The sequence below is a fragment of the Felis catus genome, chromosome B3 (genome assembly GCF_018350175.1).
Source record: "Felis catus isolate Fca126 chromosome B3, F.catus_Fca126_mat1.0, whole genome shotgun sequence".
NCBI classification, from domain to species: Eukaryota; Metazoa; Chordata; class Mammalia; order Carnivora; family Felidae; genus Felis; species Felis catus.
In genome coordinates, this window is record NC_058373.1 from 128370447 (window position 1) to 128431394 (window position 60948).

At 38.5% G+C, this 60948-nt stretch overlaps 1 long non-coding RNA gene across 1 annotated transcript; it reads right to left on the reverse strand.

Moving 5' to 3' along the window:
• Positions 1-37828: 37828 nt before the first annotated feature.
• Positions 37829-48036, reverse strand: LOC123386352. The gene is made up of 3 exons (XR_006600139.1): positions 47941-48036; positions 40768-40888; positions 37829-38176 (listed from the first exon to the last, which is right to left on the reverse strand). It is a non-coding gene; the product is annotated as an uncharacterized LOC123386352 (long non-coding RNA).
• Between the last annotated feature and the right edge of the window lie 12912 nt (positions 48037-60948).

Below are 60948 nucleotides of genomic sequence, written 5' to 3' on the forward strand. Positions count from 1 at the left end.
GTGTGTGTGTGTGTGTGTCTGCGTGTACCCATTCGTGTACTCTCACTGTCCTGACTAGAAATATGGTGCTTAATCTTCCAATTCTGAGTACTCTGCAAGCACATGGCTGCAGTCCTATATTGAATGAAGGGCAAATAAGGAAGTACGTAGAACTACCATGTCTCGTAATGATCCACACAGTTCCTGGTTTCTTTCTCCTGGTGTCTTACCACCATCCTTCCCTAGCTTCAATGTAGCAGAGGCTGCATTATCGAAACAAGTCCTGTTTTCCCTTTGATTCTTTGCTTCACTGCCAATACCACCAGTATACTATTGATGCCATGATACCTGTCGCAGACAGGAGAGATATATGCACAGAGATGCACGGTAGCAGATGTGTCTCATGAGATCCTAGAAATGATAGTACTCGGAGAGAGAAACATAATGTTCCAGTGTATCGAAATTTTATAGACAAGGCCACAGGACTATCCCTAACTTGTCTGATATCCATGCTGTCTTGGAATTGATTTTCTTTAGGTATGGACCCTGAGTAAAAGGATTGGTTATATCTAATCTTATCTGGAAGGTGAAATTAATGTGAATTTTAAAAAGCCCACCCCAGTTCTTTGGTGGCTTTACTATAGTTGCTGTTCTTAGTGACAATGAAATATTCTATGGAAAAAATCCTGGCATGCATGTAACTTGCCAATCCCTCATTGACTTATGGCCATGCTTAATCTCTATAATAGTCATTGAATTTATTTGGTGATTTTAGGATGAATGATCATATTGGCCATATTAATTTTAGTTGATATAGAGAGTGTTCATTTTTCTACTTATCTGACCTTGTAAAAATTATTACTTAGGATTGATCTCCATTAAAAAGTGGAGCAAAAGAAATGTACTTGAAAGCTCTTGGGGTCAAAACAAGAAGAAAAGATTTGATTCATATCATCTCTACTTATTTCCATCAAAATTAGTGTCCCTTGACCTTTGGTTTTAGGCCTCTGCATATTAGTCTCTCATGGGATAAACTTTTTTTTTCCCCTTCTAAGTCTGTGTAATTAAAGAGAGATCAAAGTGATAAACTTTTTCAAGTGAATATTAGATTCCCCTTCTACCTGAACAATCAGGTTAAAAAGTTTAAACCTCCAAGGAATATGAGTTGAGATACTTCAACAGATTTGAAGAGTCAAAAATGGTAAATTTACAACAGAAGCTGGACTCATCTTAGTTCTCAAGCCCTGAATTAATCTTACAAGTTATATAAAATTCTATGCAATTGCCTAATTCCATGTAGAGAGCAAGGACATTCTTCAAGATTGAGTCACCTGCTTTTTTATGTTTAAAAAGAAGGAAATCAATGCTTGGTACTAAGCTGGTTAATATGTATAGTGGATTTTTTTAATGAGTACTTAAAAGGAATAATAATAATTAGAATAATAATACTAAGCTTTTAGAAAATGCTTTTTATCTTCAAAGCATTTCACAAAAGTGTATGGAGTTAATCTCTGCACCCTAAAAGCAACTTGCCAAAATATTTTGTTTTATGACAGATGCCTTTCAGAAGGGTTTCACTCATCTTTACATTTCCATATGTAAAAAAAGGGGGGGTTGCTGAAAATAAAATCTATCAAAGCCTTTCTTTTCAATGCAAATTATTAGCTTCTTTTTATTCTTTCTAGAGGGAAGAAATGTTCAGATGAAACTTACTATAAGCCCAATTCAGTTGCATTTGTGTTATAAAGGTCATTTTACGTAGGACTGTGAGGTTCAGCTGTTCTCTGTCTCCACTCAGGTCCAAACAAATGGAAATAGGCTTAATGTCAAAGGGCTAAGTAAATATCTTTTCAGATACTTACTGCTGTACAAGAATTAAATTCACTCAAAAATCCTTACTAAAAGTAGTAATTTAGTGGAGACTGAGCTAGCTGGGCCTTATTATTTTGATGGAGTTAAAGCCTTCTTTCTGTTTCTGGACGAGCATTTGCAGATATATCCAGACCTGACCGTACAGAACACACAAGTATTAAATGGAAGGATCAGAGTGAGGGCAGGCTGCAGCAAACTCTGGGGACATGGCGGGGGTCCCCAGCACCTTTGTTCTCTGTCTCATTTCCCTGGATTTAATTAGACTCCAGTTAATGACTTCCAAGCTATACAGTGATAAAAGATGCCTGCCTAGCACTCCATTTTTTTTTGTTTCTTTCCTCATTTTTATTTAAACAAATATGTTAGCAATCATATTAATTGTTCAAAAAATAAAGTTAGAAAGGTGAATAGGAAGGAAACAAAAGTAAAATTTCCCTCATCCCTATTAGAGATAATATTACTAAATTCTTCTGGACCTTTCCAATTGATATCTTTTTTAACAAAAACAGGTTCTCACTATACTTGTATAATTAAAAAAAATTTTAAACCTTGTATATATCTTTATAACTCTTCATGACAATATGAATATATACACCATTGTTCTAATTGTTATATGTCATTCTATTTCTTTTAAATTTTATTTATTTACTTTGAGAAAGAGAGAGAACACACTCGAATGGGGGAGGGGCAGAGAGAGAGAGAGAGAGAGAGAGAGAGAGAGAGAGAGAGAGAGAGAGAGTCCTGAGCAGGCCCCACACTGCCAGCACAGATCCCCATGTGGAGCTCGAACTCACCAACCGTGAGACTATTATTACCTGAGTGGACACCATAGGTGGGACCCTTAACCAAGCCACCCAGGCACCCCTGTCATTTTATTTCTTAATGTTATTTACTAAATATACTGATCCTCAAATATACCATATGATAAAAATAAGGATTGCTTAAGAATACACTGTCACATTAGAATGTGACATTAGAATCTCCAGGAAAGTGTCTTAAGAATATTTTTGGCAAGCTCTCCTGGTTATTTGGGAAACACTGATTTAAGCCATATTTTGTATACTTCATTTAATTCTCATTAAAAAATAACTCTCCAGTATTATATCCATTCATCGTGTTCTAGCTTGATTGTTTTCTGAGTTTAATTCGAAGAGGTAGAATAACTTACTCACATGATATGCACATTTGAAATCTTTTAGCATACATTGCCAAAGTATTCTGAGTCAAGCTATAAGCTCTATTAATTTATATTTTTACAATACCGGTTGTCAGGAGCAAAGGTGTTGTGCAAAATGTTTGTATATGCTCCCCTTTGGTGGCATTGTGCTTCCGGAGCAGATGATGAGCAATTCATGTTCAAATCAGTTAAATTTTTAACCTTTGTAACTAATTAACTAACTAACGAACTAACTAAAAACAACAGCAACAACAAAAGATACATAGATAGATAAATAGATACATAAATGAATTCTAAAGCAAGTTCAACTCATTTTGTAGAAAGCATCAAATATGTAACTTAGAAAAGAATTTCTTGTTCACTCCCTCCCTTTTCCAAATATTAATTATCTAGATATCAACTATGGAATTTTGAAAGTAGCATTTTGACAGCTCTTCTAAATCAAATATTCTTTAAGTTTGGTTATTCATTAAACCATATGGGGTAATTATTAAAAAAAAAAAAACAGATTTCCAAGACCACTTGAATCAGTGAAAAATGTTTCTGGAAATCTGCATTTTTCTAAACCTTGTTAGATATATCTCATGCAAGAGTCAGGCTGGACAACTTCTGTTCTGGCCCACATTCCCAATTTTGTAGAGAAGAAAAGGAGCCCGGGATGATTCATTGTTTCGCCCATAGTAGATGTAAGTAGATGACAAAACTAATTAGAAGCCAGATCCCTGGGATGCCTGGGTGGCTCAGTCAGTTGAGCATCTGACTTCAGCTCAGGTCATGATCTCTGGGTTCTTGGGTTCAGACCCCGCTCAGTGGGCTCAGTGCTGACGGCTAAGAGCCTGGAGCCTGCTTCTGATTCTGTGTCTCCCTCTGTTTCTGTCACTCTCCCCCTCACACTCCGTCTCTTTCTCTGAAAAATAAAATAAAAACGTTAAAAAAAAAAAAGAAAGAAAGAAAAGAAAAGAAGCCAGAACCCTGTGTTTAGATACAGTGTACTTTCTGGTATTTCACTGTTTTCTGATGGGGTCTATGCATTTATCAAAAAAAAAGGGGGGGAGGCATTTTTATTAAAATAAAAGCTAAAAATAAAAGCTATTCTAATTCAATTATACTCAGACATATAAAACCTGATAAAGTAGATAATGTTGCTTTAATAATCAATAAAATAGCACTTAATGCTTTTAGTTTTAGAATAAGTATGGCTTTCCTATCAATAGAAAATAAAGAGAAATATTTCAGAACTTTACCCAAATAAAATGTGTTTCACATAACTGCCCACTTGTCTTTCCAAAGAGCCCCTATTTAAAATCTGTGCTTTCAATTCTTCAACATGTATCAGGAAGGAAGCCTCATTTCTGTACTAATGGTCTTTAAGAAAGCTTTTCTTTTGTAGTTATTCAACTTCCTTTTACCCTGAGCACATGCCTGGAGGAAGCCATGAAGATATAGGAAGGAGGAATAGGACGGGCTTTTCAAGAGCATTGGACACATGAAACATCCATCGCTAAGCCTAAAATCCTTAAAGCTTTCTCTATTTTTATTACCAAGTAAGTTTATTCCAAATCCATGGTCACTATGTTTTTCTTATTCTTCCTTATCTTCTTCATACGTTAAAAAGTATGTGATTCTAGACTGAGTTACGTTATTGGGTTAGATTGCTTCCTAAACAAATATGTATAATTTTTGCTCCAAGAAAAGATCTACAGTCACATGTAATATGTATAAGCAATTTGACCTGCTCACTTGGAATTACTCAGGTGAAACCCTCTTTCCTATGATATATATATATATATATATATATATAATATCATATCTAATATATATATATTAGATAACACTAATGATGTTATATATAACATATATATATGTCATTAGTGTTGCAGAATTTAGAGGCATTTCAATTCTGTGCCAATATTTCCATTACTTTTATCTTTTTCAAAAGTTTACCACCCTGAATAGGAATTTCTCATGGTTGGCATCACCTAACTATTGTGCTCCTTCTAAGTGATATAAATGAGGAGGCAGAGTATTTTTTTTAAATTTTTTCCACTGTAAAATACTTCCTTGATGGTTCATTTTGGAAAAACAAGTTTTTTACATAAATTTGCCAACAACAGAGTTGTTGAAGATATGAAGTGTTTTAATGTATTCAAGGTTAAAATTTTAAAAGCATCATTTCATTGGATTGCATGTGCTTGTGTGTGTGTGTGTGTGCATGTGTGTGCATACAGAAAGTGTCATGAGAAGAAATAATTTACTGAAGGAACTGGCCTTTATATACATTCTTATATGTAGAGTGTACCTCTGACAAATAGATATGTGCATATGTGCCCATAATAATTGTTGCAGGTGTATGTTGCATCCAGTTAGATGTTGCTCAAGCTTCTTAAGTTTAATACATTAAGTATGGAGTCTTCCCTTTGCCCCATCACATTCAAATTTACTTCTTGCATTCTAAGTTTCTATAACCAGCATCAATATTGTTCACCATCCTCTCCCCAATACATGGAGGGTCATCAAGTCCTGAGGATTTTAATTCCTATGGCTAGATTTTCACCTAATTGTATTCCACGGAATGTAAGTTTTGTGGGATGTTAATAAGTGTTACTTAAAAAGGTGGGGGAAGGGGCACCTAGGTGGCTCAGTCCGTTAAGCGTCCAGCTTCAGCTCAGGTCATGATCCTGTGGTCCGTGGATTCGAGCCCTGCGTCGGCTCTGTGCTGACAGCTCAAGAGCCTAGAGCCTATTTCGGATTCTGTGTCTCCCTCTCTCTCTGCCCCTCCCTGACTCATGGTCTGTCTCTGTCTCTCTCAAAGATAAATAAACATTAAAAAATTTAAAAAAAATAATAAATAAAAATAAATTAATTAATTAAAAGGTGGGGGGAAAAAGGGGAGGAGGTGGAGAAAGCAAAAAGAAAGTATTCTTGGGTAATTGCATTTGGAGACCATCACATTAAGCAAATCAAATATACTTCTTAATTCAGGTTTTGATGGAAACTTGACAGAATTAAAATGCAGTATAGTCACCATTTTTAAACTAGATTCATCAGCAGTGCCTGGGTGGCTCATTTGGTTAAGCGTCTGACTCTGGATTTCAGCTTAGGTCATGATATCAGGGGCATGGGATCAGGCCCCATGTCAGGTTCTGTACTGAGTAAGGGGCCTGCTTAAGATTTTCTCTCTCCTTCTCCCTCTGCCCCTCCCCAGCTTTCAGACATGCTCTCTTTCTCAAAACAAACAAACAAACAAACAAACAAACAAAAACACACACAAAAAACTAGCTTCATCAAAGAACTGTTTCACTGAACATTTTGGGAAACCTGTTGAGTCCATTCCCATTTAACTGTCTCTCCACCATTCCTGGAGTCTTGACCACCCTTTACTTGGTTTCTGCTGAGAGCGCTCAACTCTCATCCTTAGCCTTATGCACATAGTGCTCCAAGCCTATACCTCCCAGGCCTCACTCTCATTCCAAACTTCCAACTGCTGTCACAGTGAACTTTCTACACTGAATCTGCACCTCAAATCTCTCCAAGGCAAAGTCCGGATGCCTTAACGTAAAAGCAAAGTCCTTCATGGCGTCACATCGTTGCCTCTGTTCTGGGTACAGAAATGCCCTGTGCTTTTTCCTTCTCCCACATAACTGCACACATTACCCTCTCATTTCTCGATCCTATGCCTGGCTAGCTGATGCTCTCCTTTATAAACTGCCATGGGAGTCCTTTCACAGAGCCATCCCCTTCGAATTGCTCCCTGACCTCCCAAGTCTGTTGTGGGCATGCTTTCTCCACCTCACCATCATACCACACCCTGACTCACCCAGACCTCTGGGCACCTGAGTGAATTTTAATTGCTGACTTACTCGTTTTTTCCCCCGCCCAGGAGCTTGACATTCACCTTTATGTCTGCAAAGTGGCTCACATTAATGTTCAAAAATGATTAGTTGGTGAATTAATTTTCATACCATCTAACAATATCAATCTTAGCATCAGGATGGACCCATCAGGATTCTAGTGTCGACGAACACCGTGGGAGCAGGTGATATGGTCAAGTGACGTAAAACTCAGGAGCCAAACAGTTGTCACAGCTCTGTCACTTACTAAGTGTGTGGCTTTGGGCACATGACGTGATTTCTTTTTACTTCATTTTCACTTATTTTATTTTTTGAATATTTTTAGATATTTTATTGTTTATTTTTGAGAGAGAGGGAGAGCAAGCCCAAGCTTATTTAAGTTTTTAGTGGAAAAAAAAATAAAACAAAACCTGCTGCATACCCTTTGTTTCTGATTCCTGATCCCATCATACTTCCCACTGTCTTGAAATCAGATGAAAAGGTTGGAGTTCTGACAACCTTCTTGGACTATGGAGTAAACATGGAATGCAAGCCACACATGACAAAGCAACAAGAAAGAAGCCCGGGTCTCTGATTTCACTGACACAGCGACAGTGCTGTATTTTATCAACAGAAAGAAAAGCCTATTTTGTTTAGGCACGGGTCTTTGAAGATGTTTTTATAATTTGCATTTGGACGTAATTCTACATAATACAAACAACAATTTAGGTAAATATATATATGATGACACAGATGAACAGAGAAGATAGAGGCTTGAAAGAAAGAAAAAGACTGCCATTCCTTATGCTTAGTTATCACCCTGCATATTTGATATGATCATTAATTTTTAAGGTTCTATAATAGGGGAAGTAAAGAATATAAATATTTTTCCATCACCCACTAGGTGTTATACCTGTAGAATATGCTTTATAGTCTTTCATTTTGAGTAGCAAATGCAGCTTCCCTTCCCCAAATGCTCAACAAATTTTAATACTAAAGTCAAACTGCCTTTTTATGGTAATGTAGCAAGTGTAACCGATCTCCATTATTGTGTGTCATAGAGTTTTTCTCCAGAATTTGTCTTATATTCTAGAATCATAAAATTTTTGAGGTGACAAAGACATATCTTTCATTGTCTGTAGAATGAAAAAAATTGGTTTACATGATCTAAAAATGGTTAAGTAATAAACACTGGAAAAAATTCAGATCACTTGACTCCAAGTTATTTTTACATTTTGTCTCATTGTTGTAGAGAATATTAGAGTCTGACGAGGATGTAGAAGTGACTACACAACTTGAAAATAATGTTTGTTATATTTATGCAGCTTTAGTGATCTCTAGTTGACTTATGTAGACTGACTTGTTTTCCTGGTTTACCCTCTTAAGAGGATTCAGTTTCTCCATATCCATTACAACATCCATCATCGGTTTGATGTTAATAACAAACTGCAATGTACTTGAAAAGTCCAAATTGCTAAGATTTCTGAATCCCAGGCATGTGATGTCTAAGACAATGATGCCCTTAGTTATGGTTCTCCTTAATTTATCTGCTTATTTCCATTCTTGCCCCTGTAGTCTATACTCAACAGAGTAGCCATAGGAATGCTATTCAAACTGGATTGCATCCAGTTATTTCTCTTCTAAAAATTCCCAGTGGACTCCCAATTTCAAAGTTAAACCTAAAGTCTCCCCTAGGCTTTTAAGATCCTACATCATCAGTCCCCCCTCCATCACCGACCGGCCAGCCTTTGTCTCCTACTGTCTTCCCTCAGTCATACAGCTCCAGGCTTATTGGCCTTCTCTCCCTTCTCTGTACCCAGAGGGTATGACCCCCAAGGACTCTTCCATCAGCCTGGACAGCTCTCCCTCAGTCATCCAGGTGAATCACCCCTTTACTTCCTTTTTTTTTTTTTTTTGCTGTAATGCCAACTTCTCAATTAAACAACCACTCTGTTTAAAAAAAAGAAATTAACATTTACTTACTGTTGAGAGACCAAGACAGAGCAAGAGTAGGGGAGGGACAGAGAGAGGGAGACACAGAATCTGAAACAGGCTCCAGGCTCTGAGCTGTCAGCACAGAGCCCGACGTGGGGCTCGAAACCATGAACGTTGAGATCATGACTTTAGCCGAAGTCGGATGCTTAACCGACTGAGCCACCCAGGTGCCCCCAGCCACTCTGCTTAAAATGTAATCCCCAGTGTCTGTAATTTTTCATTATTCACCTCTGTTTCCTCCATAATATTTTTAGCCATAAAAATGTACAATTAATTCTTAGTGTTATGGTGTATCGCTGCCTACTAGAAAGTAATGTCTATGAGAACACAGATGTGAATCTGTTTATTTCCCAGTGTGCCCATAGTTAGAATAGGAAGTGCTCAAAGTAAACTTTTTTGCTTACATAAATTCATCCCAAGTCTTAGACTCCTGGGCAGAACCTGGTCTTTGTAAGGAAAGTATTGGAAAGAAGTCTGAACGCATTTTGTATTGAAATTCTTGGAACAGAGCTTTCTAATTTCAGCAATTATCTCTTTGTGCTTTCAAGTAAATTAAAAGAAACATGAAATTGGGAGCATCCTGCAATGAAATGAAGGGAGATGCGACAGCATTGGTTGACTTATTTCCATCATTTCTCTCTCTTCTCTAGAGTGTGTTTCGTCTACATTCTAAACTTCTCTTGAAACCATGTGCTCTCTATTATTTCCTCTCAATCCCCAGGTCAATGCTCTCGGACAAGCTGTTCTTAGCTCTGCTGTGTTGTGTCACTGTGTCACCTCACAGCACCTTTCTCCTCATGGAGCCATGACTACCCTTTCTTATTAGGACCACTGGCAGTTTCATCAAGCCAGTTAGGGGCCCACATGGGGTCCGTTTTGCTCACCATGGAAATCCTCTTGACAGGCACATTTCTTCACCCAGAATCAATGACAGATAAATACCAATTAAATACACAAAACTTTTACCTAAACCTTTTCTGTAGTTTCCCATCTGCTCCCTTGACTTAAATTTCTCCCCTGTTTCTTCCACCCAACATTCTGCAGAAGCAGTATTTTTTATAAAAAATAAAATGTGTTCAATTCTCTTTCTTCCTTACAACCATTTATTACCTACAGGAAGAATCCAAATCCCTTCAATGTCTCCACAATATGACCCCAGACTCCCTTTATTGCTTTCTCTCTAGTGATTCATTCTACATCTCTTACATTTTGGGTATAGACCAAACATTTCTTTAAAAATGTCTACCTCTTCGTAACAAAATGCCATTGTATATACTGCTTCTGCCTGGAAGGTGGTCTATTCATTTCATAACCACCTTGGTTTTGCAAGTCTTTGGAGTTGACTGATATCGTTAGTATAATAAAAAGCCCACCCATTGTCCTTCTACTTGCTCATGACCCCATCCTGTGATATTTATAATATACACTTTATTTTATAAGCTTCACTGTTTATAGGTTATATAAGCTTCACTGGTTATATTTTATAACCTTCACTTTCACTAGTGGGTTGAACAGGACTTGACCAGGAAGAAGAAGTTGCCGAATGGTGCCCCGCCCTACCCTCCAGGTTCCAGTTCTGAGTTCCTACAGTGAAGGGAGATCAGGATTAAATTTGGTTGCATTATTCCTGAGAATATTTGTGAGCCACGTGGGATAAGTATGGCCTTGGATCCTCTGTGCCAGAGAGACAGGCAACGGGGGATTAGACCAACATCCTCAGCTGAAAACTAGTCAGAGCTTGTTATAACAGATGTCTCAGCACAGTCCAGCTGTGAGTATTCACCAAATGACCTAACAGATGGAGAGTGGGCAAAGGTGGGAAGGAAGATAAGAACAGGACACACGCTTCACGTTGACCTTGGCTAAGGTAATAGTGCAAAGGTACATGTAAAACATGTCTCTGGGGACCACCCAAAATGACCTTCTTACAAGCTGAAAGAAGTGAATATCCGGTAACTTGGTAAAAATGCAAGATAAAAACATATTTTATCATTATAGGAGAGTGAGGCCAGGGCATTTAGAAAGTAAAGATGTTCAGCTTAAGTGCCATGACTTCGCCAAAGCCTTTACTGAAAACTTTATCTCTGCCATCCTGCCCTTTCGAAAAACTTTTCATATGCCACTAGTTTAATCCTAGACTCTAGACACACTAGCCTCCTAGCTGTTCTCAGATAAGACATCTTTGTACCTCAGGGCCTTTGTACTTGCTGTCCCTTTTGCCTTAAACTTCCTTTCCCTCAAAGGCTATGTCACTAGCTCCCTCATTTCCATTAGGTATTCGCTTAAAAGGACTTACATAAGTCTTTCCCTAGCTACCTAAAATTTCTGTACTCTCAGCATCACATATCTTCTTTCCATGCTTTGTTCTTATCCTCCGAGGCACAATTATATCTATTGTTATTATATATTAATAATTATATTAATTATATTATAATTATATGCATCCATTATATATTATATACACACACGTATATATGTATGTGTGTATATGTATATTTACTTATGTTGATTTCTGTCTGTTTCACCCATTAGAATTTAAGCTCCCTGTATTTGTCCTCACTGCTGCATCCTCATTGGCTAGAAGAGTGTGTGGCCCCTAAAAAAATACTCAACAAGTGTTCATACAATGAAGGGATGATCTGGCTATATGTCTGTTTCCTCCACTGAGCAATGAGCTCCGTTCAGCTGGAAGTGACGAGATGATGGCTTACTTACTTTTCCACCCCTCCACCAAGCACAATCATTACGTGCCACACATGATGACTCATGTTTGCTACTTCTTTCCTTATGTCAATAAAATCTATGTGTGGGACCCCTCCACTTCATTCACCTTGCAGACTTTTTCTGTCATGACATCCTGTACAATTGTAAGCGTCTTTTTGCGATGCTTCATTGAATTCTCAAAGCCGTAGGTGTGAGGGAGAGATTGTTGTTCTCATTTCACAGCCAGGGAGATTAAGACACATGAGAAATAAGACCCATATTTAAGTCAGTGACATGGTCAGGATTAGAATCCAAAATGTACTTGAGGTAGGATCCCCTGAGTCATACTCGTTCCAATGAATTACCCTCGGATAAGTATTTTGGAGGAGAAATAAATCCTTTTGTTTTCATCAGGGAATCTATTTGTTGACATCTGTCTTTTTCAAAGACAGAAGGGGTGTGTGGATATTTCTTTTTCCTCTTGAAGCAGAAGAGAAAAAATTCACATAGCTAAAAATCTTTAAAAATTAAGTACATTTAAGGGGGCAGTCAGCACCTGGAGGTCATTTTCTTCATTCAAATCACCGTAAGTTACATAAAAAAAAAGCAAACATTATAGATATACTCAATTCAAGAACTTTGGGATACATTTCAATAATTTCATAACAAGGAAACATGTGGAAATAAGAAATGTAAGTCTATGAAAAGGACCTAAAAATTTAGCACCCATTTAAGGACATCTTGTTATGTGGGAGTCTGCTTAGAAGTACCTTTTAAGTAAATGTTTATGAATAAACATTCAAATTCCTGTATGAAAGTAGTTTAGCTACAAGGCAAAAATATTTCTTCTAAGCACTTCTATTGCAGACTGGTAAGTGGAAGAAACAGGGGAAATTGAAGGCAGGGGAACAGTTAGGAGAACACTGCAATGGTTTGGGTAAATCTTTACTTCATTCAATCAATATGTATTCATCATCCACCTTGCCAACAGGGATGTCCTGGTAAGCGAGCAAGGCAGACCCAGGCTGGGCCATTAGAGGGCTTGGTGAAACTGACCAGTGATCTAAGATACGATGGATAACTATGGCTCCGGAAAGACATAGGTGCTACGACTTTATAAAGTGGCATGACCTAACGTCCTGTAAATGCTTCAACCAAAAGCAATGGTCTGAGGATTTAGAGGAAAAATGTGGGGAATAAGCTTAGAAATTCCCTAGGCTTGCACCGATGAGTTAACAAGGCATAAAGAATTACAAAGCCATGGGATGCTCACACTCAAGTTTGGGTAAATAAGATTAGGTGAATACAGATAGAGAAGAGGGCTAAGGCCCCCAGAATAAAGTAGGGGGGGCAAAGGCCCCCATTAAAAAGGTATATGAGGTAAGCAAGATTAGGTATTCAAGGTGAAAACACCCCCAATTTAGTACTATAGCAGAAAGCTGTTTTCACAGGAAAGAAGGACCAAATTAGGTAAACAGGTAAATAGGGCTATAGACCCCTGAACTGCAGGTGAAGCTGCCCAGAGCAGATCTGATTAACAAAAGAAAGGTGCCTTGTTAACCCTGAGGTTACTTGCTCTGTCTTATCCCCTAGGATGGCTAAGATAAATAGAGGTGGTGCCTCCCTCCCATCTCTCCGCTGTAAACAACTTTCCACCCTGGCCGCCAGTGCCAGGATTTTGTTTTACATTAACCCAAACCCCTAACCCTGAATATCTTTGAGACCCCCTTTCCCTCACCCCCATGACTTAATGTTCACAGTTGCATTGTCTCTTTGTGCACGTCCATCATCATGTTTGTAAACCTTCTGATCCTAATAAAAACTGGACAAGGACCCTTATTTGGGGCTCTTGTCTTTTCCTGAGCATTAGCCATCTTTTGCATTTAATCCTGCATCCCACTTTCTGGCTAGACAAGAAAGAACTTTAGACCCAGAGTCTACGACAGAAAAATAAATCCAACAAATATTTAGAATGTAAAATCAACATAACTTCTAGAGAGAGGAGAGGAGGTCAGGGTTTGTAGGAGTGTGAGAGAGAAATGTAGAAAGAAGACTATGACTCTTTAACATTATGAAGAAGATTCTAGAAAACCTTGCCCCTACTGCCTTCCATTATTCTTCTCTCTCACTTATTCTTCAACATTACATTCCTAGCTTTCATGGAACTTCACATGTACATGGTTTTGCTCATGTACTTCCTGGAACTGCACCCCTCTTTCTGCAAGTGTCTACATCTTATCAATACTCAAAGGTTCATATGTGTTATGACCCCCTTCAGGAAACTTCTGTGGCTCAGTATTCAGGTTCATCCTATTCCCTGATGCTCCCACAGCACTTTGTTTACACCTAGATGAAAATCCTTAAATTATAATTTTGACAGCTTCCTATGGACCAGGGTAGGTGCAATTTGTTTGAACTCTACTTTGCATTTTAATACAAATACTTTGTATTTTTATATTATTAAAGGCTGTTTGGTTTTGCTTTCTTTTTTCATCCTTTCTGGTGATTAGAGAAAATATATTTCTATAACAGTTTTCTCTTCTTCTCTTTTTTTTTAAGTTTTATTTATTTATTTTGAGAGAGAAAGGACGAGCAGGGGAGGGGCAGAGAGAGGGACAGAAAGAGAATCCCAAGCAGGTCTGCATGTCAGTGCTGAATTCGAATACCTATTTGAATACCTAATCTTGCTTACCTGATGTGGTCTCAGTCTCACAAACCATGAACTCATGACCTGAGCCAAAATCAAGAGTTGGACACTTAGCCAACTGAGCCACCCAGGCGCCCCAACACTGCTTTCTCTCCTTTGTAGTTTGTTGGTGTTTGGTTGTTTTGCTTTGGTTCTTTTGTTTTGTGTTGCCCCCCTTCTCTTTCCTCTGAGAAGCTTTTTAAGAACTTATTGAGCAGTCTCTGCTCGTTGAGACCAGTGATAAATAGTTGTGATAAATACTTTGGGAGTGTGTCCTGTTAATGACTTATCTCGAGACCTAGGTCACAAACTTTCACAATTGAGACATCATGTATTTTCCTTTCTCTCTGGTAGGCAATCTAGCTGGATAGGGCTAGAGATAGAGATGTTGGAGTTGAAATGCGGTATTTTGTACTCTCACTTCCTTTCCCTGTGCTTTCACAACCTTTCATGGACTCTTCCTACTCTACTGAATCTGTCTCCTTTGTGAAAATGAATATGAGGAGATACTTCATGGCAAATCCATTCACATGCTCCTACAGTTTCTACTGTACTAGAATCCTTAAACTCTGCATTGGGGTGGTCACAAGGATGGTTAGGACTTGATCCCTGACGTCAAGTAGGAGTAAATGACACAAAGTTGGCACCTTTTAAATGTTTATTCAGGGGGCGCCTGGGTGGCGCAGTCGGTTAAGCGTCCGACTTCAACCAGGTCACGATCTCGCGGTCCGTGAGTTCGAGCCCCGCGTCAGGCTCTGGGCGGATGGCTCGGAGCCTGGAGCCTGTTTCCGATTCTGTGTCTCCCTCTCTCTCTGCCCCTCCCCCGTTCATGCTCTGTCTCTCTCTGTCCCAAAATAAATTAAAACGTTGAAAAAAAAAATTAAAAAAAAAAATAAATGTTTATTCAGTAACTGAACAGCAAGCAATTTTACTTGATCAAAAAAGCTAAGAGTGGAAAGTCTGCAAGTAAAAAGCTAAATAATGTATAATTCATAGTTGAATATGACAATTTATGTGCACATGACTTAAAACCAAGCCATAATGGATTAGTATTTTCTTTTTTTTAATGTTTGTTTGTTTGTTTCTCTGTTTGTTCATTTTTGGAGAGACTGAGAGAGTGGAGGAGGAGGGCAGAGACAGACAGAGGAAAAAAAAGAGAAAATCCCAAGCAGGCTCTGCACTGTCAGCACAGAGCCTGACTCGGGCTTGAACTCATGAACCATGAGATCATGACCTGAGTAAAAATCAAGAGTCGGACGCTTAACCGACTGAGTCACCAAGGTACCCCTGTATTAGTATTTTCCTTTCTAGACATATATTTTCTGACAAATTTTAACTTTCTTTATTGAAATAAAATATTTAGGAGATCTTTCCTATGTGTCATATCTTTATATGAAACACAAACGGACACTTTAAAGCCATAAAACAATAAAATTGACACTCAGACACATACACATATACACAAAGAAAATAAAAATACTTCCAAATTATGCTTTCCCTATTTCTTAATTCTGAGCCTTTGACAATTTATTTAATCTCTATAAACCTTTTCTACATCTATAAAATGGAGATAATTACACAAAGCCTGCTGTAAATGTTAAAAGAGCAGTGTATTTAAAGTATCCAGATGAATTCCTTCATAGGTAGTAGATGATTGCTAAAGAAAAGTACTGTTTCTATTTGTATTAACACTATCATCTTCTAGAAGTAAATATTAAATTGATATCACCTGCAAATTTGTTTTAAATCTTTTCAAAATTAAGTTATTGAATCAATGACCATAGAAGTTTTAAGTTTATTTATTTATTTTGAGAGAAAGAGAGCTGGGGAGGAGGAGAGAGGAGGAGAGAGAGAATCCCAAGCAGGCTCCACACTGTCAGCACAGAGCCCGGTGCGGGGCTTCAACCCACGAACCATGAGATCACGGCCTGAGCTAAAGTCAGACGCTTTACTGACTGAGCCACCCAGGCGCCCCCATTCCTGCTTTTCTTAATCGAAATATACGCTCGACTTGCAGTAGAACTTTTTGCAAATGATATCCATTACTTGTTGAATTTCTGTGAGAGATAGTTGAAAGAATACTTTTGTATCTCATCTGAAGTTAAAGGGGTTGAAGAATAAAGTGATATTTCATAGTGCCAAGCCTGCTGGGAGCACAAGGTATCAGTTGAGTTAAACAAGCAAAATACCACAGTACATTTGAAGAAAGCAAGTATAAGAACACACTGTTCTTTACCCCTTACGTTAAAATGTGGTTGAGTATATGCTGATGCCCTTGGTACAAGTCTCCAATTCTCCTGCGGCCTTATCTGAGATATAGAATATGTTTACTCTTGGGCGCCTGGGTGGCTCAGTTGGTTAAGGATCTGACTCTTGATTTTGGGTCAGGTTAAGATCCATCTCACTGTCCATGAGTTTGAGCCCTGCTTAAGGCTCAGCGCTGATAGCTCAGAGCCTGCTTGGGATGCTCTCTCTCCCTCTTTCTCTGCCCCTCCCCACTCATGTACGTGCTCTCTCTCTCTTTCTCTCTCTATCAAAATAAATAAACTTTAAAAAAAAATATATGGTTACTTTCCTCAGGGCAATGGTAAATAGGGAATTCATTCTAATCCTGCAAAGATTACTCATTACCCAGATAATTACCAATAATACCTAAAGGGCACCTGAGATTTATACATTTTGAAAAGGTTTTACATTTCAAGTTAATTACTTTTTGAATACGGAATACATAGGTAGAGAATAATTGCCATTCACAGATAACATAAAATTAAAAAACAAAAAACAAATATTCTTACCCTGGATTTAGAAAAAGGATAGAAAACCCAACTACACCATACTATACACTAATATACTCTAAATATGCAGAAATGTTGAAAATTAAAGGACAGAAAATGTGTTCACTACCATTTAAATATTAACTAAAAGGAATCCATATAGCCATATCAATATCAGAGCAAGTAGGCTCTAAAAGCAAGGTAATGCTATAGAAAGGCATTTCATACTGATTAAAGGGTCAATCTACCTATCCGAATGCATCTAACAACAAGAGTTTCAAAAAACATAATGTATGAATTGACGGAACTAAAGGAAATCAGCAAGAATAAAGAAGATATGAATAATCTGATTAACATACTTTACCTAAGTCTTTTTTGCTTTATTTTTTTTAAAGTTTCTTTATTTTTGAGAGAGAGAGAGAGAGAGAGAGAGAGAGAGAGAGAGAGAGAGAGAGGGGCAGAGTGCAAACAGTGGAGGGGCAGAGAGAGAAAAAGACACAGGATATGAAGCAGGCTCTGGGCTCTGAGCTGTCAGCACAGAGCCTGATGTGGGGCTTGAACCCACAAACTGTGAGATCATAACCTGAGCTTAAGTCAGACGCTTAACCAACTGAGCCACCGAGGTACTCCAAGACTATTTAGCTTTAAATTGACAGATTACACATTATTTCAAATGTCCCTAAAACTATACTAATATTGACCAAATAATCAGCCATAAGACAAGTCTCAAGAAATTTCAAATAATTAAAAATAATTTAGAATATCTTCTCTGACCACAAAGGAATGAAACTAGAGTTCAATAACACGAGATAAATAGAAATTATCCACGTATTTTGAAATTACACAACATATGTCTACATAATCATTTGAAGAAAAATCAATTAGCAAATATTAAAGTGAATAACTATGAAAATGAAACAAATCAACACTTGTAGTATACAAGTAATCCTGTGATTACCAAGAAATGTGTAACCTTGAAGGCATATTGAAAAAGAAGAAAACATATAAATTCATGATCTAAGGATCCATCTTAAGAAGTGAGAAAGAGCAGGGGCACCTGGGTGGCTCAGTCTGTTGAGCATCCGACTTCAGCTCAGCTCATGATCTCACAGTCTGTGAGTTCGAGCCCCGCATCAGGGTCTGTGCTGACCGCTCAGAGCCTGGAACCTACTTCGGATTCTATGTCTCTCTCTCTCTCTCTCTCTCTCTCTCTCTCTCTGCCCCTCCCCTGCTCATGCTCTGTCTCTCTCTGTCTCAAAAATAAATTTAAAGAAATTAAAAAAAAGAAGTGAGAAAGAGAGCAGCACATTAAACCCAGAGAAAGAAGGCAGATGTATGAATTTCCTAAGGCTGAGTAACAAATTACCACAAATGAGGTGATTTAAAACAACAGAAACTTATTCTCTCACAGTTCAAGAAGCCGGAAGTCCAAAATCAAATATTGGCAGGATTGGTTCCTTCTTGGGGCTCAGAGAGAATTCTGTTTCAAATTCCCTCTCCTAGCTCCCGGTGGTTACAAGCAATCCTTGGTGTTCTTTGCCTTCCAGCTACATAATTCCAATGTCTGCCTCTGTTGTCATGGTTGTCTTCTATGGGGTCTGTCTCTGGGTCTCTTCTCTTCTCATTCGGACACCTGTCATATTGGATTAAGGGCCACCTTACTTTAGTATGACATCATCTTAACTTGTATCTTAACGACATCTGCAAAGACCCTATATCGATTTTTTTTAATGTTTATTTATTTTTGAGAGAGAGGGAAAGAGTGTGAGTAGGGGAGTGGCAGAGAGAGAGGGAAACACAGAGTCTGAAGCAGGCTCCAACTCTGGGCTGTTAGCACAGAGCCCGACGTGGGGCTGTAGCTCCCCAACCATGAGATCATGAGCTAAGCTGAGGTTGGCCACTTAACCGACTGAGCCACCCAGCTATCCCACTCTATATCTAAATAAAGCACATTCACTAGCACCAGGGATTAGGACCTAAACATATCATTAATGGGACACAATGCAACCCAACACACAGGGAACTTTTAAAAAGCAGAACTTCAAAGAATGTAAAAAAAAAAAATGATAGAAAATTATCAAAGTCAAAAGCTGGTTTTTGAAAAGAATAACAAAAGATTAATAGGCTTCTTAGATCTCTAACAAGGCAGATAAGGAAATACACACACACACTCACATATTTTAATTAAAGCTGGAAGCACCTCTCTTTTTTCTTACTAAGTCCTTCCCTTCATTACATATATATATTACATATATATACACATATATATTACATATTATATATATGTGTATTATATATGTGTGTATTATATATATATACATATATATATTATACACACATATATACACACACATATATATAATATAATATAATATATATATTATTATATATATATTATACACACATATATATAAGATATTATATATTATATATATGTGTATTATATATATGTGTGTATATATGTAATATATATATGTATATATATAAAGAACAAAAGTGAAACAACTGTAGGGTAGTTGAAAGAATGCTGGTTAGAAAGCACAAGATAAAGGAGTCAAGTCTCAGAACTATGATTTATAAACTATGTGAACACAGGATAATTTGCAAAATTCTAGACGTCTCTTTTTCCTAATCTATGAAATGTGAGGAGAGCAGCACAATCACCTGCTCATTGTATTGGTTTTAATGGGAAGTATAAATAAAAATATCATATATATGTAAATGGTAGCAAATCAAAGTTTTAACATTATTACAGAATATATACTATGCATTTACCAATTGTCTCCCCTCGATTATTTAGATATTGTATAAGTTAACACGTACTATGATTCTAAAACTTTCTTCCTAAAAACTATTGGTACTTAAATCACTCATTTTTAATCTTGGTCCTAGAATTTGTGTCAAAATTTGTGTCATCATATTTGTATTTTCCTTTTTACCTCTATTTGCCCTTTACCCACCTCAATTTAGTGTGTAAAGCAAGATAACATCAAAATGGCATTTTAATTTAAAAAGTCATTTCATGTGAAACATCCTTAAAGAAAGAGAGGAAAACCAATGTGCCGACACAGGGCTGAGTTCACTGTTGGCATAGTATCTGAATCTGCTTCTCCAAACGACAGTTTTAGTTGCACAAAGTAAATATTTCAAGAACACATTTGGGAAAAGAGGTGTTTTCCGTTGAGATTTAGAAAAATAAACAAAGGCATAATTCTTTACCCTGACTGCCCTGCCGTATATGGTTAAGAAAAGTCTTCAACCGAGAATGTGAAAACATTGTTCCCAAGTGTGGCTGCAAATAAAGTGGCAAGAGAAAGAGGTAGAGAAACCACAGCAGGAAGGGGTTCATATTGCACAAAACAAGTTCTGGTCTCATCCGGTGCCATTGTTTGAGTACTACGTGGCCATTTTCTGGTTCCATTTTCTGGTTCGGCATGAATAGCAGTAAATTATGGGTGACAAGTATGTGGTTGGAGGATTCCTCCTGTGGGCCACTCGCCCTGTCTTCCTCTTCCTGCACAGGCGACACTGTCTTGTGCGGTTTCTTACATAAACCACATGTCCTTTCCCATAGCCCAGTAGAGAACAGGGAGACTCCATCAAAAATCCTGGTGGCCTTTCTACTGCCAGTGATCTGCAGAGGATTCCTCCAAGGCAGGTTAGAGGAGTAAAAAAAGAAACACAGCACCTCAAGCTGGATCATGATATTTATCCAGGGAAAATCTTTGGTATGGTCCCCAAAGGCCATGATAAATAAGATCTCATAGTCCACATAATTACCTTTGCTTGCATAGATACTAATGTTACTACCGACTATCAAACTACCCAGGCTTTTCAGGTATTTATCCAGGGTTACTTACTTATGTCGTCTTTCTTTAGGTTGAATAAAATAATGTTATTTTTTAGTCTCAAATATATTAAATACTAGTTGAATGATATATTTTTACTTATTATAAGATATTGATGAGTTTACATTATATTACCTTATTTTCAATTGTCACAACTCAACCATTGATAAAGCTTACCTAATTTAAAAGATGAAATTTCAGCTTTCATTTTTTCCTAAATTTTTTTTGGATTTTCTTTGTTTTCTAAAGGACATCTCTTCCTTTTGGGCATTTAAGGTTTCCTTATTTGCAGATCATTTATCTTTTTTTTCAATACATCTTACTAGGGTATCTAAATGAAACTGACAAAAAACTGCATGAGTATCGTGTAAATAAATGAACCTTAATATTTTCTACTTTCATTAAGATCCAATCTCATAAAAAGTGAAATTGGAAAATATTTTTTGTCATATAAATATTAAACCTCTGTTTCTCAAACATTTCTGATGCCTACCCTTAATCAAAAGGAAATAAAAATATACATATCCCATGCTCTAAATTCTGCAACAAGGAAAGCATTTATTTCAACTATTAGGCTTTATTGTTAAAGTGTACTCACAAATTTGTAAAAGTTACTTAGCTAAAAGTATACTGGTAAATGTAGACCTTAAAGAAAAAATATTTCATTTTATATCAAGAACTGTATGTGGCTAAAGATAAAATAATTACAAAATAACTACAAAATATATAAAATAACTACAAAAATATCAGAAAATGAATAAAAATAAAGTTCCTTAAAAATGAGCATGCCAGATATTCAATTATTGTAGTAATTGTCCTGTTCAGATTTTCTATTTCTTCTTGATTCAGTTTCAGAAGATTTAATCTGTTTCTTCTAGGTCATTCAATTTGTTGGCCTATTTGTCAGAGTATTCTCTTTGTATTGTTGTGGTTTCAGTTGTTACTTCTCCTTTTTTTTGTTTCTGATTTTATTTATTTGGGTTGACCCTTACAACTGTCAAAATGGCCAAAATCAATAAGACAAGCTATGACAAGGGTTGGTGAAGATGTGGAGATAAAGGAACCCTCATGCACTATTTGTAATAATGTAAATTGGTCCAGCCACTGTGGAAAACAGTATGGAGGTTCTCCAAAAAATTAAAATAGAAATACCATATAATCTAAAAATCCTACCACTGAGTTTTCACCCAAAGACAGTGAAAATGCTCATTTTAATAGATATATGACCCCTATGTGTATTGCAGCATTATTTACAATAGCCAAGATATGGAAGCAACCTAAGTATCCATTGAGAGACAAATGGATAAAGGAAGATGTGAGATTATATATATATATGTATGTATATATATACATATATACATACATATATATATATACACATACATATATATATATATACACATATATGTATATATATATATGTGTGTATACATATATATATACACATATATATGGATATATATATGTGTATATATATGTGTGTGTGTGTGTGTGTATATATATATATATATATATATATATATATATATATATATGTATACTGTCACACAATAATATAAAAGGATAAGATCTTGCCATTTCAGGCAACATGGACGGACCTAGAGGGTATTAGGCTGAGTGAAATAAGCCACACTGAAAAAGACAAATACCATATGATTTCACTCATATGCGAAATCTAAAAAGCAAAACAAATGAATAAAGAAACAAATAGTAGAACCAGACCTATAATTACAGAAAACCGACAGCTACCAAAGGGAAGGGGGCTGGAGGAATGGGCAAAACGGGTGAAGACAGTGGGAGATACAGGCTTCCGGTTAGGGAATAAATAAGCCTCAAAAATAAAAGGCATGACATAGGGAATACAGTCAATGGGATTGTATTAACGTTGTATGGTGACCGAGGATAACTACCCGTGTGGTGAGCATAGCACAACATATAAAGAAGTTGAATCACTATGTTGTGCACTTGAAACTAATGGAACACTGTGTGTCAACTATACTTAAATAAAACAAAGATTTTAATAAAAAGAAAAGAGAAGTCAGAAATGATGGGCCATTATACTCAAAATCAAAGGAACAGGTAACAAATGGAATTCAAAACATACAATGGTATGTTGCTATTATTAAATCCAAATGTGGCTGTAATCTGAATTTTATTGATTTTTTAACTTTTGTTTATATTTAGTTTGTACTTTTGTTTCATAGGTTTGTAAGAACACAAGAAATTTCTGTCTGGTTTTACATTTCTACATAAATCATTTAATAAAACTAAAGAAAGCAAAAACTGCATCTGTAATTTTCCTTTAACCAAATACATACCTTGTGTTTGAAAAACACCTTGCTACAATTTTAACCAACTTGATGAGTCATGAATAAGAGTTATATACTTGTGTCTTCTATTGTTATTAATTTCCCTATATTCTTCACTTTCTTTCTTTCTTTTTTGTTTTTGCTTTAAAACTAAATCATAGCCTGTTGATGCTATATTTGACTCATAAAGGCTTATAGCAGTGATATTTTCACTGTGGATTATACATTAGAAGAGTAGAAAAATGAGCTCTTTTTTTGTTTGTTTGGTTTTTAATGCTTTCTGCCTTGATTTCTACTTTGTATGGAACCATTACTCTCACTGTTCCTTGCAGACTTTGCATGCTTTTGCCTAATATGACCTGTACCATTCGTTTTCTTTTATGACATTTTGTTAGGTGTATTTTATTTTTTTTTTTGTAAGAAGCATACAGTTTATTTTTGGTTTTCAATCCAGAGACTGTATATTATTAGGGGATACCAGACCTTATCCGTTTCTGTCATGAGAGATATGTTTGCCCTTCCCTCCATCACCTTGCTTTATGAATTGTGTCATTTATACCTTTTGCTGTCTTTGTTTCTACAACTGATGTATGTATTATATTCTCTTTGATGCTAAATTCTCAGTTGACTCAGAAAGAATCCAATCCAAATTCAACTTTCTAAATAAGAATAGAAAACTTAAGCCTCCGAAGCAAGTTTCTGACCCTCCTTTTCCCTCCCACCTCTCTGTGTGAATGAACCATTCATCAAACTAAGTTTATTGGTGTGGATTGTGGGGGGATTCCATATATTTCTGAGGCTTTCAGGTGTCTGCGGAATTGTCTTCATTATGTACTGTTGACAGGCTTCTCCCCTGGGCAGACTGGAACAAATGTGGCATGTAACTGAGTCCTACCAGATTAATGGAGGCTACGACTCTACCTGTCCATTTGCTGTCAACTGTCCTTCAAGAGAGCTTCCCAACTTGCTGACACAAGGGCCCCCCCCCACCGCTTGGAAGAAGACGCAACTGATGGGCAAACTGCTCCCCATGCCTTTGGAAAGAGGGTACACGTTGTGTCTTGTTTGCATCAGGAAAGGACTGCTGATAAAGGGAGGCAGCCTCACACACGTCCTTAGTGGAAATGCAGTTCGCTAGCACATTTCCTGTTAGCCTTTAGAATTACAGCACCATAAATTCATCACAACTCCCACACCGTCAATAATATAACAATTCCCACCATGTCATCTATAGGATTTCTGAAAAAAATACCCTTGGAAAAATTACCACATCAAACAAAAACCCATCAGGGAAGAATCTCACAATTCACTGAAAGGGATTTAAGGGAATTAAACTAAGAAATAATGAGAACAAGGATGTCTTACTTACACAAAGCTAATGAGAGGAAAAGAGGAAAACATTACATCGATAAGAATTTACTTAAGATTTTGGGAAACATTCTTATATTTAGAATCGATATGGGTGCTCAAGGGACAGATATGCAAATCATATTGGTGTCAAAAATTAGAATTTATTGATATGTATGGCTAACTCCAGGTGCCTAAATGACATCACCAGGAGTCAGTGTCTTTTCATCTCTAACTTCAAATGTTAACTTAATTTCCAGGTAGTGTCACTACATGCTGATTTTACCAAACTTCAGGCATTCAACCTATCAGCTTCAAGTCCATAGGAAAGAGAGTTTCTATTAACTAACAGACTTAAGAAAAATAAAGGTTAAGTATTGACTTTCGCTGAATTAATCTGGGAGCTCTGTTCTTCCCAAGAGATAGAAGTTTGGGGAGAGAGGAGAACGATATTGGAGAGAATGAACCCCTGTGAGCAATCATTGTACTCTCGATAGAAGAAGACATAAGCAAAAAACCCTTCTTGTCTTTGCTATTAAAACCTGTGCCTCAAGACCTTGTATATTATATTACTAATATTATTTGTCATTGTATTTATATCACCTTATAAAGACTTATCAGGAGCATTTTCAATGTAATCTGTATTTCTATTTTTTATTACTTATCTCAGTATGTAGCCAATTCAAATGTCCAACAACAGTCTTTGTATTTACAATTTTACCACTCTTGTGTTATCATGTGTAGGCTTCACTTAGCAATCTAGAGAAGAGATTCAACATTTCAAAATGGATTTTGGAGATGATACGTTTTCTGAAGTCTGTTATCATTGTGCAAATATTTCTGTTATAGTCCATGGAATGTAAACCAAACTCAGCACAATATTTGTGCAGCAAGTGTATCTTTTTTAAACTATGCTACTTCCCAACTCTGTGGAGGAGGAACCTAAGGGGATGTTTGACTCTTTCACCTTGGCTTACATGATTGGAACAGGGGACTACTAGCTATCAACTCGCCAGTGACCAATCACATTTTCTCTCTAAGACTTGAATAAGACAAAGCACATGGGAAGCTATGGGGGTTAGTTGCCATTAAAGGTCATATAAAAGCAAGGTCCAGTGACAGAACCATAGCAAAGTGAAGTCACATTCACTCCAGAGTTTTTAAAAAACAAAAATTATTACTATGAAATGGAAACCAGTACAGAAAAATAAGAAAAAAGGCTGTTACAAGTCCAGGAGAATTAGACACCATTGTAACTTATTTCTGGATATACTTCAAGTTTGGAAATGTACAGCCTCATTAATTTTTCATGAGATTTTTGTGTTGACTCTTATAGTCCACACAGATACTTGACTACAACAATGGGTCATTCCCCCTCCTCCTCCCCCCGCCCCCCTCCCCCCCACCCCTTACATAGCATAGGCTTTTCCCATTGTTTTCTGGTATCCAAGATCACAGTCAAGGCTATGATCAGTCCAGTCATGTTAGGTAAGTTATTAGAATCTTTATTTACCTGAATTCTCATGCAAAATTTTCTTTGGTCTATTAAATCATATACATTTTCCAAAGTGGGTCATGGCTAAGTTGCTTTTCAGTATGTTAGGCTGCAACGTAGTGCAGTTTTAAAATTTGCTTCTCTGTTATTTCGTTTTTGCAGTTACCTTAGCTACATGCTTGACTATTATCGCTAAGCCATGTGTTCTGATTTCTCTTTCCTGTGCATATATAATTACTAATCTAGAAGTACCTTTCTTTACACCATAGCTATAATTTTAAGGTACTTTTATCTGAATTCTAGGAAATTGTCTCATGATTATACATTGTGATTTTAATTATTATAGTGTCAAATTTGCTCTTTAAAACTGTCAATGCAGTTTTAAATTTTCTTATCATAATATTAACTCCATATAAGAACTAAAATGTATTTTAGAAATAAAATGCTGTGCTCTGGAGAGCAACTTGGATAACGCCGCTATCAGAAAGAGAGAAGAACGTGATGCTTACACCATGCTAATGATGAATGGAATGTGTCCATTGGTACATTAATCAGAGGCATCTATAAATTACCTCAAATGTCTAACATGTTTCTGTTCAGCCTTTATCATACTTTCTAAACACACCATCTATATGTTTGACGCTCCAAACTAAGAAGACCTTAACACACAAGGCAAAGGCAATTTTCGGTTACAATAACTTTACCTAAGAATGTAGCTTGAGTTGTTAATGGTGGTGTTCTCAACACATCACATCATATTCCAGAGTACCATGACTGTATGCAAAATAAGTAATCATATTCATTTACTTTATCCGTGATTCATACATCCATGCAGAAAACTTGCATGTATCAACATGCTGTATATATGATACTTAACTGATTCTAGAGTAAATGGATGTGTAGAAAAAGAAAGAAATGTGAAATAATATAAACCAATAATCGGTCATGACCCTCAGTGAGTTCATAGTTTACTGGCAGAGAATGACAAAACTAGTTATAACACCATCTTTTACATGGTAAATTGGCAGGCAATAGGGCTACAGAGTGAGAAAGATACATTAACAAAGTGACGTTATCTTCTAAGACTGTAAGTGGTTTACCTTGTGGTGCTTCTGCGGTCATGGCTTTCACCATTATTAATCTCTTTAATTATTCAGCGAGTAGTAGATATACTTTAATTATGTGTAAATGCTTGCATCATCTCCAAGGTATGATGAAAGGGAATTTTTGAAATTCTTGACTAGAAAATGTCTAGGGAGTTATGTTACTTCTGGTCTACGGCACAGAAAAGAATCTGGGATATATAAAATCTACACCATTCTATCTAATTCCGAAAGGAGAGATTGCACTCTTGCTGTGAACTGAACATGAGCCAAGCCTCCTCACTGCCAGGCTCACCCTCTGATTTTCCAGCTCTGACAAGGACCGATCAACACCTCCACTTTTCCTTCCTTCTTGGCTAATTTATATCCAAAGAGACACTTGTGCACAAATGAGAGAATAATATAAACTGTGCTTTTCTTAAATTGCTGGTACCTGTTTGAACAACCTTCTCTTTTCATCTCAAGGTAATGCACATGGGTAAGAATTTTATGTGTGTAAACATGTTAAGGAGTGGAAAGAAATAGAAAACCTACAGCAGGAGGCATTCTGCTAGCTCCATTAGAGAACTAAGGACACAAATTCATAAAAGAAAGAGTATCATGTAATAGAAGAACATATACTCTGACGCCTGACATATATATAATGTGTGTATATATAAATATGAATATGAATACAAATATAAATATAAATATACACACATATTTTTATTTGGAAAATTACTATACCTTTTTCCTCTTGTACAGTTAACATTTATGTATGGCATTTGGTGATTTTTAATTATTTTTTGAGGTTTCCTAGGAGAACAATGTATTTTTTTTATTTTTTTAAGTTTATTTATTTATTTTGAGAGAGAGAGAGAAAGCACACAAGCAGGAGAGGAAGAGAGAGTGAAGGAAAGAGATAATCTCAGACAAGCTTGCACTATCAATGCAGAGCCTGACTCAGGGCTCAAACTCAGAAACTGTGAGATCATGACCTGAGACAAAATCAAGAGTCAGATGCTTAGTAATTGAGCCACTCATGTGCCCCAAGAGACCAAGTTTTATTTATTTATTTATGTATTTATGTATTTATGTATTTATGTATTTATGTATTTATGTATTTAATGTTTTTATTTATTTTTGAAGGAGAGAGAAAGATAGACAGAGCATGAGCGGGAGAGGAGCAGAGAGAGAGGGAGACATAGAATTCGAAGCAGGCTCCAGGCTTTAAGCTGTCATCACAGAGCCCGATGCGGGGCTCGAACTCATGAACTGTGAGATCATGACCTGAGCCAAAGTCAGATGCTTGACCGACTGAGCCACCCAGGCACCCCTAGACCAAATATTATTCAAAAGCAAGTGCTATATGTAGAAGTGGATACAATGATACAAATAAATTTAGATTCAAATTCTGACTTCCATTTATAAATTGGATGACCTAAGAGAAACTCAACCAAATGTTTTAAATAAAGATTCTTATAGTTGTCTCACAATAAAAATTATTTGAAATATTTTAAGTATCTAACAATATATCTGGTAGATGAGATAATTAATAATGTTTTTGATCAAACAGAAAAACACACACATACACACACACCAAGTCCAGATTTCCCTTTTTATTCCAAAAGAAGTTCCTTTCCTAATTGACTTTTGATGCTATGAGAATCCACTCATTAAGATAACTACAATCTGATGCTTGCTCTTCTGCTTTGGGGTCTTATTAAAATTCTGATTTCCCAAATAATATACAGGGTATATATTCAAATGATATGGAACCTTTGAGGTAAAGATGATACTTCCAATGCAAACAAGATAATCAGATCCCATCATGGAATCCTTGATTCCTGGCTTAAACCAAAAGGGTGTTTTCTCTCTATTTAAGTGCTGAAGATTTGAAGACACACCCTTATACCAAAGTTAGATGAAGAGGACTGATAGAGGAAAGGACAGGGAAGTAGGGAAGCAAGAAGAGAGGTAGCCAGATGTGGAAATTAAATTTCTCATCAACACAATTGCAAATCTAAAGGTATGATTTCAAAGGGGAGTATCAAAATAAAACTACTAAAGCGGTGCCAGACCAGGGTTTGAATATTCTACAATAAAATTTTGATTAAGTTTATCAAAAAAAAAAAACAATATTGGGTAAGCAATACCTTCCTCAAATCTCTTTTTGTCTCAGCCTTTGTGGCTAAAAAATGTTATACATACAAATATGTACGTATAGGCATATACATATATACACATACACTTCTGCTTTCATATTTTTTTTAAATTTTTAAATGTTTTTATTTATTTTTGAGACAGAGAGAGACAGAGCATGAGCAGGGGAGGGGCAGAGAGAGAGGGAGACACAATCTGAAGCAGGCTCCAGGCTCTGAGCTGTCAGCACAGAGCCCCACCCGGGGCTTGAACTCATGGACTGTGAGATCATGACCTGAGCTGAGGTTGGACGCTTAACTGACTGAGCTACCCAGGCGCCCGTGCTTTAATATTTTTAATGTTTATTCATTTATTTTGAGAGAGAGAAAGTGAGCAGGGGAGGGGCAGAGAGAGAGAGAGAGAGAGAGGGAGAGAAAGAATCTCAAGCAGGCTCCATCAGTGCAGAGCCTGACATGGGGCTCGATCCCACAAACCATGACATCATGCATGACCTGATCTAGAATCAAGAATCGGCCACTTAACCCACTGAGGCACCCAGGCACCCCTCTGCTTTAATATTTTTTAAAGAATTTTTAAATGTTTTTATTTATTTTTTGAGAGTGAGTGAGTGAGAGAGAGAGAGAGAGAAAGAGAGAATGTGTGAGCAGGCGAGGGGCAGAGAAAGAGGGAGACACAGAATCTGAAGCAGGCTCCAGGCTCCCAGTTGCTGGCACAGAGCCCGACGCAGGCCTCGAACTCCTGAACCACAAGATCACGACCTGAGCTGAAGTCAGAAGCTCAAACGGCTGAGCCACCCAGGCGCCCTGCTTTAATATTTGTTAAACAAAGGCTAAAAACTTGAGATTTCTATCATGATAAAATCTCATCATTCCGAAAAGCAGTTTCCATTGCGCTATATAGAAACCCACATGTAAGTCTAGGAGTTAGGATTGATTATACGGCGATTCCCTAAAATCCTGTAATTTCCTCCTGGCCCACCCAAAGGTCGGAGATTATGCTTGTTTTCTTAGAACGTGAGTCTTCCTCAAGAAAGTAAAAATTATGAACAAAGTAAATAGAATCCAGATAAGTAAGAATTCATTAGTACTTTATAATTTTAAGATTACAGTTATTTTGGATTAAAGCAAGGGGAAACATCTACTATGGGACACCAGGGAGCACCGGACACAGAGCACTAAACCAAGGAACGGTATGTGGAGTCAGGTGGAAGATTTTGTCAGCCAGTTGCTACAAACGCACTTTCGGATTCCCAGTGTTTACCAAATGTGCCTCTTCGTTTTTCCACAAACTCATGGTTTTCACACCAGCTGAATACCGTCTCACCTTCTCAACTGATAAACCAACTGATAACCAAAATGAGAACCACAGGTCACGAGGCTGCTTGGAATACACACCAAACACCTGCACAGAAATATGCAAAACTCCAGGCTGACAGAGACTCATAGGCTCATGTCTTTATCAAAGTTGAGTGAAAAAAAATAAACCAAAAAACCCCAAAACCAAAACCAAAACCTGAAAATAAAAAAACAAAAAATAAAAAACAACAGAACCCCACACAATAGTACAGTGGGTGGGAATCCTACTGAAACTCACGGAAGCATGCTTGTCTTCGGAACTTTTAGCTCTATGGTTTCTTTCCTGCACCGCTCTCCTAAAATTCCCTTGATCTTTCTAAACCATTTACAAAATATTCCTTATTTAGATCTTCAGACTTGTCATGTCAGGGATTGTCTTCAGGACACGTGAGTATGAAGAGAAGTGTAGCGTGTGCACGTGCATACGCATGCACGCGTGCATGTGAGTTCAGTAAGGACGGAGAAGGAAAGTCTGGTAAATGAGAAGCCTACTCTATTTACAGTGAAGATGCCTCTATCTTCTGGGTTTAGGTAGGAATATTTTAGCATTCATTTGCTATGTGCGTCTCGCGGTAATAGGTCCTCCAGCATTGACATAAATCATACGGAACAGAACAAATCTACAAGAGATTTCAATACTGAAATGCTGCGATCCAACCTCACAGATACACAGTAAACACTATTTTAAACTATTTGACCTACGAGGAACGTCCAACAGCTAATATACTAGTAGTTTCTGGTAACACATCAAAGGATTAATAAGTGTCTAATATAAGCCAGACCACGGGACTTGGGTAACTGTGCTCGTGGGAAACACACTCCTTGTCGTTGACTGCTCTATCTCGGTCCTACACTATTGTCACTTGTAAATAACATATGCAATATCTAGGCATCAGAAAAGAAATACAGATGAAGTACTTTTAATCTGAGTACCTTTATAAGCCTCTCTCCCTTCCCAGGGTCTGTACTTAGCTGAGGGGAAAGATCAAGATATGTGGTGACTAATTTCCATTGACTGGTAGAATTTGAGAGGTGGTATAGTCAGGGTAGGAACTTTGGTATCAGAGAGAATTCGGGTCGAATTTTTCTCTGCCACTCACCAGTTGTGGGATTTTGCTTAATTTTGCTCGCATGGTTGTTAAGTAGGATTCTGTGAAATAACTTCGTATAGTATTGAAAGGGCGGGCCTACGCCAGCTGACTCCATCTTGTTCTGTGTCCTTCACCTTGACCACACCTCCTCCCCTTGAGTAAACCCTCCCTCACCTGCCTAACAGGACTCGGACCCTTCCCCAGGACCCTTCCCCAGCCAATCGGCTGAGGCCATAGCCATTACCTTACCAACTGCCCCAGGCCCCAATAAAACCTTTGTCCTTTTGAAACTTGCTCTCTTTCCCTGGTATCTCACCGCTGCGTCGGTGCAGGTAGGGGATTGAGCTCGAGCTAGCTCGAATAAAGGCTCTTTGCTTTTGCATCGGACTCGGCTCCCTAGTGGTCTTTGGGGATCACGAATTCTGGGCATAACATTTGGGGCCTCAGCCCGGGATCCCCAAGACCCCGAGGGACCCCCGACCCGGAGAGCCTGACTGGCCATGGTTAGTGTCTGTTTGTTCTGTCTTTTCTGTGTGAGCTCATTTCTGGAATTCTGGTAGTGCCCGATGCGGTCTAAGTGGACGCACTGGAGGACCACGGGCCGGGAGTTTCGGAAGACGTTCCGATTCTCCCTTCTGGAGGGACGTGGAATCCCCTCATCTGTTTCGGAGGGACGTGGAATCCCCTCAAAGGTCTGAGACGAGGCGGGTCGCTCCCGCTGGTCGGCGTGAGGCCGTCGTCTTTGGAGGGACGTGGAATCCCCTCATTGGTTTTGGAGGGATGTGGAATCCCCTCATCACTTTTGGAGGGATGTGGAATCCCCTCAAAAGCTAGCTTTCAGTTTTGCTTCCATGGAGTTGGAAGACTTTTTAGGGGCCCTCTGCTTGTCTGTTTTTGTGTTTCTCTGTTTTGCTCTGTGGACTTACTGGACAGACGTTATGGGACAGACTCAGACTACTCCTCTAAGTATTATGATTGATCACTTTAAGGATGTGAGGGGAAGAGCTAACAACCTCAGTGTGGAAGTCCGAAAGGGTCGGTTGCAGTTTTTTTGTTCTAGCGAGTGGCCAACTTTCAATGTCGGATGACCACCAGAGGGGACCTTCGACCTCCCTACCATCCACTGAGTCAAGAGTATCATCGCTCAGCCTAAGACGGGCCATCTTGATCAGCTCCCTTACATTATCACTTGGCAGGACCTTGTAGAAGACCCACCCTCTTGGCTTAAGCCCTTCCTAGCCTTGCTCCCTCCGGAACCAAAGCCCATTCTTGCTTTGCAGGGGACAAAGAAGAAGAAAAGTCTTATCCAGCCTTCAGCACCCCTCTATCCTGTCCTACAGGGGGGTACTGAAGAAGAAATAATTTTTCCTCCCCCGTATAACCCCTCTAGGATGCCGGAAGAACACCATCCTCCCCCTCCGGGGGAGGCAGATGCTGTTCCGAGAGCGGGAGGCGGAAACGCTCCAGGGGGAAGCCTGCCCTTTACCAGACAAAGGGCTCAGAGGGAGCAATCCGCCTCCGCCGCCGACTCCACTATTCTGCCCCTGGGAGCCACCGGACCCCCAGACGCGGAGGGGAATCAGCCCCATCACTATTGGCCTTTCGTCACTAGTGACCTCTACAATTGGAAAGCTCAGAATCCTAAGTTTTCCGAGAAACCGGCAGGGCTTATTGATTTATTAGACTCTGTTCTTTTTACCCATCAGCCCATGTGGGACGATTGCCAGCAGCTTTTGCAGGTCCTGTTCACGACTGAAGAAAGAGAAAGAATCCTCAATGGGGCCCGAAAACTAGTTCCGGGCGCAGACGGGAATCCCACCACCAACCAGGCTCAGATAGATGCCTCCTTCCCCTTAACTGGGCCCCAGTGGGATTTCAACATGGCAGAAGGTAAGGAGAGCCTCCGGGTCTACCGCCAGACTCTAATGGGGGGTCTCCGAATGGCTGCTAGAAAGCCAACCAATTTGGCCAAGGTAGGAAATGTACAACAGGGAAAAGATGAATCTCCGGCTGCCTTTTTAGAACGGATCATGGAGGCATTCCGTACCTATACCCCCATGGATCCAGAGGCTCCGGAAAGCAAGGCAGCTGTTATCATGGCCTTTGTAAACCAATCGGCCATAGACATTAGGAGAAAATTACAGAAAATAGATAGACTAGGAGAAAAAAGTCTGCAGGACTTACTGGTGGTAGCCGAAAAGGCATATAATAACCGGGAGCCTCCTGAGGACAAGCAGGCTCGCGCCATGGTGGCTGCCAGCAGTAAGCAGACTCGAGACCTGGCCAGAATACTGCTAGCTACCACTGCTGACTTCCCCGAGGAACGAGACCGCCATCTCCGGCAGCTGGCAGACGACGCAAGAAAAGGTAAAAGCACCACCAGGGCGGGGGGAAGCAGAGGCTGCAGAAGGATCAGTGCGCATACTGCAAGGAGATAGGGCATTGGGCCCGAGATTGTCCAAAAAGGGCCGGCGGGAAGGGAAGCAAGACTGATCGAGTAAAAGTCCTAGAGCTAGATGAACTAAGTGATTAGGGGAGTCAGGGTTCGGACCCTCTCCCCGAACCCAGGGTAACTCTTAAAGTGGAGGGGACCCCTATTGACTTCCTTGTCGACACCAGAGCACAACATTCGGTCCTCCGCACCCCACAAGGAAAACTAGCCAACAAGAAGTCCTGGGTACAAGGGGCAATTGGTATGAGCCAGTATTCATGGACTACCCGAAGAACAGTAGATTTGGGAACGGGCCGGGTATCCCACTCCTTTATGGTAATACCAGAATGCCCCTACCCGCTGTTAGGACGGGACTTACTGACCAAGATTGGAGCTCAGATAACTTTCAGACAAGGGGGGCCTCAGGTCACCGATGGCAAGGGCCACCCCATCCAGGTCCTGACCATGAAACTGGAGGATGAATACCTCCTCCACCAGGAGGCGCTCCCGAGAGAGGATAATATAGACAGATGGCTACAAGAATTCCCCTCGGTTTGGGCAGAGACGGGGGGATGGGACTAGCCACTCATAGGACCCCAGTCCTGGTAGAGCTCAAGCCAGGAGAGAGTCCGGTAAGGATCAAACAATACCCCATGTCTCAGGATGCCTGGAAGGGGATCCAGCCACACATCCGGAGACTACGAAGCCTAGGGGTACTAGTTCTTTGCCAGTCTGCCTGAAACACCCCCCTTACTGCCGGTCAAAAAGCCTCACACAAATGACTACCGACCGGTACAAGACCTCCGAGAAGTAAATAAGAGGGTCACGGACATACACCCAACTGTTCCCAACCCATATACTCTCTTGAGCTCCTTGGCGCCCTCCAGGGTCTGGTATACTATACTAGATTTAAAGGACGCCTTCTTCAGTCTGCCGTTGGCACCCCAGAGCCAACCCTTGTTCGCCTTCGAGTGGCATGATCCGGAGGAGGGCTACAGTGGGCAACTCACCTGGACACGGCAACCTCAGGGATTCAAAAATTCACCCACCATCTTCGACGAGGCACTACACAAGGACCTGGTATTTACAGACACCTTCTCTGGCTGGGTGGAGGCATACCCAACCAAGCATGAAACGGCTCAGATGGTGGCCAAGAAGCTACTAGAAGACATCTTACCCAGGTATGGTTTTCCTGCCCTGGTAGGATCAGACAATGGACCAGCTTTTATCTCGCAGGTAACACAGGCAGTAGCCAAGGCGGTGGGGGCAAACTGGAAATTACATTGTGCTTATAGGCCCCAGAGCTCAGGACAGGTAGAAAGAATGAATAGAACCCTAAAAGAGACCCTTACCAAATTAACCATGGAGACTGGAGGGGACTGGGTGACTCTCCTACCGTACGCCCTTTACCGGGTTAGAAACACTCCTTACACTCTGGGTTTTACTCCCTACGAGATCATGTTTGGCAGGCCACCCCCTCTTATTCCCAGCCTTCGAGCTGAACTTATTGCTGAGGTTAAAGATCAAGAACTTTTTCTTTCCTTGAGTGGGCTCCAGATGGCGCACGAGGACATTTGGCCTCGCCTCCGTGCCATCTACGAGGCTGGCCCAATCCCGACACCTCATCAGTACAGGCCGGGAGACTGGGTCTATGTCAAGAGGCACCACCGAGAGACTCTCGAGCCTCGTTGGAAGAGACCCTACATCGTGGTGTTGACAACCCCCACCGCTCTCAAGGTAGATGGCATCGCGACTTGGGTCCATCACACCCACGCTCAGCCAGCGGACCCCTCCTCGATCCGGAAGGACTTCGTCACACGATGGGCCATCAGTCGGGACCAACACAACCCGCTCAAGCTCAAGCTACAGCACATTCGACCTACCTAATATTGGTAACTCTGTTAACTCTGCTTGTCATTGCTCATGCTGCCGGGAGTCCCCACGCCCCCCCAAACATCACCTGGCAGATCATAGACACCAGCTCGGGGACAATACTTAATCAGACGTCCCAGAGCCACCCCAGGGACACTTGGTTCCCAGAACTTTGCGTAAACCTCCAGACTCTGTTCTCCTTGTCACCATAAATGCAGCCGGTCCCATGATTGGGTCTGTAAGCTACATGACAAGGGGGGAATGAAAGGGCGGGCCTACGCCAGCTGACTCCATCTTGTTCTGTGTCCTTCACCTTGACCACACCTCCTCCCCTTGAGTAAACCCTCCCTCACCTGCCTAACAGGACTCGGACCCTTCCCCAGGACCCTTCCCCAGCCAATCGGCTGAGGCCATAGCCATTACCTTACCAACTGCCCCAGGCCCCAATAAAACCTTTGTCCTTTTGAAACTTGCTCTCTTTCCCTGGTATCTCACCGCTGCGTCGGTGCAGGTAGGGGATTGAGCTCGAGCTAGCTCGAATAAAGGCTCTTTGCTTTTGCATCGGACTCGGCTCCCTAGTGGTCTTTGGGGATCATGAATTCTGGGCATAACAGTATTTCTTTACCTGCGTGATCTATGTAGACAGTAGAGAGTAGATAGTAGATCTATGTAGATAGTAGAACAAGGCTGAATGTATTGAACTAAAAAGGTAAAAATCCAACAAACAATCTTCTTTCCTCCACTCCTTTCTTATATTTATAAGGAAGTGCAAATTCTATTGGGCAAATTGAAAAGTTGTGATGTCTAAGTAGGGCAATTGAAACTTTTGATGCAAAAGAGCTGAAAGAAAAAGGAAGTATCAGGATCATTTCCACTCTGCATCTAATCAATGGGTAATTCGCTTTTTTTCATGGAAACACACACACGTACACACAACAAAGAATGATTTCTTTCTAAAGCACATATAAATTTTTTGCAAATTGATGGTCTCTATGGAAGTTTTTACATTTTACAAATGTTCTTCATTTTATTACTGTAGAAACCACAAGAGGAATTCTAAAGAAGGAAGCAAGGATTGGGTAGACACGCAGACACTCTCAGATCTTGCAGTAATATACCAAGTGCTATTTTAATACATCAGAGCTTTAGCCACATGAGAAGATTTCTGAATGCCAAATGGCTAAGTGAAAAAAGGAATAAATATGAGCTAGCAGACTTTTAAGACAATATAGGATAAAATTTCTTACCTTTTTCTGGTAAAGTTTATACATGTATAAGGAGTTTATTATTTTATGAAATTAAATAAAATTAAAAAATTTTTAACGTTTATTAATTTTGAGAGAGGGGGCGCGTGGGGACTCACGTGGGCGAGTTAGTTAAGCGTCTGACTCTTGGTTTTGGCTCAGGTCATGATCTCATGGTTCATGAGTTCGAGCCGCTCTGTGCTGCAAGCACAGAGACCGCTAGGAATTTCTCTTGCTGCCCTCTCTGCCCCTTCCGGGCTTGCTCTCTTTCTCTCTCTCTCTCAAAATAAATGAATAAATAAACATTAAAAAAATTGAGAGAGAGAGCATGAGCAGGAGAGGGGCAGAGAGAAAGGACAAAGGATCTGAAGCAGGCTCCATGCAAACAGCAGAGAGACTGATGTGGGGCTTGAACTCAGGAGCCATGAGATCATGACCTGAGCCAAAGTCTGACACTTGACCAACTGAGTCACCCAGAGGCCCCAAAAGTAAACAAAATTTTTAAAGCTGAAATAAAAACTGCTTTCTTGCACAGGGCTCACCAGTTTTTACTGAAAGATGTATGAAATCATGCTTAGCATCCGGGTTGCTACCTTACATATACTGTCTAGGATAGAATCTTCTCTGCAGAGTATGTAAAAAGAAAAGAGCTTTATAAACAACCTTAAACAGTGGGGTTGTGAGATCGCTTACCCACAGCAGTCTAGTTGAGGATGTTCTGATATTGTAGAAAGTTTGCTCCAAATATCTGTGCTTTAGTTTCATTATGGTGTAATCAAGGCATCATTTGAGCCAGACAGAGATGGACTTGACTTTCAGAGCCTCTGTAAACTGCCCGGTCAAGTCAGGCATCTTCAGAGTGCATAGATTTCTCAAAGTCCAAGGTGGAGGTTGTACAACCCCCTCTGGCAGGTTCTTGTAATCTGTATATATAATATTAAACACATAATTGTGGTAGCATAGCAGTGATTCTATATAACCCATTCATGTTAATATTTGAAGCCTCGCTAAAAAAAAAATAAATAAATAAATAAATAAATAAATAAGTAGGAAAAAAACTATACTCAGTGCATGACTATTTGGAATACTTTGGCCTCATTTCTGGCAAGTATGTACAAGACCATCACCACCCACAAAAACATCTGATGGTCATTCCCATTCTCTTTGGTAAATGATTTTGACCATTGACTGCAGTCTATCTGCTCAAACTTGCAGAAATTGTATTATTTTAAGTTGAAAATATGTTGCATGGTATAATAATTCTTCTGTCCATTGGTGTTTCCCTCAGTACCCATAAGAATTCCAAAAACACAAAAGGCCTTCAAAAAGTATTGTAAAATTCATATGCTCTTATTTTTTTTAATCTTTCTTAATACAGACTCTAAAAGCAAACCGAGTTGGGTTCCGTTCCAAGATCTGACATTAGCTCAGGCAAACTAAACTTCACTAAGATTCTATTGCCTTGTCAGTAAGCCAGTAATAATGTAATGTAACAACCTCATCTCCTAGGACCTGCAAATCAGTAAATTAAAGGATATGAAACATCCCCATAGTATTTGGGAAACAGTAAATCATCAATAAGTACTAACTATTTTTATTGTACCTTTTTAACATGGCATCACCCATCTAATATGTGTTATAGCAAATATCAGATACAGGCCCATATTTGTTTTTCTTGAAATAAAAAATAAAAACAGACGAAAGTAAACATTATCTTTAATATGAAAATTTGAAAGCATACTTCCTAGTATTCCTGTGAAAACTGGTCTGTCTGAGAGTATTTTCAACTATTCAAGGTGTTGGGACAGGTAAGTCTTTTAGCGAACACAAGCCAATACTTCTACAGAAAAATATCAGTATGTCTCTATCCTCTTTACTTAATCATAACAAAAGAACAATGTGGAAATTTCAAATCTGTACATTTAACACCACAATGACACACACCCTGTTAACGTTTCCTCCAAGAAGCAGTGACAACTTCTCAAGGAATTTTTTTAAGGAGTCTAGAAATGGCCTCAGAATCTTTCCAGCACATTCCTGAGAGCCCACACAAAAGACAGAACTTATTTGCTATCAGTGTCTGGCCTTATTTCTCCAACATTCAATCTAGGGCAGGTGATTTTTTCCTGTAATTTAGTTTGCTCAGAATTAAGCAGGAAGGATATTTTAACTCTCAGCTAGAATTTACGCGAGCTTCCTGAAACAAACTAACGTTTGTTAAAATAATTGTAAGTCTTCGATCTGATCTCAAGTTTTCTCTTATCGGCTTTGCTGTATTTTTATTAGCATCAGCAGGCCAGTGTAAAAATGAAAATACCTGTCTCAAGTTTTCGATTTTCAAATGTTTGTTTGCTGCCTTTTTGCATTCTATTCTTTACTCTTAGATGATCAATCACAATGACAAGCAGAGATTTTGTCATCACCCTGGAGTATCTTATGCAATCAATTAAGCAAGAACATGAATAGCTTTGTGTACAACAATATGTGTGTTTTCTCTTTAAAGCCAACGTGAATCATCTGATTGTTCATATAATATGATTGTGTATTTTAAGGAAATAATTCACTTCCTGTTGCTTAAATTTTCCCATCCATTTTGAAAGCTGGTAATAGAAATGATAATGACTAACTTGTTTTTCTTTAAATTGAAGTTAAAATGATGGCACTTGCAATGTGCAACTGGTTTTGAAAAATGAGCAATTTTTGTTAGTTTATTTCTGTACTGATAAAGTAGACACAAAAAACATTTTAGTCCCTCTCCAGCGTTCAGACAGTTGGTCTGATTTTCAAATTTCTGAGGCCCAAGTTAGACCACCACATTTAAATTGGCCATGCTTATGGAAGAGATCTTGTCACTACACCAAGCATGCCCTTTATCTATTTGTTTTTCCTGTGCAAACTGACTTGTAAAGGGATGTTCACAAAGTTGGAACTGCATTGTTAATTTGTACCTTGTCTATAATGTCATTTTTGCTCTCAATTAAATCACCTGGAATTTGAATTTGCTTCCAACTTGTAAAAGATTGCAAAATCCACCCTAATTCTCCAAACAAATATGGTTCTCCCCAAAGCGGTATCATCTTAATGTATATAGTTTAACCCAACTAGTCCTTATATTTAAGACTCTAAAGTATTATGTGTGAAAACCTTCAAATCCAGGCTTCTATAGATTTTTATTTTATCTTGTGTCATATATGTCTATATTCTAAGGCTCTACGCCTTGCCCCTTTCCCCCGCATTTTTATGTAAATACATTGTGAGCCTAATGTGTTTTTAACTATTAAATGCCATGTGCTGGTCTTCTGTGCTATAATAAAGTACATCCGTGCCTTCCGAATTTCTCTGGCAACTATCTCTATGTTCACTGTCCTCCAATCAGCATCTGCAAATGTAACCACTTAAATCTGATCCCACTGTCTGAATCAGTTACTCAGATAAAAGGCAGCCAAGATCTAAGCCCTGCTCCATGTGGGACCCTCTTAAAACCTCCCCCCAGAGTGGACATGGTTTCTCTTACCAGGAGTGTCTGTTTTTTGTTTCTTCCACTCATTCTTTATCTGCTCCCATGTCTCCTCCTGGATTCCTGCAAGCTCTGTCTTAAGCAGGAACCAATTATGCAGAATTTAACCAAAGGCTTTCTGAAATTCAAACAGTCATAACATATGTACTGTCATTCTCAACACTGCTGGTACCACTTCAGATTGGAAAGGATGTTAAATAGGCAGATACGTTTTCTAAAACTAAATTTATCACTTCTATTTTATTCCCTGGTGATTAAAAAAATCACGATTTAGTCAACTTACTTTTTTTTTAAATCTTTAGCTATTAAATGCATAGTTATGCTGCATCATCCTTAAAAAAAATCTGGTTTTCAGCAACTGAATTCAATTGATTAATTTTCTTTGAATTATCTTTAAGCCAGGGACTATTCGATTGTGTCTATCTTCTGTCAAAGTGAAATGGGGATAGCAGTATGCAAGTAAAATACAAAATTTTAAAGCCCTGATACAGGTTTATGTGTTTACAGAAATATACGGGTTTTACACGTGGCTTCCCTTAGAAATAAGCCAGAGAGGTGTGTTAATATGTGTTCCTCCAAGCTGCATTTTATGAGGCTTGTTCTGCTCAAGTACCTTGGCATTCTACTGTTGATGAAAACATGGGTACAGTTTACTTCATTCTTAAATTAGTTAGGAAGCTTTTGTTTGCTATCATGATGGCCTAATTTTCTTAGTTTTGAGTTAGAGCCAGAAGCCTATGTGGCAAATGAGCTTAAGTATTCATTGAGTATTAAGTGTTCCCAAGTTTCCTCTTGACATACACTTTACAAACTTGGTAGACAATGTCCTGTATACTTTTATTCTCACAGAGTCTTTTCAGGCAAGTGTTAATAGTTCTATGTTTTCAGATCAGAAAACTGAAATTTACGAAACTTAGAAATCTACAAAACATTCCATAGCCAAACTATTCAAGCTCACATTCAAACACCAGAATCTGAATCTGAACTATATTCTTAGTGACTGAATAGATGCTGCTCCAGACAAAAACAAATGACCCCAAAACAGAAATCTCATTCATGTACCCCAGATCAAGAACCCCCTTTGCTAAATTAAAGAGAAAGCTGAAGGCAGTGTTGGAGTATTTTCGGGGTTGGCCACCACTTTTTACTGGGGAGGGGAAATACATGGGAAAAGACAGAAACTCTTATCTTAGGATTTATCATTGTTTTTGTCTGCACAAGTTTTTCCTAGGCCAGATTGTAAATATTTTGGGGTTTGTGGAGAATGAGATGGTTTCTATTGCAGTTAACTATGTGATTACACTGTTGTAGGTAAAAGCAGCCGTAGACAAGAGTAAATGAGAGCATGGCCATGACCTGTGGTGGCCCCCATTGCTAACCACTAGGATAGATCACACAACATACTGTATTTTATAGGAACCTGGGTTTTGTAATGAGGATGTAGGAGGAGGCACAGAAGAAAGTCATGAATTTAAGCTCATTCTACTCTGGTACAGTCCCTCAATAATTATTCATTAAAATGCTTTACCAAGAAAAAAAGTTTCTCAAAAGAGCTCTGTTATTATCAGTAGACAACAGGCCATGAAACCTAGCTTTTTACACTGATATTGAAAATGGGCGTCAGTTACTGGCTAATTGAGAGGAAAAGAGGATGGTAAGTTTGCTGAATATACAGCCTCTCATGTACTAAGAGTATAACATTTGGTGTGGGCAGTTGGTAGTGACAAGTTCTGGAAGAAATTAGTCACACAGTTGCAAGGCTCATTATTAGATTTTTGGAAGAAGGCTAACATGAATGTGATGTTCAAGGAAAGGATTCCACATGAAGATGTGAAAAGTTTAGTGGAAATATTAGAAATTAGATTGTAAAATGTTTCAGATCAGGGCTTTAAAATGGCCAAAATACAGCCAGGAAAAAAAAAATGACCTAAGAGCTTGGACATAAAACAGTAAGTTAAGAATAGTAACAATTAACAAAAAGTATCTGAACATCAAAAAGTTGTTATAGAAATAACATACATTTTTAGTAATTCATTTCAAATGAAGCTCTTTAGAAAGAATGCATGCATTTGGTTTTTTCCAGCTCAATATATAGGTCAAGAATGAAGTACTTGAAAGTGAGAGAAGAGGACCCATAGGATTATGTTGCATGAAATTTACACATTAAAAAAAACCCAAAAACCTGTTCATGTGATCAAATCATTACAAAACAGCAGTCTCTTGCTTTATCGCGTCTCTCCATTTCCGTGGTGTCTTTTTCTCTTCACCCAATCAGACCTCCAATGCAACTACGTGTTGGTGAGATGGTTATGAACACCTTTATAAACTTCTCATTAGAGTAAATTAGCCACTGCCAAAATTATGAATATATCCAGGGCAGCTTCTCTATTATATGGAAACATAAAGCAGTAAGGGGACTGTATTTCTGATGCCTGTCTCTTCTGACATTTATATACATAAAATCATTCAGAATTATTATTTTTGGTGGGGGCTTGGATTTATGACAACATACAGATGTTTCCATTTCACCTAGAGAAAAAAAAATCTGCTATATAGTATCGAAGATAGAACTTAATTGAACCCATCAGATGATGATAAAGAAACAATGCTGCACTTCAGATGACTTAACTGCAGCTTTGTCCCTGGCCCTCTAGCCCAGCACCCTGTGGATTTCTTCCATGGCCTTTCCCCTCTTTGAAGTCAGTGGGAGCTCTGAGCTTAGAAAAGTCACCCAGAGTACAGAGGGGCATAAGGACAAGGTTGTTTGACTTTCTGCCCTCACAAGGATCATGGGGTGGAGGAATTAGTAAGCAGAAAGGAAAAAAAAAAATTCTAACCTTGGTCCAAATGCAAAGCAAGCATTTTTCTTTCTCTTTCTTTTTTTGAAGTTCAATATTGTTTCCTTTCCTTATTTTTTTATTTTTTTATTTTGTGTTTTTACCTTTGCCCTTCCTGTTTCCAACAGGGGTTGGAAGTACTTAAAACTCTTCAGAAAGTATGCTCTGTTGATATTTCTAACAGGGACTGGAGCAGAAAGTATGACTTATGAACCTCTGCTGCTTTGATGCACTATCACTAAAGCTGGGAGCCCAAAGGATGAATGTATCAGGCTTGCATTAGCTCTCACGGGACTGCCAAAATCCAGGAGTCCTTGATGGCAATTTCAAAAGATGAATAACCAAGCAGACTCCTCCAGTGTGCATTAGCACTAATAATTAGTAGAGGGCATTTACCAATGCTTTTCTTAAAGGAGAGATATTTAATGTTCTCACTTAATTGTGTATGAGTTTCAAAAGTATCATTTATTAAAACATTTGAATCCTTAAAAAACATATTTTATAAACGCTTACCATAATGGCCCTTCATTACATTTTAATAAGCTGCTAGTATTTATTAAACATATAATTGCCATCTTAGTTAAATGAAAGTTAACGCCAATTACAGACACTTAATTTAATATATTATTACTTTGGCTAGTTAATATCAACCTCTCCCATACTTTCCAATAGATGGATAAAAAATTTAATTACTCTATATTAAAATTTTCTGGGTAGTTTACTTTTGTTGCATTATTGGATTTACTTTCTCTTTTGCTCTTGACTTTCCTGAGCCTACATCATTTCACCTGGTAACTTTTCAATCACATAAGAACACAACATTTTCCTTGGCTCTACAGTCTTGCCTGATGTATTGTGAACTGATAGATGGGTTTTGACAGAGAAAACTGAATTTATTTTAATTCAGTAGATGTTAATTGAACACCAATCACATGTAAGAAACTATGCTAAACATTACTGGGGATAGAGAAAGAGGCCTCAGGGTGACCAAATGTTCTGGTTTGCCCAGAACTGAAGGGCGCCTGGGCAACAGATTTTTAGTGCTTAAACTCAGAAAGTCCTAGGCAAATGAGGATAGGGGTTTTACCCTAACTGATGTCCTGTTCTTGGAAGCTTCCCTCAAGGACACGAGGACAGAAGATAAAGAACATATGGTATCGTATCAACTGTTATAAGGTGTCCTGGCAATATAAATACATACAGATTATTTATGAATAAGTGACCAGAAAAATGCTGCTACAGAAGTTGTGTCAATATTGATAACAATTATCATCATTTTGGCCATATCTTGGTTTAATGCAGAAACCCAGAGAATATACAATAATGATTGTATGCTTATGAGAATTCTGAAATGCTGAATAATTTAAAAAGCTACGCTAGGTTGTCCTTAACTGTATGTTTGTGGTGCTAGAAAATTATAAACTTTGAGATAACTTGAGTTATATCTTCACAGTGTAGCACTTTATGTTGTTCAGAGCATTTCCTTATGCAATCCTGCTGGTCCTGCTGTGCACACTGCATATGAATCAGTTTATCTAACAACAACTCCATAAGGTATTTCCATCTTACAGATAGAAGTACTGAGGCTTTGGAAGGTTATGTAGCTAGTCCAAGGTCAAAAGCATAAATCACAGCCACAATTTGAATATGAGCAGTCTACTTCAAAGCTTAAGTTCTTCACCATAATTATTACTTGTCTGCCTGCAGCAGCTCTTGATTTTGGCATCAGAGCAATTATTAGTCAACTTAAATGGAACCTAATAATCAAAAGGGTTATCTTATAGCTAACACACCAAGCTAGTTCTAAGCTTGAACTAGCTTTCCTAACTTTTAGCCTAACTTTTTCCCATTATTACACCATAGTATCTCTGAAAAAAAAAAATTTACTTTTTCTCAGACCTAGCATAATGTCAGCCCATATAAGAGTATTTCACTTATTCATTCATTCACTAAATTATAGACAAAATGATATCAGGGAAATCAAAGGAATGGTATAAATGATCACGTTCTTGGCATTTATCATCTAGCAAGAAGAAATATCGTTTATTTTGTATTCCTTTATTATGTTTTAAAAGCTATGGTGTTCTTCTATGGATGTAAGCTACATTTGAACAAGGCTAAATAAATAAATACACAAACAAACAAACAAATAAATAAATATTGGTTTATACTCTAGTTGAAGCAAGGGAGCTATCTCTGCAACCCCAGATACCTGCTGTCCCATCCCCCTTTATCTTCCAGGAGAAGAAGTGATCTAGAGTTCTGGTCAGCATGGCTTAGGAACCATTTTTATAAATTCTAGGGCTATGGCATCTGTGGCCACATTTGAGTGAAATAATGATGGTCTCGCAGATATGGTGGGATTTGATTTGGGTCTTAAAACGTAAGTAGCATAGCACCGATTCTACACAAGGAAACCATTTTAATGTGTGGAGACGGCCAGCAAGATAAGTCATTTAACAAAATCAGGGCATCTGCACTGAGAAGTATGACAGAAAAGATGGTGTGAGATTATAAAAGTCTTGAGTGTGTTATCAGGCTTTATAAATAATCTTGTAAGAGAAGACGATAGCTAAAAACAGGTGGATCAAAGGGAAGAAGCTAATTAGTCCTCAAAAAAGGCTTCACACACATGAAAAATCATTCCATAAATAGTTTAAAATATTGGGGAAGTCTATTTAAATAAGTTTGTAAATGAAAAAAAAAACACTAAGTTCTCTTAAAAGGGATTGTCATCATTTGCTATTGTTACTAATAGATATTAAAAAGAAAACAGAACAATCCACCCCCCCCAAGTTTTAGGACATGTAATTTTAATAAATGTAATAATGAATATTTGAATCAAAATATTTGTGAACAGAAAATCATCCCTGAGGACATCAAAACTCACACTGACATTAGATTAAAGACACTCAATGAAAACCAAGGGGAGGCTGTTTTTAATAGGTACCGTGTGCTTTCTCAAGTGTCTTACCCTTCAAGCCACTAGGAACTATGAGAGGATTCGGGGTGAATATTGTTACACGGAAGAAGTTTCACATGGCTTAATGGACCACTTCACACCCTGCATAACAAATGCCATTATCTGTCTTTCATAATTCTCATGCCACCTCTAAAGCCAAAGTGATCAAGATATTTCACGATGTAATTAACAAGTGGATGACGATTCCAGTCTTAATTTCATTTGATTGAAAAGTTATAGTACTCATGATTGAAAGTAAGTATGGGCCGTGTAGTTAATGCTACATTAGCATTCAGTCCCTGTTGAGGCATGGGGTGGCAGTGAGGGACCAGTGTCTGTAGCTTATATTGCAATCATCCATTACTCCTCATGCCTGCCAGGAAAGTAGTTCCATTATATTACGAATGATTGAGTGATCTCCTACCATTTTGCACATGGTTGATAAAGAAGAAATTTTGGGCTAATTTTATTAAATAGCTACGTAACCCACATAGCCTGATAATATAATTTGGCAATCAGATTTGAAAGCCATTTTGTTTCCTAAATAGTTTGGATCCCTCTGGAGGCAAACAAATCCCACACACCTTTCGGCCACTACAGAGGTAAAAGTACTCGTTTGTGAGGACCACATCAAGGCAGTGGTTGGGGGTTTTCTTCAAAATGAAACATTTGCAGCTAGTTGACATTGCAGAAGGTTGGGTTGAGCAAACTGTATCAAGAGGGAAGTGTCTGCTGACAGTTTGACAAAAGTACATGTTGCTTTTACTTTACCAGAGGGGAGGTTAGGTGTTACACCACCACTCCCAATGAGACCTTAGGGTATTGTGTAGCAATCCGTTCACAGCCTTCCCAGTGATGAATGAGGTCTTAGCAGATGCCTTGCAGAGGGGGCTAGAGAAGAATAGATTCCTCACATGTCTGCCCTTTTCCCCTCAGATTGGGCCAGGCAGATGATTCGAGAAAGAATGGCCTGGGCAGTTTAATGAAACCCATCTGCTTTTGCCATTAATAGAAAAGTTCTTCAGGAGCTTTTGTAAAGCAAAGTGATTTAGTTTTTTTAAAAAATCATATATATATATATATATATATATATATATATATATATATATATATCACATATATGTGACACATGCACACACACATAGCAAAATATTTACTTACTTATTCTGGATAAAACTTCCTTTGCCTATATTCCCACATGGATGGGTAGATTGCTGTATCTACATTCAACATGGGTCCCTAACGCAGTTTTGCCATCAATAGATAGTTGTATTGAATGGAGACAGAGCAAACGGAACCAATGTGAATCCAAACCATTCTAACCCGTTAGTGTTGCTAAAATTTTGTAGCAAAAGAATTTATTGAAAATACCTGAATGTACTGACTGCATGAAGTTTCGAAATTAGACCGATTGCTGCCTTTCTTGCTTTTATTGTCTTCAGGACTGGTTCTCACACAGGACCTCACTGAGGCAGCTGAATGCAAAAAAGAAGGGGCAAAATTGTTATTTCAACTTATTCACTTAAAAAGTCATAGATGATGTTTGCAAGAGATTGTATTCCATACACACTAGCTTAGATATTCTTTCATTCCAAATGATACATTAGTGTTTGAATCAGGTTTATATCAAAATTTAGTTAAAATCCCTTCATACGTGTACAGTATTTAGTATACTGCAAACTGTGTGTGTGTGTGTATATATATATATAAATATATATTTATATATATATAAATATATATTTGTATATATATAAATACATACATACATAATACATACATAATACATATATATACAAATATATATTTGTATATATATAAATACATACATACATAATACATACATAAATAAATACATACATAAATATATACAAATATATATATAAATATATACAAATATATAAATATAGTACATAAGTATCTGCTAAAGAAAGAATAAAACAATCAGAGAAATAAATATCAGTGAAATAAAAAAAGCAAAAAGCATTCAATTTGTTGCATATTTTCATAATGAAACTCTAGAGTTTCTGATGTTATGACATTTTTTAAACAGTTAACAACAATGTACTATTGCTGCCAGGTAACTATTATTATTTAGAAATATGATGGACTAATATACTGTAAATGAATTCAAATGTGGGGGACTAGGCTATCATTTTATTATATTTATTTTTATTGAACATATTCTTCATATAATGAAAGTGTTTCATGAGAAATGTGTAGTTCTTTCAATATTAGGGCAAACATTTTTCATATCTTTATAAAGAGTAGCTAGGAGGCTACCCTAGTGGTTAAAGTGGTTATTTAGAAACATTACTTTTTTTAAATTTTTTTTAATGTTCACTTATTTTTGAGAGAGACAGAGAGAGCACAAGCAGAGGAGGGGCAGAGAGAGAGAGGGAGACACAGAATCCGAAGCAGGCTCCAGGCTCTGAGCTGGCAGCACAGAACCCAATGTGGGCTCAAACTTGTGAACCTAGATCATGACTTGAGCCAAAGTTGGACATTTAACCAATTGAGCCACCCAGGCGCCCCTATTTTATTTTTTTAAGTTTATTTATTTGAGAGAAACAGAGAGAGTGCATTGTGTGTGGGGGGCAGGGAGAGAGAGAGGGGGCTGTCATCACAGAGCCCGATGTGGGGCTCCATCCCAGGAACCATGAGATCATGACCTGAGCCTAAATGAAGAGTCAGACAGACATTTAACCGACTGAGCCACCCAGGTGCCCCAAAGGCATTATTTTAAGCTATTAAATGTTATGCTTATCCTTTTTTAGGAAGAAACAACTTGTAACATCAGTTTTAGAACATTAACACACATCTACTTTAATGAACATAATATAACCTGTTTAGAAACATTATTCATTGAGAACTTCCATGCTAAGTCAGGTTGAGTAGGAACAAGCTATAAAAACTTTAGGGACCTTAATGTTTATAACAAACATACTTAAACTTTAGAATGCACAGAATCTCCTGGAGGGCTTTGTAAAACACTGCTGGGCTCCACTCCCAGAGTTTCTGATCTGGGATGGTGTCAATCTCACGCCTCTTTTACAAGCTCCCAGTTCCTGCTGATGCTGCAGATCCAGGGGCTACCCCTGCGAACTACAGGTTTGTACTATCAACTTCACCATTGAATGTAAATCCACCGCCATGAATAAGAGATCAAGTACGTGAAATGATGAGGTAAGTTCGCCACAAAGAAAGAAGAATGTTTTTCCTTCTGTTTGAAGAAATGGCAATTATTTTTGTTTCTCTACCTTCCTTTTGCTTGCCTAGAAAAACCAAACAGGCACCAGAAAATTAGAGAAGGAAACATGAGTAGGCCATTTCTCTTTATTGTAGTAGTTGGACACTGTGGTGGAAGTTTCTAAATCTCACACAGACTTGAGTCACGAGGCACCCTTCTTTTCCTTTTCTGTAACTTACTGAGGTGATATGGTAATTATACATCATTAATTTTATTTTATCCTTGATCATTTTTGTTTGTGTGCATGTCATCATTCCATAACAGAACAAGCTTCGTATGATCGTGATATAACTTCTTGCAGAGGATCTACCTTCTTTACTCATGCAAACGCTGTTTGTTTAGACTTGCTGGAATATTCCCAGCTTTCCAAACTATGTCTATTATAAATTCATACAGACCTGAAGGATGGTGGCTCTCCCTCTTCATAACAGGAGTTTTCTGGAACAGCCCACAATAGACTTTATCCTGTTGACCTAGATGCTATTACTGCTCCATTTCTTGGAACATCAACATAAGGCATCAGGTTTGGATAACAAGGGTGTGCTTCATGCCTGGTCCACAAACCAATTTAAGCCTTTTTCTCCAAATGAAAATAAGAACTACCCCTTGCTTTGTGTTTGCTCTCAAACTGCATCCAGACTTAATCCCATTGACAATAGGGTGATTTTTCTGGAACCCTAGGTTTCTAGCCTGGTTCTCACAACAACATGGATATCCACCAGGAGGCAAATGAATGCAAGAAGGTAATGGGAACCTCTTCAATATCATGCATCTTTTTTACACAATCTTTTTTTTTAGTATCATCTCTTTTCCATATCCACCTTCCTTCTATTTGGCAACAGGCTGATGTCCATGCACTTGCAAGTAGCTAATAGGTAGTCTGGAAATGTCCCTTAACGTCTCAGGGACTTACTACCCTTCAGTGGGTGGATCTGAGTGCACTCACATGCTTTTCAGCTTTAAAATGGGAAGAGTCTCTGTGGCCAAGTTAAAGCAATTACAATCACAATAGGAGTTTAAAAAATAACTTGGTTTCAGGTCAGAGTTCTTTGTCTTTCTTCAGCACTCAGCATAATCAGATGCCTAAAAACCGTAATACATGCAAATTTCAATACATAAGTAATGCATAGTAAAAAAAAACAGCCTATAAAGAAATTCATTTAGTTTTAATTTATCGAATGTCTTACTGCCTTTAAAATATTTTATAAGCCAGCTTGACGACATCAAGATACTCTAAGTTTGCCACTGGCCTTACACATTTTGCCCCTGACCAGAAAACAAAATGATACTTTGGAGTTTTCTTTTGTTCTGGTTTTGGTTTGTTTTGCTTGTTTTGTTTTGTTTTGTTTTGTTTTTTCATAAGAAAAGTGATTGTCAGCAAGAATATCCCCAAATTTCCTCTCTCAAAATCCATTTAAAATGATTCTGGCAAATGGCCATTTCACAAATATGTGTCTTATTGTGATAGCTGTCTGTACATTTTCTCCATATGTCCTGTTCCTGCTTTGGTCTTTTGATGGAAGGACAAGAGAAGTCTCAGCAGCCACTGTCACTTAATGGAAGTGAACACTGTTTTGAGAGACCCAAAATTTTCATCATCGAATCTACTTAGGGAGGCTGCACAGAGTCATTCTTCCCCAAATCGCCTACTGATTTTCATTGCAAATACTGCCAGCCTCGTTCATGGCCACAGGATTTAGTTACGCACTTGACTGAAAACCATGTCAATGCAAATTCAGGGGATAAACCAGCATGCAAATCCCCAAGGCTTCAGCAAGTTATAATTCAGCCACAGCATTAGCAAAACAAGATAGCAATTATGCAAGGAATCAGCTGAAAGGTTATTTTTAATTTAAAATTTTTGCATCTTTACAGCTGGGAAAAATGAAACCCTGCCTATTCTTTCTTGTAAAACCCACCCGGTAAAAGCCAAAAGCCATATGGTACATCATCACAGCCGTGTTCCAAGATGAGGTGCACACATACACATGTACATACAGTCACACAAACTGCTTCAAGAAAAGAGACTTCTGATAAGGTTAAATTGTCATATTTTCTTCCGGTGTCCTTGACTAAGCTTCCAGAGATCAAAACATAATTGGCATCCAATAAAAGGTATATATTTGAAAGTAACCAGCCCTGGGCATTTTTTTCACCCTCACTTCTGACCTCTTATCTCTGGGCTCAGAGTCTCTCCTCAATCCTACTTCTGGGGGCTGAAGCTGATGTAATCAGGGCTGAGATGGACAACGAGACTCCACATTTCATCACAATGTGAGGAGCTAATTTGTGACCGGTGGAGCTATTTAATGTGTCTAGTTTGGGTCTAGAGAAGTAAAAGCCTTCCGGTAGTGTACTATCTCTAAGAAGGCAACCACCACCTATTTGCCACACCCTGTGTTACCCGTGTGTTGGGGCAGGCCGTGCATGTTCCGCTGCAAGATCATCTGGAGCCCAGAAAGACAGGCACGGTTTTGGAAGGGAGATGTGGAATCGTGTAACCAAATGCAGTGACGACTGTGCTTTAGGAAAGCAAATAGCATGCTTGAGAATTACAGGTCGGCCTGGTCTGGGTTGAAATCCAGGGTCCCCTCCTGGCTGCTGGGTGACCTGGACAGAGACTGAGCTTCCCGGACCTCAGATGGTCATTCATAAGTGTCTCACTCCTTGCTTCTCAAAGTGTGACTAGCAGCACGGACAGCCCCAAACCAGTGAATCAAAGCCCACCTTACAACAAAATTCCCAGGTGACTGTGTGTGCAAATTTGACAATCATTAGTCTACCATTCAATAAGTATGTCCTCCATAAATGGTAACTTTATTTATGTGTACTGAGCACTCCCTGACACTGTGGGAGGCTCAGTGGGTATAACAGAAAACTGATTTGAACATTGGCCTTTGCTCTCATAGTAGGAGAAACAGACTCGAACCTTGCAACGAGTGCCATGGAGGCACTATAGCAGGCCTTACGATCATAGGGAAATGTATTTGGGCCGGGGTGTCACAGAAACCATATGATTACGCTTAAAGTTTGTCCTTTGCTTTGTTCAGAGAGACCCTCTGTCATGTCTTCTTTCTTAGAACATTTTAGTTTTAGCATCTTGTATGTTGAGCAATCTTGTACTTGTGAACACATGTTAGGTTCCCTTAAGATTATACTTTTTCTTTCTTCGCCATGGCATCCAGTTGTAGATTTCCAAATAACGATGTGTCCTGCATTAACTCAGCAGATGTAGATATCTCACTTTTTTCCTCATTGGGGTTGCCTCAAAAAGGATATTTAGCCTGGTAGGGGACATGTATCTCTTCACTGTTGAAGGCAGTAAATGGAGCGTCTGCTGCAGCTCAGAGGGTTCTGAAAGGTCAAGCTCCTTCCCTGGATGTGTTATATTATAGCAATTACTTTCCCTTGGTTTCTTCTCCTTTAAGTACTATGCTCAAGCCCCACCGAGTCCTGACCTACCCATCTAAGACTGCTGGTTCTTGAGTCACCATATTAGGAGTAATAGCACAGCCACACAAAATAACAATAGCTAGAGACTCAGAGGGACCAAACCTCCAAAACAAGAGAGAAAAACAGGAAGAATCTCAAACTCATTCCCATCCACTGACTCTTGATACTTGCATGCTAAGCTAATCAGCATTAGAACAATGGCAGGCACTTAAGAATTCTAATTACCATACTACAGAATATGCTTTCCAGAAATATTTTAACACTGTCATTAACTAATATTTATAGAGCATCGTATCTCATTGACGCTTGTTCATCTTGTTGGGCAAATTACTTTTGAATGCAAATCTGACCGTATCATTCTCATTCCCCAATGCTTAATATGCTTCAGTGGCTCCCTGGTAACAGTATGCACAAGGTGCAGTTCCCCGTAAGCCCTTTATCTACACACCCCTTTCACTTTGGATCCTACCCACCTACCGTATCAAAGACTTACAGATCTCCAGATCTGCCTTATTACTCCACGCATCTGAGCCTCTTATCATACTCATTCCTCAGTCTGAAATGTGCTTATTATTCCATTCTCTTGGAAGAGGATTTTTTTGTTTGTTTTCTTTCTTAGCTTTTTTCATTCAGTAGTTACTCCCATTTCCTTGGTGAGGCCTCTCTGAGCAGAACTAAGTAATTTGCAATTTCCAATTATGACTTCAATTAACTCTTTTATTGTACTGTTTTTTTTTTATTTTTATGTTTAGAGAGAGAGAGAGAGACAGAGCAAGTAGGGGAGAGGCAGAAAGAGAGAGAGAGAGAGAGTGAAAATCTTCAGCAGGCTCCACCCTTAGCATAGAACCTGACGCAGGTATGATCCCACGTCCCTGGGATCATGATCTGGGCTGAAATCAAGAGTTGGCTGCTCAAATGACTGAGCCACCCAGGCGCTCCTGAAGTGTGGTTTTATGTTTACACAAATATTTCTGAGTTTGCATCTCTTTTCACATTATTTTGTAATCTCAAGAGCAGAGATTCTGCCTTTTGAATTGTGTATAACCAGGGTTAATACAGTATCTGAAGCCCAGCGTGCTCTTGGGAAAAATGTATGTTGAACATCAGGCAGGACAAATTGTGTACATTTTCATAAATGAATGAATGAATGCAGAGGGGTCGTAAACTAGTTCCATCCATAATTGAAAGCAGAGCAAACCTGAATGCCATATCCCTGCACATTGCTTGTTTTGTAATCAATGCTGAAATATTTTCAAAATCAACAAAGAGAATATATGGAAAAAGACAGACAGCTCTACCCCTTGTTTCCTGAGTACTGAAATTGTATAACTTGCTTACAATAACCCCACAAGTGTATGTAGGTACTTTTCAAACTTTTCATGTCAAATGTCATATTTGAACAATATTTTATATTAGTACAACAACTTCCATGGTTCCCAGAGCAATTTGTAAATGTTATCTTATCAATTCTACTGAAGTAGACAGGCTGAAAACATTATACTTATGCTCCAGATGAAAGAGGCCAGAGAAGAATATGTGTGGGCATGTGTGTGTATACGTGTGTGTCTGAGTCTGAGGGGTCTGTGTGTGTGTGTGTCTGTGTGTGTGTCTGTGTGTGTGTGTGTGAAAATCAGCCCTCACTAGCCTAACTCCTCCTTAGTATGTCTCTCTCGACTCATTAGGAGTCTAAATAAAGATCACCACTGACAAGATGACGGGACAGTGATCTGGAGCGATCATTTAAATGACTCTCCCTCCAGGTTTCCCGCACTGTTCATTCTGTGTAATGCCAGAGACTAGTCAACAACAAAATTTCTCTCTCTCTCTCTCTCTCTCTCTCTCTCTCTCTCTCTCTCTCCCTTTCAATCTCTGTGTCAATCTCTCTCGCTTCCTCTTTCTCTATCTTAATAATGGCTTCCCACACTACCCCCTATCTCAAACTGGGAAACAATTAAAAAGTATGAATCATTGCTTCTTCTCCTCAGAGAGTTCATAATCAGATGATATGCCAAAATTTGTTCCCTGTTTTGATTGGTACTTGTTTATACGTTATAATAAATACACAGTCCAAACCCTATGGCAGAAATGCAAGAATGAATATGGCCCAGACTATTTGAGGAAGGCTTAAATTTACTTCCATGCTCCTATGATGCTTTATACACTACTTGATTTTAGATGTAATTGCATATCCTTATATTTTTAACATTTATACATTTATCAAATTTAATGCCATTTGTAGTAGATTGAAAAATGTGCCCCCCCTCCAATCTATCTACTGATCTAACTTGTGAATGTTATAAGGCAAAAGGAGAAGGGAAAGGGAGGGAAGGAAGGGAAGGAAGGGGAGGGAGGAGATTCAGGGAAGGGAGGGAAGGGACGGCAAAGGAAGGGAAGGGAAGGGAAGGGAAGGGAAGGGAAGGGAAGGAAGGAAGGAAGGAAGGAAGGAAGGAAGGAAGGAAGGAAGGAAGGAAAGAAGGAAGGAACGAAGGAACGAAGGAAAGGAAGAGTCTTTGCAGATGTGATTAAGTTAAAGATCTTGAGAAGATTATCCTAGATTATCCAGGTGAACTCTAACTGTAATCATATCTAATCTTATAAAAGGAAGGCCAGAGAAGATTTGAAACAGATATAAAGGAGTAGATGATGTGTAGACAGAGCAGATATTTAAAGATGCTGATCTAGACGATTGGAATGATGTAGTCACAAACCAAGAAATGATGGGAACTATCAGAAGCTGGAAGAGGCCAGAAAGGATTCTCTCCCAGAGTCTCCAGAGTAAACACATCCACACTGACATTTTTACTTCACCCCATTCTTGAGGGTTCCATCCTCACAACTTAATTACCTCACGAGGTCCCCATCTTCAAATACCATCATCTTAGGGGTTAGATTTCAGCATAGGAATTTTGAGGGGACACAAACATTCAGTAAGTAAGAACTGCATTTCAAATAAAACTCCAACTTCTTACGTTGTCTCATGAAGCCTATATTTCTGATTTCATCCCCCACCACTTTCTGCTTTGCTCATTACATTCTCACACACTGGTTTTATTTTGGATTTTCTAACAAATCAAGCTCACTCTTACCTTAGAGTCTTAACAATGAATGGGCTTTGCATTTTCTGACCGTAATGTTACTTCCTCCTTTCCATTTAGTAATTTACTATCATCACTTGAATCTGAAATCTTAGGAAGTTAACTGGTCCCTCTCTGCTACAACAGCCAATTATAATTCTTTGTGCAATACTTGATACATTTCTTTGCATATAGTCTACCTCCCTTCACTAAAATGCAAGCTTCATGAGAACCAAAAGAGCCTGTCTGTTTTCCTTATCTATCTTCAGGGTCTAAATCAGGGATTAGCATATAATGGTTTCTCAATAAATAGCTGTTAAAATAATAGAATGCAAAAATGAGATAGTCCATTAAGGATGCCCAATTAATGAATAACCCATACATCTCAATATAAAATTATTCCTAGGTCATCAATCTTACTGCAACAGGGACCCAACAAAAGATATTTAGACAGGCTTTTTCAGCCTCAGTTTACACCAGATCTGTGACCATACTTCAGGAAGTGCTGTCCCCTCCTACCTGCATGTCTACAGTTGCAGGTTCCATTTGGGTCTCTCTGTCATTTCCACGTGTGTGGTCCATTCTCCAGTGCTTGGCAATCCTCACAGCACTGCTTGTGAACTTCTTGCCAATGATGCCACCTGAAGATGCTCTCATAGCTCCTCTTCCATGGCCACTCCCTGCTTTAGCTGACCACTTTCACAACCCCTGGTGGCACTACCACCATGGCGTCCCTGTGTTTCTCTTTTCTAAAGATACTGCTCTAACATAGGCTCCGTAACTGCTCCATTTTGTCTTAGCTCTGTCGTTTTGTTAATATCCACTCCAGGAAGTCCCTGCTCCTATCAACAGTGTGCACCATATGTCCCCGTCTCTTTGAAACCATGCTAAGAGGGCCTGCTCCCTAGTTTGTCGATTCACAAAAGGATCAAAACTAATTACCGATCCAATGTCTGTTTGAACCTCTCTTCTTCCTCATTCTCTTTCTACTGCAGTTTGAATGGAAAACATGAACATTTGCAAATTTGGCCTAATACTTATTGAAGCCTTTCATAGGAAGTTTTTTAAACAAAAATATTATTGTCTATATAGTCTTTATTCCCATTTTGTCTACTTACTAAGTCCAATTTCTTTAAATGGAAATGAAACCTATGAGAAAAGACAAACAGAAATGCTCAATCAATGGAAGATCTCATCATCATCATTAGTGTTATTATAAAATACAACGAACAGGATAAAACTCAAATTTTATCCTTACTTTTATTTATTTAATTAGTTTATTTACTTTTGCAAATGTTCTGCAAATACTGGGAGTTTTCAATGGTTAAAAATCTTTTTCATTTTCTCTTTAGGGCTCCATGGCAATGAGTTGAAAACAGAATCTTTTCAGTCAAGAGATGATCCTTGTACATGATGTCAAACATCAGATTTAATTTAATTACTGGATCAATATACCTTCTGAAGTTATGCATACGAAGTCTCGTGTGCAGTTCAAAATTTAGTTTGCACTTACAGAAGAGGAGGAGAAAGAAAAAAAAAAGTAGTATCCAGCATGTGATAGCAATTTTCCTTTGATCATGTCAAAAGTAAGATATGTGTAAAAGATGTGCTCAGCAGTTCATGCAGCACATTCTCTTTCTTTGATTCGTGAATATGGTCTATGTTTCCTGTTCTCGATATTATAAAACTGAAATATATTATCTTCTTTAATAAAATCTTAGTTCTCCACAAACAACACAGTATCAACAGTACTGCTGATTCCTGATTAACAAATAAGCTTTCATAACACCCTCCATTGGGTAAATTATAATGTTTCAGGCTAATACTTGGAATCTCCAAAATCCAAATAGGAGGGTACTCAGCTTTCATATATCTAAAGATTGGTCTTAGAAAAACTATATTAAAATTATGAAAAATGCAGATTTCAAAATTGGAGACAAAATAAATCCAAGGGAGCTGAAGTTGGCAATCAGCAACAGGAAATCCCTAAATCTCCAAAATACAATGAGTTTTAAAATCACAATATATGGAATTTCTATTTAAATCAATTTCAAAGAATAGTAGGGAAGTTTCCAAAGAATTTCCTATCTGTTTGTTTCAGGAATCAGCAATCAGCCAGTAAGACAGTTTTTAAGGGCTAAAGCTAACTCTTCTAACCTCCATCTGGGAAGACCTTAGCTCTTTGCCTTCACCAGCTGTGTCCCTGTCATTTTCTTCTGTAGGAGGGCATCATGGCTTTCTACGGATTCTCCAGGGCATAACACTGACCATAATGCAACAAAATTCTTGAAGTCGAACTGTGACTTATTCTGCCCGCTCTGCTCCCCATAGCTCTCCAGTGTCTTCCAGAAACCTATACATCAAGAGAGGAAGAACCTGTAATTTTGACAACTGTGCTATTTTATTTTCAACCAAACACACTTTCTGTTTTTCAAGAATGAGGAATGAAAATAGTTCATATTGGTTTCAAGAAGAGAATCGATGTGCTTAGCTATGAAGTAGAGGTGTGCCCTCCATACTGTCTCAGATGAGGACGCTCTGGAATGCTCATCTTCACCAGCAGCCACTGGAACACCCACATCACATTGCTGGGTATCCAGGTTTCCGCTCTGGTCTCACACTTGAAAGATGTAGGTTGAAAGACACTGGAGGGAGGGTTTTGCAGAGTAGCTAGCTGGGTAGCTGGGCAATTAACAGGCATGCTGCTGGCTGGAACAGGTATGCAATTCCCACCCAAAGGAAGATTGGATAGAGATGCCACAAACAGGAAAAGTTTCATTTTCAGGACAAACAGGCTAATAGGTGGCAGGTATTCTGGGCATTCAAACATTGCTCCGTTTTCTTTACAGTGTTTCTTAGATCAACTCAATCCCAGACGCCTAGGCTTTAGCACACACACCTGGGCAATTCTGCCAGCTGAAACCCCTACTCTTGCTTACCCAATCTCATTTTGAATCTCATGCATTCAATGTGTGTCCCACATCCCCTTTCTTTCTCTCTACTGAACAATTTAGTAGTAGTAGTATTCCTATCACAATATCCATAAATAGCATGCTGGGAAGAGGCTATTCACTGATAACAACAACACAAAAGCAAAGGGAGCCAATAGCAATGCCAATTTTGTTTTGCTTTCCACAAGAAAAATGGGGAATGAGATTTTAGAAACAACTTGGTCTGGAGTTTCTTCCCAGGAGAAGAGAGATGTTCACATTTCATTCTGGGAAAAATTGCCTCCCTCACAAAGAATAAACAGAGAACGCCTAATGCAGGTAAAGGAGAAAGCAAGCAAATTAACAAAAACTGACTCCAAAACACAACTGAACAAAACTGCAAGTTTTCCTATCCTATTGTATCTGTCTGAACAACTTCAAACCTGAATAGTTTAAAAAAAAGAACTTTTATGTTTATTTATTTTTGAGAGAGAAAGAAACAGAGCATGAGTGAGGGGGGGTCAGAGAGAGAGGGAGACACATAATCTGAAGCAGGATACAGGCTCCAAGCTGAACTGTCAGCACAACCCGACGCAGGCTCGAACCCACGGACCATGAGATCATGACCTGAGCTGAAGTAGGATGCTTAATTGACTGAGCCACTCAGGCGCCCCCAAACCTGAGTAGTTAAAAAAAAATCACTCATATTGAGCTCTAATGAAATTATACATTTCAGCAGCTAAGGATACTCATGAGGATCCTGGCCTTGTCATCCAAAAACATTCTGAGCCTAATTCATCAACAATTTGAAGGCTTTCATCCTCTTGGTTCAATTAATCTATCATACAAATTGTCATTTATTTATTTTTTAATTTCTTAGCACTGAAAAAAGTTTCAAACATATTCTTTTTACAATTCTTCGCATGAAAAGTGTTCACAAGGTTTTATTTGATAATCCCCAAATGCATTTGTTTTGTCATCAAATGCTAAAGGTAAATATAAATAGTGCACAGGCAAAACAAAATGTGACTGAATGTAAAATCAGTTAATAAGGGTCAATGATGATCAATCCCACTGCATTGTGCCATGTCAATATTTTCTCAACTATGAACACGATTCCCAAAATAACAGCCTTAAAACTTTGAAATGTTGGGGCCCTAAATTTCATATTTAATGAGACCGCTAACAAGATAAAATCACGTAGAGTTAAAATAAATATATTCTGGAGAGGCAAAGAATAGAATCTTAGTCTTTGCAAGACTGTAAAGAACTTCTCTATGAAGTAAGAGCCTTGGACTAGATGATTTCTGTGTTTCCTTCCAGCTCCTGGGACCTATGATGATCAGTAGGCATTTTTATTTCATGTTTTTTCTTGCAAACTAGGGAGCTGTACTTAAATGTGGGGTGGGCTAGTTTCCCAGCTCAATTTACTCATCTGCAAAAAGGATATCAAATCTGCACTGCCTCACCTCAATGAGTTTCTGTGACAGTATAGTGACATACTGTATGGACTTTGCAAATCATAATGGTAGTTCTACTATCCGTACGTAACACAAACCGCCACAAGGAAGTAGAATTTAGGCGTTACAGTGTGTGACCTTGAGAGTCTGCCTCAGTTTGAATTTTAATCTCCTAACACTATTTAGTCTGGCCCCTACCTGGGGAACAGGGATGC